Source organism: Rhagoletis pomonella, unplaced genomic scaffold (genome assembly GCF_013731165.1).
Source record: "Rhagoletis pomonella isolate Grant_MI unplaced genomic scaffold, Rhpom_1.0 Rhpom_scaffold_00006, whole genome shotgun sequence".
In the NCBI taxonomy this organism is placed as follows: Eukaryota; Metazoa; Arthropoda; class Insecta; order Diptera; family Tephritidae; genus Rhagoletis; species Rhagoletis pomonella.
Genome location: NW_023458560.1, coordinates 64,852,222 through 64,924,310, shown reverse-complemented (window position 1 = coordinate 64,924,310; position 72,089 = coordinate 64,852,222). Strand labels below are relative to the sequence as shown.

At 34.2% G+C, this 72,089-nt stretch overlaps 1 protein-coding gene across 1 annotated transcript; it reads left to right on the top strand.

Moving 5' to 3' along the window:
- The first annotated feature begins 18,772 nt into the window (after nt 1-18,772).
- Nucleotides 18,773-61,333, top strand: LOC118742039. Its single transcript, XM_036474007.1, has 4 exons — nt 18,773-18,859; nt 24,052-24,134; nt 57,798-57,928; nt 61,188-61,333. Exons 1-4 carry the CDS (start codon nt 18,773-18,775, stop codon nt 61,331-61,333), a joined length of 447 nt encoding a protein of 148 aa, XP_036329900.1.
- The last annotated feature ends 10,756 nt before the right edge of the window (nt 61,334-72,089 follow it).

Below are 72,089 nucleotides of genomic sequence, written 5' to 3'. Positions count from 1 at the left end.
GCTAGCAAGAATACCAGACTATACGGCATTAAGTGAAATGAGTAATGGATCTTGTTTGCCCCGTGGGAGTAACATCCTTAAATTTAGATGTTTGTATTTCGACGGCTGAGTAGAAGATCGATCTATCTTAGTTCTTAGGTTCGAACACGCCATGTCTCATAAAAGGGCACAAGAACGTACTATTTACTTTAGAATTTGGTTGAAAAATACTCTATCTTAGAATTTGGCAGAAGAACGCCCTGTCTCAAAATTTTGTTGAAGAATGTCTTATCTCAAAATAATTGAATCGAAAACGCCCTATCTCAGCTGCCAATATATTGAGTTTAGATTGCGATTGGGCGTTCTTCAACTAAATTCTGAAATAGGGTATTCTTGAAAACTTTGCTGAGATAGGTCTTTTCGAACTCAGCTATTGATATATAAACGGCTTTCATTCAACTAACATAAATCTATAGTGCCTTGTTTTGGTTAGCTTATCTGGACATAGAAAGTTATGTAACAAATTTAACTCTTAGACAAAAAAAAGTAGGTGCGTGATTAAGGGGCATGCTTAAATCCTGCCACGCAGAAGATTTTAACATTATCGCTAATAAGACTTATAAAACATCATTAGAACGTTGGTCTGAGTTTATCAAAACGAGGACCAAAAAACTACAATTAATAACTTCTACGGAGCACTGGCCCAGCAATAAAAGGACTCGCCTAGGTCTGAACATACCACACCCCTCAACCAGAAGAGAGCGAATAAAGTGTCTGGTACTTATTCCCGGCAGCCGCTATGGTGTAGTGGCTAGCAGTGTGCACTACTACTCCGCCGGGCCATTAATATACAGGCCAAAAGTGAAATAATATCAATTGACATTAAGTCACTTTGGAATTGCTTCACCCTCTAAAAGTGAAATATATGATGTTATAAAAAAAAAAAATTGTATCGGCTGTAATCACCAGCAATTTAAATGGAAAATTATTTTTTATTTTCAGTAAATTTCCATATGAAATTCAAAAAATTAAAATCATTTTTCACTTGATTTGCTTTCGTGAAATTGCCTGTTAAATTGACCAAATTAAAGTGTGTTAATTTTATCGAAAATATTACGAACCGTCTAAACCTAAAGAAAAACAAAGACTTTTAATAGCAACAAAAATAAGCATTTAATAATTCATTTACATATAGTATTCAAATTACAAGCAAATATTTCAACCTACAAATATTTAATTTATAAATATCAAATTCAACTACATTTAAAATAAGTGCATATGTCATAAAAAACATAGCCCACCGAGCGAACACGGACCGCCGTGGTGTTTTGCACTTTAAAAGCTGTATGCTATGTGCATGGTTCGCAGTGGTATGTTAGAAGTGTATTTTTTCAATATTTTTTCGATAGAGAAATAACGTCCATGATTTTTACTGTGCTTTTGACGTAGAATACGTCTTACCTTAAGGTATGGGGGCTATGTTCAAATGTTGTAGTTGTAATTTTTAGAGCTTCACAAAAACGCTTATTGCACGAGAACTAATAAAGCGATTTCAAAGAAAAGTGTGGCGTTTCAAAGATAAAATTCCAAACCTGTCGACAGATTCATCTTTGTAAATAACCAATTCGGTTTCTGTCGTAAAAACAACGGTAAACATTGCCTTATTTTGGGGTCAATTTTGAGCCTTTAAAGTGCTCTAGCAACTTATTGTTGGCATATATAACTTTCATTTTCGGGATATAGGTTCTTTGGAGCAGTAGAAATATTATCGGGTACAAATTTTATATAAATTTAACAAATATTGAGCATTTTAAGGCAAAAAATTGTTGAAAAAATTTGAAAATTTTTTTCATTACCAAAATGCTCGAAAACCGCTCGAATGATTTTGTTTTTGTTTTCTTTAATCAAAAATTCAAGAGTTTTCCTTTCGTTTGGTATATGGGAAGTATTGGTTGATATCTTCTATATATGTTTATTTTATTCAAACATATGGGCATAAATGATTTTCCATACAAAATCACCTCGTCATCATTTTGCAAACACGTGCATATGTTGGAAGTGTGGGAAGGAGACAAAAAGTATGTATGCGTATGTAATGCGGCTTTTGATAAACAGAGGCGCGCTATTTATAACCTAATCGCAGCGTGTGTACATACATATGTAAATACATACATACGTACATATGTTGATTGCAGTTAATGTGGATCTGTTTCTATTTTTAGTAATCTATGTATGTCTACACATACATATGTACATACATATTATATATGTACATACATATATGAACACATGTATGCATAATACGCGAAGACTTTTCGAAGTGAAACAACATTTAGAAAACGTCCAATCCAAGAATAAAAGTAAAGGTGAGGACGTACATAGATAAAGAAAAGGATAAAGGCCAAGGTAAAAATAAACACAAAAACAAAGTTGAGTAAAGATAAAGGCAAACATAAACACTTTACTTATATGTATAAGTGCAAAGGTGAAGGAGAATATGAATATGAAGAATATGATAAACATAAAAATAAAAACAAAGATAAATATAAAGAAAAAGATGCGGATGAGGATACCGATAAAAGTATAGATGAAGATAGAGGAAGAAAGATTAAAATAAAGGTAGTTGTAGAGAAAAGGATATAGATAAAGGCACAGAGACTCAATCTCGGAACTATTTCGAGATTTTAGGGATTCTCGGGACTTATCGATATAATCGATATTTTGTTGGTTTTTCTTAGTGTGTGATTTCGTTTTTGACTTGGATATGCTCTTAACCATACCACGTATTCTACGTTTAAATATAGCGGCTGTATCTCCGATACAGCCTGCAGACCAAGACGAAGGCGCTGGACTGTTCCTTTTTTTTTTAACATTTCTGACATTAATTCACTATCTCAAGTACGGGGCGAGGAAAAAATTTGAAAAAAATCACACGTATACAAATCAAAATTCTTGAAAAAATTTTCACATTGAAATTTTTTGATAAACAAATTAGTTTTTGAAAATAGGCCATCTCAAAAAAAAAATTGAAAATAATCACAGTGGTAGCTCTGAGTATTGCGCAATATTCAAGTATAGTATTATAGGAAGCACTCTACAATAATTTGAGTTATGAATTTTTTTTACACCGAAGTTGAGTAACTCAAATTATTGTAGAGTGCTCCCCGTAATACTATACTTCAATATTGCGTAAAACTCAGAGCTACCATTGTGATTTTTTTTTTAATTTTTAGGATGGCATATTTTCAAAAACTAATTTTTTTATAAAAAAATTAGAATGTGAAAAAAATTTTCAAGAAAGAAAATTCATAGAAAATTTTGGTGTGTGAATGTGTGATTTTTGTCAAATTTTTTCCTCGCCCCGTTCTCGAGATATTTGGAAAACTTTTATGAGGGGTAAATTTTAAACACTGCAGCAGGGTTAAATGCATAGGCACTTTCGCTTGACTACTTTAATGGTCTCATGTATGTATACATATACTAAATATATTTTGTATATATGTACTGAATTTTTTTTGTTTATGTAGCATTAATTAGAGTCCACGTTGAACACCGCTTCAATGGCGTCAATGCCACCACCTGCTGCTTTTGCTTTGCCTGCGAAGTCCATTCGGAAGTTATTGCTAAGCGCAATTTACTTATACCATTTTAATACGAGTATCTATGTAGGTAAGCAAGCGAACTATTTGTAAACAAGTCAGCTAGCAATACCGTACGCAAAGTAACAAGCAACAAGTTCTTTGCGTGTTGCTTTGAGTTACGTCTAGTTTTTCAGTGAAATTTAATTGGGTTTATTAAGGCAGAGCAGCACGAGTGGAAATTCACATGCGTGCGAGGAACCTATTCGTTTAGATGGCAATGCAGTGGTAATCATAAGTGAGTGCTTGGTGTTTTTTGTTTAATATTTGTAATGTTTTTCAAAAAAATTTTTATTTTTTATTTTTTAATATGGTTCATGCTTTAATCAAAACCATACAAATCAAATTTTCAAACTTTATACACAGCTTAGAAAAATTCAACGCATTTTCGTTTAAATTTTGACTTTTTTAATCTGAATTTTTAGAAAAAATTGAAGTACATAGATAGATCGGTTTTTTAATTCTAATAAAATAAGTGCACGTTTTAAGCGGCTAAGGATTATCATTACGCATTTCATATATATGTAAATCCTTCTGCTCAAATGAAAATTTTGCAAAGCCACCTGTTCAGTTGAGTACAGATTAAATAAATAATGGAAAATTAAAACACAATCTCCTGTATTTTAAGCTTTTAATCAGCTTTTTGCTTTAGCCTAAATTTCAAATTGTTTTTCAAATGATGCAATCATATTTTGCTTGTTTTTCATTCGCATTTTAACTTTTTAGGCTACAATAATAAACGAATTACGAGTAAATCCACGTCACACCACACTTGCCCAGCATTCGACTTTTGCAAATAGATTTCATGGTGTGGTTTGCGTTAAAAAATTTAATTGCCAATCAGTAACTGGCACAAAAAACCGCAATCAAAATATCTGCATTCCTGCTCCACTTCGTTCCCATTTTCATCGTGGCTATTGTAAACATGAATTTCACGAGCTGTGTGCGCTTTATTATTTTTAGTAACTGAGGTTTTTCATAAATCCGCAAATATGGCGCGTGCACATGTCGATAAATGAAGTAATTTGTAATATAAATTTACGAAAAAAAAAATAAAAATTTTTTCTTGCAGAAAAATAATTTGACTTATTTGTACAAACTATTACAAAATTATAAATTTTTATTGAAATTTTTTTAATCCTTTGCAATATTTTGCCTAATTTTACACGTTTAATAACAGCGCCACACCATAGCCAAGTAAACTGATTTATGTAAATCAAAATTTAATTGCATTTCTTTCATTTAGATGCAGGTGGAAAATATAGTAAATGTTAATCGAATTCGCTGAAACTTGATATGCACTCAAATTTTTCTTAGGAATAAAGAATTATGAAATAGGATAAAGATGGGCTCATTGACAGGCCTTCTGGGCGGAACATTAAATTTCATCCGATTTCGATGAAATTTAGTTGGTGCTCTCTCTTTTAGTAGAAAACCCTAAAAATAAAATATCGGAAAGATAGGATCCCAATAACGTCCACAACTCGCCAATAATATGGGTCCAATCATTAAATGTGATCGATTAATTTTAGTTCTTGGTTTTCCACTCTCAGCCACTCAAAGGTAGGTTTTTTCCATTGGTAGGAAAATTGTTTTTGCGAAATGAAGAAAGAAGGAGCTAAAAACCCAAAAATTTACAAAATTGTAAATAAAATTCTTTAAAGCATAAATAATAATCCTTAGCATTTCCATTTCCTAGTTAAAAAGTTGTATGTTTTCCATCTGTGACCATGACTGTCGTTAATCGATATACTTTTTTTTATTAAACTTAACGGTTGCTCTTCTCCGGCCCATCAGCACGAGTGGCGCAGTCCGCATGACCTACCGAGTCACGAAAGGCAGGAGTAAGCTATTCAGCTACAGAAACAAATTCATAATTTATAGAGAGAAAATAGTACGGCTTCCTTAATGCTGAGTAACGAATCTGATATATCAAAGTTGCAGGAATGCGAGTTAAAAGTGTGGCATGAGCAATGAAGTGACTAGTGTAATTCAAAATTAGTTTAAAAAAATTTAAAAATTAGGGGAAACAAGTGTGTTGAAATATTTGAACACAGCTCTTAAAGGTATGGCGGGTTAATTACATACTGAGAAGTGTGCATTTTAAATTTATTTTATATCCAAACAAATAATTCAAGGACAAGAGGAAAAATATTATCTGCCAATTTCCACCAGCTGAAATGACAAAAAATCAATAAAGAAAATTTGCCTGTAAAAATTTCCACGAAAATTTATATTTGGTCTTGTGTGTTACGATTACACACGTTAAAAAACTTTAAGATGCATAAACAACCGATTCCGAAGTCATTTCAAACTCAACACATTTTTTTTTGTAGGATATTCACTAAATAGCCACCCAAAAATACACGCAACGTAGTTTTTATTTACATAAATAACTTAATTCACTAATTAAAAGAGAATTCATTAATTTTTGGCCGCAAGGGAATGCAGTTGGTGAGTCAATTACTGCAAAACAAGTACACACATAAGTATGTATGTATGTATGCTCCCCACAGACAACTTGGTTAAATTCCCAGTACGGAACAAAACTAGTTTAAATATCGATGTACAACCGGTTTTTTACCCACCACAACTAACGGGTGATTTTTTAAGAGCTTGATACCTTTTTTTTTAAAAAAAACGCATAAAATTTGCAAAATCTCATCGGTTCTTTATTTGAAACGTTAGATTGGTCCATGACATTTACTTTTTGAAGATAATTTCATTTAAATGTTGACCGCGGCTGCGTCTTAGGTGGTCCATTCGGAAAGTCCAATTTTGGGCAACTTTTTCGAGCATTTCGGCCGGAATAGCCCGAATTTCTTCGGAAATGTTGTCTTCCAAAGCTGGAATAGTTGCTGGCTTATTTCTGTAGACTTTAGACTTGACGTAGCCCCACAAAAAATAGTCTAAAGGCGTCAAATCGCATGATCTTGGTGGCCAACTTACCGGTCCATTTCTTGAGATGAATTGTTCTCCGAAGTTTTCCCTCAAAATGGCCATAGAATCGCGAGCTGTGTGGCATGTAGCGCCATCTTGTTGAAACCACATGTCAACCAAGTTCAGTTCTTCCATTTTTGGCAACAAAAAGTTTGTTAGCATCGAACGATAGCGATCGCCATTCACCGTAACGTTGCGTCCAACAGCATCTTTGAAAAAATACGGTCCAATGATTCCACCAGCGTACAAACCACACCAAACAGTGCATTTTTCGGGATGCATGGGCAGTTCTTGAACGGCTTCTGGTTGCTCTTCACTCCAAATGCGGCAATTTTGCTTATTTACGAAGCCATTCAACCAGAAATGAGCCTCATCGCTGAACAAAATTTGTCGATAAAAACACATTTCGAACCGAACACTGATTTTGGTAATAAAATTCAATGATTTGCAAGCGTTGCTCGTTAGTAAGTCTATTCATGATGAAATGTCAAAGCATACTGAGCATCTTTCTCTTTGACACCATGTCTGAAATCCCACGTGATCTGTCAAATACTAATGCATGAAAATCCTAACCTCAAAAAAATCACCCGTTAGCTTAAGACCTGACTTTCTTCCTTGGAGCGACTTTAACATGGCGATGTCGTAGACATCAGTCAACTATACGATTCTGCATTTGGTTTCAACTACTTTAAAATGCATTTGTCTTAAAGCACTTCAAAGTCAGTATGTTTCTTTTTCAAATGTCTTTTCAAACAATTTAAAATTACTTAGTTTTAAATGAAGAATTAATTAATTAATACTGAATTATTTACAAAGATATGTATGTATGTATCAAAAGTGTAAGCATTTGGTCTAGCTCAATGAGGCTGCTAAATGATTATACATCAATTTGAAGTTAGTTGCTACATAAGTAGAAATAAATTAATATTTCTGAGGTAATTGGTTGAGCTATGCCGTACTGGGTTGTGGCTTTGCATTTGTGAGTCGATATAAGGGTGAGAATATATAAGGGTTTGCATATGTAAGCATGAAAGGTAAGTGAATGCGAAACAACGAAATGCAAAGGCGATTATTAATTCAACAATAAAGTGACCTTTTAAGCATTTTGTGGTGATATGCGTATAAAATACCTAAATACGCGTAGGTAGTTAGGGGGGCACCTAAAAGGGCCAGAGCTTACATCTGCTAGGGCAGCCTGACTATCTGTGAAAATATAAATTGTCGGACTGTAATTCCCCGTATACACTCAACATCATATTCTTGTATGTGCACAAGTTCGGGTTGGCAAACACTGCTATAGTCCTACACAGCTGTAGCAATTGAGATTTGTCAGTGTGAAACTGGATGGAGTCAGTAGGTCCCGGAACATTCTGGCTCCAATGCTGCCTGCTAGAGATTTAAACTTTATATGCTTTGTGAAAAGTTAGGGTTATCAGGCAGTAGTTCGTTCCTTTCGGCAGGTGTGGCCTATCAAGAATTGTGGTGTGGTCGGAGTGATTCGCTCCGGATAATTAAAACAGTTGCATTTGATTTAAATAGACCACCAAACCACCACCGCTTGATGTGGATAAATTTTAGCGCCCTCTGGCGGCGATATTGTTTTCGTCTCGTCTTTCTTACCTATAATAAATACATTTTTAAGTCACAATTGCGGCAAAAAAAAAATAACAAGAACGTTTTTTTCTAATAGCGGTCGCACCTCGGCAGGCAATTGCAAAACTCCGAGTTTATTTCTTCCATGAAAAATAGCTTGTATTAAAAATACAACCACCGTTCGGAGTCGCCGTAAAACTGCAGGTCCCTCCCCTTCGTGTGACAACATCAAGACGCACGCCGCAAATCGTATGAAAAGTTCTGCCAAACACTAACATATGTCCAAGCGCCAATCTATTATTATAATATGCATATGGGGTACCTATGTACATTTGAACGCAAATGTTACCACATGATTTTATTTAAGTGAGTAAATGAGATTTTCTTGATTAGTAAATATGCGCTTATTTGTATTAGCTTTTTCCAATATCAATGCCCACATGAAAACATATAATATTGTTTATTCCCACAGCATTCATTGCAGTTTGTCACATGGGTCCAATTCAAGAGCCACAGATGGCTACTCAGTTTTATGGTAGCGGTATTAAGCACAACATTTCTAATGTAGGTACGTACGCTTTCATCGCTCGCGCTGTGATTTGTTAGAAAAATGTATGAAATAAATAAGAGAAACAATGTAAGCTTGAACCATACATATGTCAATGTCTAGACTGTTCTTTATTGACCGACTGCGAAAAAAATGAGGAGGTTATCAATTCGTCGAAATAGTTTTTTTATAGCCGAGCGCAATTGTGCACAGGGTGTTTTAACTTTATTCGCATAACGGTTGTTTGGAACAGCCTAAAGGCATCGAGATAGATATAGACGAATGTAAACATAAATGATCAGAATGAAAAGAGAAATCGATTAAGCGGTGACTGTCTGTCCGTCCGTCCGTCCGTCCGTCTGTGCACACGATAACTCAAGTAAAAATTGAGATATCTTAACGAAATTTAAAATATACGATGCCCTTTATCCAAGGTAGGTTGCCATTGAAAATGGGGGAAATCGGCTTGGAACCACACCCCCTTCTCATATAACGGTATTTTCGAAAAATGCCAAAACTATGATATTTCAGTAAATATTGGATCCAAATTGTTCAAAATTAGTGTGTGAGGTAGAATTTTGGTGCAAAATAAGTTCTTATGACATTTTTGGAAAAAGGGAGTGACTTATGATGATGTACTGTGTCTTAGTAGCCGCTTTCCCAATCCTTACTTACGAGCCTTTCTTCGGATCCAGCTAAGAAATTTGTTGAAAATCACTGAAATCGTGCAATAGCCACGCCCACCTCCCATATAACGGTAATTTACAGATACATGAACTCTGCGATAAATCGGTAATTACTGAAACTTATTGACTCAAAATCGATTATTGCAATGATCACTGAGCAGAAAATTAAAGTATTATTGATTTTTGGATTTTGGGCCTGGCTGCGCCCACTTATGACCAAAAATTTGTGTCTCGGTAACGGATTTATCAATTACTACCAAACTCGGTGCATTTAATAACCCTACGATTCCTAACATTTGAAAGATCAGAGACGATGTCGACATACATAGAAGTTTAAGGTCGAGGCCACGCAATGAGCGGCAAAGCGGCAAGCTGCTGAGTGGTGCCATACAAAAATGCTGCTCAGCCGCTCAGAGCATGACCCCTTCAATAGTATTTCATATGTTTTAATTAAGCCGCTCAGCCGCTCGCTGCTTTGCCGCTAATTGCGTGGCCTCGGCCTAAGGGTATTCTGGAAAGCAGTCAAACAACTAAATAGCAAAAGGTGTGCCTTATCGGCACTTCTATGTGTAGAAGGTGCAGTTCGATTGAGGCAGATGGCATGAGTGACCATTCTGGATAGTTCTCTTATTCGATTTAGCGCTTTGTGCTGTGGATATCCTTTTTAAAAGAATTGGAATTGATATTAAAAAAGATGCTTTGGCTTATCCGACCGCGGTGCTTTACTTTTCCCACAGTTTTGAAATTCAATTATAGGAATATGATCAAAACTCAGAATTTGCCATTTGTGACAAAACCGATGCATGCAACCCTTACCACTGAACAGTGGCACATGTCTCACATTTATCGTGAATAATGGCATAAGTCAATAACCTGTCGATAGCTGAGTGATGCTTTTCAGTAAGACAATGAGTAATTTATTTATAGGAAATAGCGACAATTTCGTTTTGTGCCGTTGTTTAGAAATACCAGTGGCGTTATATTCGTTACTTCGGAGTTGCTACTTATTTCGTATTTTTTCAGCCCAGCACCTACTAAATCTTCAAAAAACAAAAAAACATAATTTGAAAGCTTACAAATTTTCCCTACAGAATTACTGCAAATAATCGGGAATAATTACGTTCCAAGACATATTATTGCTAAATCACGAAACAGCTGTACTGAAATATATGAAACTTTGAGTTGTGCCATTATTGTAGAGGACCATCGATATGTAGATATTTATTCAATTAAGCTCAATGCCTAGCTGAAATAGCATCCTCTTATTTCTGTTAAGGGGTTGTATATTTGCGTACTGTTTCTGTTCCAGATTTTCTTTCTTACTCGCCTCGCCTCACTCAAATCTATGCAGAAATAGTGATATTTGTTTTCAATCTTTTGAGTATTGAATCCTTGTTATATTTTATTGTGCACGTACAAATTCAATTACGGAGCATCAGTAAGTGAAATTATTTTTCAATATACGTATATTCAATTTTATTATCCTGGGGTTTTTTTTGTTTATGTAAACATAACTACTCGTGCATATGTATGCTCAGCTATTCCAATTAGTTTTAGCAAAAATCGATTTGCACAAAGCGAACAGCAATAATTGTTTTAGATTGGCGCTTAACCATATTTAGATAGTGTTTGGCAGAGCTTCTTCTCCGATTCGTGACGTGCCCCTTGATGAATTTTTATGAGAAGCTATTTTTCGTGGCAAAAATACAGTCGGAGAAAATTTTTTTTTATTTTTATATTTTTATGTTGGTCGGAAACTGGGCTCGAACTCAGGTCCTGCGGAACGGTAGCGCACACTGTTAACCACTACACCACAATGGACATAGCTCAAAAATGGAAATATGTACATAGATACATATTCACTATCGCACTTATGAGTACCACACAGCCAACTACTCAGCCCAACAATTCCATTTTGTATTATTCCTCGTTTATTTTATGATTTTATTGGTAGTGCTTATACATACTTATGTAGATTAGAGTGGTCCTTAAAAAATCAAATGAATGATTTTTTCAGTCTCACCCCCTCCATCAGTAATGCCACATGTATCACATATACATTTTAGTCCCTATTGGAGACGGTTAAGGCATGTCGCACAGGGTGAAGAGTACAGATTCCTCTATAGAGACTCAAAAAATTAAAATAATTTTTTTTTTTTAAATCTAATACTCAAAATCAAAACTACCGTAGTCATATCAAATGTAGATTTCGGTCCCGATTGGAGTCGGTTAAGACGTCTTCCTAGGGTAGTCTGAAATTTTACCCCGGTGCGACACGCCTTAGCCGACTCCAATCGGGGCCAAAATTTATATGTAATAATTTCGACTATAGTAGCATCGACGTAGGGGTTGAGGTTTAGGAAATCTTATGCAAAAATATGCTTGACACATTTAAGGAATACCCTAAAGTGAATATATACATAAATATGTGTTTATAAGTATGTGTGCACGCAGATACATTTCTTTTTTTGTGTACGAGTACATACAAACATTTAATCATATGGTTAAACTTGTGTCTCTTTCGCTGTAAGTACCCGTATCTTTTCCTATTCAGAAGCACATAAACATTTACACAATCGCAATGTATAATATTTTGTCCCAAAATGTGGATATTTATGCTGGCTGACCTTTGTTAATACCACTCATTTCGTACTGAGCTAACTATTCTCGCAGAAGAGAAGAGTCGACGGACGTATTCATATGTATGTATATGGAATAAATTGAATAAATAAAAGCAGACCCACTTAATTTCGTATTTTTTTCGGCCAAAATGCTGCTGCTTCAAGCATTGGAATAGAAAAGTCGTTATTAAATGCATTAATGATTCATGTCCTGTAAGTATAAAAACTTGCGTTCTTTATCATACAAATCTTTAGTACTAGATAGCTAACTAAATATTATGGTAAAACAGAACAAATGACACTGCGACCTGGCATGTGTTTTGCATTCGTATAGAGAGTCCCTTATCCTGAATATCTAAAATAGATACCTGAGGCTTCCTTTATAGGACTACAGCTGTTTTAAATGAACTAATCTTTGTCGGGCACAAAGGTCATAAAGAATTTTATGGAGACAAATAATCCGCGTTCTGACCAGGGACCGTAACAGTTACCAACTTTAATATAAAAATCGATCTTTAGTAATAATTTTTTGACTTTTATTTAATTACGCCTTAAATAACAGTTTTTTAGATTTTTATTTTATAAACGCAATTTAAAAATTATATTTTATTTTTATCTAAATAATCTAAATCTAAATAATCTGCAAATAACAGTTATTTTTGATTCTAAAATTATATATCTTAGATAAGAGTTATTGAAGGCTTCTTTATAAAAGTCATCAATATAAATCAGTCACTGTCTTTTATTTTCAAAATCATAAATATAAAAGTCATTTGTATAAGTCTTAACTGTGAAACATGATAATGACTTTTATGCGTATGACTTAAAAAATAAAAGTCGGTGAAAGTACAGAACAGTATTATCTTGTTGGTGAAATTGGTGGAAGCAGATACTAAGGCTTCCCTTCCTTCAGAAATCTCTTTTGGTTGTCTCTATGCCCCAAATCCTTTGTAAATAGTTAGGTGGATGGCGTATATTCAGCAGCATTACCACTCTACTCTACTTGCCATATGGAGAGTGTGTCATGCCTAATGAGTAGCCTTACCACCTTACCAAAGAAAATTAAAATGAAACAGTGAGCTTAAGAAAGCCTTCGTAATACTCATACGTAAATATGTGCAGACACTCTTACCTATCCTAACCTAGCTCTACACCAGTAGCAGCTTTGCAGCTTGTGTCCGGTCTCTATTAGAGATAATTAATATATAATATCTAAGCTAGTAGTAAATATAGTTCATGTCAAGATAAATAAACTGGCATAGGAATTCGTACTGTTAAGGAGGCTTTGAAAAAGCACTTGAAGGCATATTAATTACATTAACTTTCTAATTGAAATTTATTTGGTACTAAATATAGGTGTATGTAAATATGTACATCGAAAGCTTAGGTGATACCTAAGCCTCTTACTGAACTTCTTCTGCCTTTCAAGTTTCGTTTTCTGTACAAAGTTTGCGGCATGCTTTAACCCTCAAATGACCTTAGATAAAAAAAAAAAAAAAAAAAAAAAATAAAAATAAATGTTGCACAAATTTCTTATCAAATCAGTCTCTTTATCCTTCACACCACATGAAAAAAAGTAACGTAAGGGATTTACGGAGCTCAAAAGCATCATATATTGATATGGGAACACAATAAAATCTCACTCGGATCCATCGGACCCGACTGGTGTACTAAGGGTTAACAAGAGCTGAACGTAGCACAAAATTTATTTCACAATATAGATACAAATGCAAAACGCCTCTCCTTGGTCATACGAGCGTTAACGATACTTGCTAGGTATAAATAATACCCTACTTATTTACGCATGCATGCATATAGATGCGATTAAATACGTATACATAGTAACTGTAGCCAAAATAAGGTAATTTATTACACTTATTTACCAGAAACACCAGTGAAAGCTCTGCGTGAACGTCACCCTCAGCAGCTTTGTCGGTGCTTTTGTTACTAACAGCAAAAATCAAACTGAGGAGCTGGTAATCCCCCACATACGCTCACTGGCTAAAATATTTCTCCAGCCACCTATGCCTTTAGTTTGCTAACAAAATTTTAGATGACTTATTGTTGTTTGTTGCACTTATTCAGAGCTGTGTTAGTGTGTGTGCTTGAAATATAAATAAACAGCATTCATACATAAATTTGTACATACAAAAGTGTGCATTAAGCTTTCAACAAATTGGCCATACGCTAGCTTACGATAGCTTTCTAGGACATTTCGAGACTTAAGCTCTTCTTCCTAACCAGAGCTGAGAATGCCAAGTCTATGTGGAATTGTGAAATGTTTAAACGCGTACTTAAAGGTATTAGCTAAGATTTATGCATATACTCCTAGCGATGTTACTGTAAGCTGCTGCTGTGCCGGCAATTGTACGAATATGTATGTATACTTTTAAGAGTAGATAGCGTGTAAAGTCCTTGTTACGCCTTACAGCCATAGCAGTACATCTGCGGATGAGTTTGAAACTAAACGCATGAATGCATGTATGAAAGCATTGGTGTATTTGTATGTTTGTTAGTACGTGTGAATATTCATATCCGTGGGTGTTAAGACAGCGTTGCAAGGTACTCTAGCAAGGCTTAGTGCACAGAAGCTAGTAGGCATACATTTATAGGTATTTTCGCAGCGAATGTAAATATGTAGGCATTGTAGAAATTGTAGCAATTGTGTGTAAATTTTCTCACATATGCACACATAGGTACGTACGCGTTTGCCTTCATATAAATCACTTGCGCTTTCTTCACTCCTCCTTTTATTCGCTTCTCTATATCACTTTTTCTTGGCGTTTATTCTGCCACTTTCAGCAAGCAAAAGTGAAATAAATTTCACCAAGTCTCTTGTGTTAAAACCTACTTGACACGTTTCCGTTGGTGATTTTTTAAATTTGCGTTTTTTTAGCACAACATATTTAAATATTTCGATTGGTTAAATGGGTAAAAAGTATAAGAAACTTAGAATCAAATAAAGAATATTTTAACTTAAAGAAGTACGTGTAAATCACTACCTCTATTCATATAGCCATTTATTCATATGCATAAATATAAATATTTACTTACATGAAAATAAGAAATGAGTTAAAAAACGAAAATTTTGGCGGAAGCTTTGCATAAAAGTTTTATAATGTTAATTTGAACTTATAAGGATATCTTTACATCCCTAACTACACATAATTACCCTACGACTTGTCTGTAATTAAAATCAGTTTTATAGCAAAACACATTTTGAGTTCGAATATTATAACTTTCATGCAGTCCTATATTAATTGCAAACGTCCAGTACTCTTTTTGGCACTTCAACTACTTCTAGCTTTGATGCAAGACCCAAACACCTCGCACCCAAGCGATAATTGTCATAGAATTTTGCGTTAAATAGTTTCCCTTGAGTCTCCCAAAGCCGTCTTATCTATGCTCGGATTTGCTTCCCTAATACATAACTACCGACAACATCAAGAAAAAAAGATTTCTCTAAAACGCCCTCGGCAGGCAATTGCAAACTTTCGATTGCGTTTCTGTCATAACAAAAGCTTCTCATCAAATACTATTTGCCTTTCGAAAGAGGGGTAAAACTGTAGGTCCTCTTCTTTGGCGGACGACATCATGGCGCCCAACACAAATTGGAGGAGAAACTCGGCTAAGCAGTGCCAAATATTTATTTGTATTTATCAACACAAGGAAAAATCTTAACAAAGCAAGTCTAGGTGGTATAAAGGACTCGACTGATTCCAGTTGGAGAGTTATTTTCTACATCTTCAACTGCATAGGATCAGAAACCATAAGCTCGAAAAAAAACGTCTTTGAATTTCCCAGCTTTATACCTAATTCGCAACTCCTGGGATCTTTCATAAGTGAATCTGAACAGATACGCAATATATAGAGTCATAATCTATCACGAGACAGCTTCAATCTCAACTGAGCTCAATTTCGTAATTATAGCAACAAGATATGACTATATGCCAAAGCATACCAACAAAGTTTTATTTTCCTCTAAAAGGCCAACACTGCGTATGAGCAACCATAATTTAGTTCTTTATTTTTAATTGCTCCATTCATATTTCCAACTGCACCTACAGTCGTAGTTAATTTATAAACATACAAATGAATTAATACAACTCAACATAATTAACCGACGCTCATATACATGGAATCCTAATAACTACATACGCACATATGTAAATAGAGTATGTACATAGGTATATTTAATAACCAGATTACGTTGGCAGCTTTCCTGTTATAAGTATATACAAAAGTAATCACTTTCTTTTCTTCAATTTATATTCATATGCGGTGGCTAATATGTGCTGGAAATTTTAATGAGCTAATTTTCATATAAATGCCAAGCTCATATGATTTTACAGCAGCCAGCAAGTGCAGGCATGCGGTAGCACGTGTGTGCAAATTTGCTTTTATGCGCACCTCGGTCATATGTGTGTATGCAGTTGTAAATGGTAATGAAACGAGGTAGTTTAATTTAATGCACATTATACTATTTGTTAGTTAAATATGTGTTTTGATTGGGGTCATTATGGCAAGTATGTAGAATGAAAACAGCACGGCTATATTATGAATGCATTTAAAAAACCTTGCAGCTATGAATATTAAGTACATACTGAATTGCGGGCTGCTTACCAAATTACTTAGAGGAATTATAGAGTGAGAAACAGAATGAAGTAACCAACTCAACCCACCAACTTTTTTCAGCTGCTCGATGGCAGGCGTCCTTGACGCTTTGTCACCATTTTCTAAACGGGTCATCCAAAAACTCAATTTTTCTCGATTATTTTGTCGAAAATAATAGTAAAGTTGAAAAATAAATTAAAATGGAGCGTCTGGGCACGGTCTATGGCACATTGACATTTGCACGATATATCGTACAAAGTCAGGGAAAGGAGTAATTAAGTGCTATTTTTGGTACAAAAACGGTTTTTCTTCTTCGGTGAAAAAAATCTAGTTTTCAGCTAAAATTTTGTTTCTATTCTTAACTAATTGCAATAAAATGTAAAATAATAAAAATTGCGATACCTTTTAAAATTTATTCGCCACTGAATTGAAAATGTGCATGGATTAGTTGAAGGACGTTAATTTAGCAAATGCAAATCTTTTTTATGTATTTTTGTATTTTCTGTGCTTTTTAGTAGTTTTAATACATTTTTTGTTATTTATTTTTAAATATTTTTTTTTGTTAAAAAATAGACTTTTTTATTTTTTATGCTGATTCTCTTTTATGAAACAAAGCTTAAGCTCAGTTAAATTGCAACCTTAAAGAAAAAAATTAATTTTGAAGTTGTTTCGGAAACATTACTTTAAACTAAAATAATAATTTTTGTTTAACTATTTATTTTTTGGCTGTTTTTATGCTGTTCTCTTATTACATTATTTCGAACTAAAACATATATCAACCCTCATTAGTTCTTAGGGCCAAAATTTACCTTTTTAATTTTGAATCTTATTTTCTTACTTGCCTTGGGTCCGATCAATCCAATTTTTTTTTTACTATATTTTTTCTGCTAAACAGTCAAAGTTTGTTTACCGTGGCATTTTACATTGTAATTGAAATATTTGTTTTTGACTATTGTTACCAGTTGGACCCAAGTATCTCAAACTTAAATTTTCATTGGGATTTGGGAGGAATGATTCCCCGTCGATGAAATGTCGCTCACCTCGTTGAACGAACACAGAGCACTGGAAAAACAGATGAAAATTCCTTAAAAATTATCAATAAATCAAATCAAATCAAATTTTAGTCTAACAAAGTGCAAGTCAGCATAAGAAAAAAGATTACAAATCAAAGAAATTGAAACTTGCACTTTATTATGCCAAAATTTTATGAGCTATAAAACTGCATCTTGCTTTCTTTGAATTTCAGACAAAGCGATGTTTGACGGTACGTTGTACTTGAGATGCCAGTTTACAGAAAACATCGATGCGTCGATGTCTATTTATAGAGCGAGTGGAAAATTTTCGATACATCGATGTTTTTGCGACATCCCTAGCTTGGCAAAAGCAAAAGCAAGTCAGCACTCAAATGAGCAAAACACTTTGACAACTATTCATACATGAGCATAAATACATATACGAGTATAACCGCAGTGACAAGCAAAATGCAGTGAATTCATATAAGAACGGACATGTGAGGGTGTGTTAGTGCCTCAGGACATTGCGGTTGACAAGAAACCATTAATTGTTGACTGCCAGTAATACAACCGCATTCCGCTATGTAATTGTCAATGCATTTGTAAGCGTTGTGTGTGTGTATGTGTTTGCGTATGTATCATCAAGTGCACTCGGCAGTTGTGGACATATCACCGCAAATAATTCAAACAAAAGCACACACATTTTGCTTCAATCGAAATATACGTACATAGCTTATATATTACGCACTTATCAATGCATGTATTTCGGTATTTACTAACAAACCAACTTGAATTTATTTACAGTATATTTATGTGTGTCATATGCTGCTTGTTCGCGAATTCTATGCAGCGTTGGAAGGAAGTGCAATGGCATATATTTTGGCAGTGAGATTTAAAAAAAAAATTATTTTTGCGCAAATAAACTTTGGAATTCTTTATTGTGATAATCATATTTGATATTTGATGAGTTTAGTTAGAATAATAGAAAGCAGAGTAAGTAAATATAAAAAGTGCAAGTGAATTGAGTCGATTACGCAAATATATACCCATATATAAAGTATGTACATAAATCAAACATCTGTTGGCTGCTGGTGTTGCTGCTGCTCGAAAAGCACTCTAGCAACAAAACGCGCTAAGCAACATGTTGACAACACATCATTTGGCACATTTGCATCATCATCGTGGCAGCACAGCGGTGGAGTTGGATAAAATCACAAATCTAAGTACGGTAAGTGGATTTACATATTTATTTACCAACATCATTTTAGAATAAATGAAGAATTAGCTGTACATACACATGTATATAGAATATTTGATTATAGTATGTGTTATGAAGGTACAATTGAAACTTGTGAATATTGGATTTCGATATAATAATGCACGATAATCAGACTGAATCGCTGAATAACTAAAATACGAGTATCGAAGGAAGGCAGGAGTTAATCAATCACTTGAGCACTTGATGTTGAATTTTGTATAAACATTTTTTAATACGTATGGCACACAAATAAAAGGTTAAATGTCCCACCGGGAATATTTATCCAAGGTTTGCCCGCCAACCTAAAGAGCTTGCATGCTTTAGCGACCATGGCGTATGCGCACATTAGTGTCTAACATCAATTTTTGGTCGAGTAAAAATGGAGTATTCAAATCGCTGTAAACTTTTTTTTTTTTATAAATTTATTTTTACCACTCAGATTTATTGGACATTTCTTTCAGCTTTTGCAGCTTTTTCGATAAATATTCAAGACTAACTTTATTCTCGACTTTATTATGACTATGAACATGCCTCATTATTTTCTAACCTAACCACTCGCTAAGAGGAAGTACGGTTTTCGGCATAGCAACATTGCATAACTCTAAAGATCTGGGGGGATTCGGTAACCAGTTAGCGACTAGTTTCGGATCGCTATCGCACTTTTTTTTTGACGTAAAAATATTCATATCATACCGCAACAAAAGCGATACTGATTACGGAATCACTCACCTGAGAGACTTTTAGAGTCCATTTTATAGTGTTTTAATATTTTCTATGATTTTTAAAATGCTTAAATAGCTCAAGGTATTTAAATATCAATATATGGCCATTGCTTAGTGTTTTTTGGATACTAATGCGCCTTTAACTATTTAAAGAATTGGAGCTAGAGAAAGTCTTCAAATGGAATTCTTAGTTGTGTAGAATTCAAAATGGATAGTTTTAAAGCCGTTTAAGGCCTGATGCTAATATACACGCGTGGTAGTTAAACCTTGAAGGGATTGTATTCCAGCTTATCTCCATTTTTGGTGGTTTTAAAGTGTGTTGTATTTACACTTGAAAGACACAATCCATTTACATAAGTTTTTGCAATATTTGTCTTCAGTGATCCATACACTGAGCCAAAAACATAATGGTTTTTTCAACCAAGTTATGGATTGATTTCACGCCTCTCTGAAGTGCAAGACCAAATCAAACGACGAAGAAAATTGATTCAAGTTGAAAATTTGAAGACATTTATAGAGATGCTTGCTGTTGTTTAATCCCGTCAGAGGCCACATGTTCAAATGATAATAAAAAAAATTTGGTTTTGTATATCCGAATTATGAAAGAGCATTTGTGAAGTGCAGGACATAAACTTATTCAAACGAAAAATCACCAACCAATAGTTTGGTTAAGGTAAACAAAATTGTGGTTAATATTACCAAATCATTGTTGAAAATATCAACCAACGCATTATTAATTTTAACCAAAAATCACGTTGATTACTTTTCAAGTTTAAATTTGGTAATTTTAACCACAATTTTGTTTACATTAACCAAACTATTGGTTGGTGATTTTTCATTTGAATAAGTTTATGTCCTGCACTCGCTCAGTGCAATGGCAAAACTCTGAGCATATTTCTGCCAAGAAAAACAGTTTCTCATAAAATCCATTAGCCGTTCGGAGACGGTGAAAAACTGTCGGTCTCTCCATTTGTGTAACAACAGCAAGGAACACATAACAAATTGGAGGATAAGTTCAGCCAAACAATTGGCAAAAGTGTAAGCGCCAAAATATTATTATTAGATGTATCAAATCAAGAGTAAATAAAATAAATTTATAGAACTTGAAGTACATAATAGATTTATTTTTGGGCACTAAGTTAATCCCTCTAGAAAAAATCCAGGTATAAATGATTTTTTGTCAAAATTATTCGAGTTTTTTTTTATTTATTTTGTACGCGCATAACACTGCCTATCAAAATTTTCCTTCACTAATTAAATTGTAAGAATAATTTTTATAGCTTGAAGGAAGGGAAATTAATTTAATAAAAAAGTGTATTATGCAAGATGTAAATATGTATGTACTCATATACATATACATATGCATATGTATGCCTATTTGCGCACATCGCTATCACTTTACATTTTTAATGGCTCAGCGCGATAAAAAATTGTACTCACAAGAACACACATACATACTTACGATAACAAGCGGCAATAATAAACATACAAATAGCCACGCACAAATGCCGTACAAAATATAACAAAGTTATGACATATGCCACAACCGCTGTCACAGCCTCCACCGCTTCCTGTGACTGCCGCTTCCTTTGGAAAAAACAATTCAAGTCAAGTAAAGTCGTGAAATGCGCAGTTCAGAATTCAGCTGCCAGCACATCTACATATTTGCGTATGTATTTTACACACATGTTCGCACATACATACGTATATGAATAACCATTTATATTTAGGTATGCTAAACGCTACTCTCTTTGTACCGATTTCGCCACATATTTGTCGCAATAAAAAACCATCAAATCAAATATCACTGAGAGGCAGCAGGCGGCAGGCAGGCAGGCAGCCAGTCAATTCATGGAGTTTGCTTATAGTCCTCATCCACATTTTACATCGTCGAGTAAATGGTAATCGATAATACCATACAGTTGTCAGGCGTAAAGCTGCATTTATCTTCTGCTGATTGACGAGCCTTCAAAAGCCTGTCAGCCTGAAGTGTGGCTGTAAAGAATGAAGAGTAAGAAACTTTTAAGAAAATGGAACGAGGAAATGAAGTGCGCTGTAAGGAAGCGAAAAAACAATCAAAATCTAAATATTTATGAATAGAAACTAGAAAAAAAAGTTATGCTTTTTTGAGGATTCTAAGTAGCAGAAAAAGAAAACCAAATAGAAGTTGGAATGAAATGTGCCGAAATCTCTCGCCGAATGCTTTGCAGTACTATTAAATTGAAATTCACTGATATGTAAGGCAGTATGAATGACTGTTAAAAATAGAACATAAAGCAACACGTGTTTACGTTCTACGTTGTGGACAGTGATGTAGTTAGTTTGAAACTGTATCAAGACTACGGAAGATGCTTCTGGATGCAAAATATTCTAAATCGCACTGAATCTTTTAAATACGTTTTTGAATTTTTCATATCCTGGAAGCTTTAGAGTACTTTAAAAAAATAGACTGACGTCGGATAGAAAAACCAAAAGCGCTTTTTTACTATATTTGGTCCCTAATTTCGGGAGTATATTGACACGTGTGTTAATTTGTTGCGCCTCAATTATGCATTATAACTAACTTATCGTTACCTAAAGTTGAAAAGGTGCCAATTACATTTTTTGAAATTATTCAGGAGAGACGAAAAATCGATGTAGTTTGGCATTATCTATCATTCTGTGTTAAAAAATAAAATTTTGAAAAAAGAGGACTTGGCACCTTTTCATCTTTAGGTAGTGTTATACTAGTTATACTTGTGTAGACATTTTTACAAATTTATTTTAAAAACAAATTTGTTAAACAAAAAATGAAGGTGAAAAAATTAACTTCTATTCATGAAGCAGCATTTACGGAAATTTATTGAAAGACCTACTATGCGTATTTGCATTATCTAGGTGTGAGTCTAAAGCCTTTCCCTAGGCCTTTACCTGATAATCCGCCTGATATACAATGGGCAATGGGAATAGCGAAAGTATGTGTCCAACTCCAGTGCAGGTGAGAAAAATTACCACCCTACTCTCCTTTCAAATATCCGTATCCTTTGTAGACTTCAGGGTACTATTGTTTCTATATACCGAGAATCCATGGAATGTAATTTAATAGGCATTGCCTTACATCTTAAGTGTACTATCCTCGGAGATAATCCTTGGTAAGAACCTATTGCCTATTTTCAAGTGAAAAGCACCGGTTTAACTTAATAGAATAAAAATAAAACACGTATTTTTCATTGCTCTAGTTGTTCCCCATATACCCTTTTATTTAAAGTTTTGAGGAGCTCACTTTTGCTCAAAATTTTGAGAGTCCCTTTTTCGTCCTATGTACTTATCTGTGTATATGAAATAAATCACTTTTAATTTTTTTATAAGAAATGTCAGCGTTTAGAAAAACATTTTCGTTGAAGCCACTATTATTTAGTAGATGTAACTTTCATTTGAATTATAAGATAGCTTAGCATATTCTCTGTTATCTTTATTTGCCGAAAAATATTTCTCCTCCTCTCATAGTTCATTCACTATGGCATCAATGTCACTAGCCTTTATTCTCCTCTAAGCCATTTGTCTCAACGTTCAAACTTTGTTGTATACGAATTTACTTTACTACTGCAACAACATTACAGTACTGCAACAACATTGCAGTAAACATGAAAGAAGTATGTATTTGTATATAATTCGACAACATTTCACGTTTAAATATAGAACAATAATCTGCGGATTCCCCGATATAAAAGATTTATAAAGAGCAATAAGGGGGAAGGAGACCAATTGACTGGTGTCAAGGGAAATAGAAAAATTGTCAACATCATTATTGAGCAAAATATTACACTCGACATTATAAAAATACTGGGCTGTTCATATCGGGTCACATTTTGACCCGAAGACTTTATTTATCTGGTTATAGTTCTATGTAAATATATATACCTCTATCTATATTTCTTCCTCTCTACCTTATCTATATAACTCTATTTCTCTATAGTCATCTTTATCTTCTTCTAAATCTCCGTCTTAACCTTTATATCTATATTTATTCATATATTCCTTTCTATCTTTTTCCATGTTAATATATCTATATCTGTTAACCTTTTCTTTCATTTTAAATTCTCATCATTATTTTCATATTAATATTCTTATTATATCCACTTCATCCGATATTCAATTGGTTTTCTTCTTCAACTACATCCTCACCCCCAATCTCATGTACTTATCTCTTTTTAAATTAGCTTCCATCCTTTCGAGTATGTCCCCTAGTACTCAAAAATTTATTTATTCCCTAACCTCAAACTTTGCGCTAATTGATCTCTTTTCATCTCCTCAGTCAACTAATTAGTCTTGAATTCAATTTGCCCCAACTTAAAGCCGGAAATGTTTCCTTTTTTAAATATTTAAAGAGTCTAATACATGCTCTCCCATAACCCACTGTATTCAATTTTGTGAATCTTTAAAAATTGTCTTCGTTTGTAGCACATAGCATCAAAGTCTTTACGTTACTGCCTGCAAACGAGCTATATGGCGCACAGTAAGCATTCTAGCGAACAGCGGACGGAGTAAGCGCGTGCGACCGACGCATCCAAAAGTCATTCAAAGCTCATAAAAAGGACGATGCTACGCAAAATGGCAAATATTGCTGCCAAGCAAAAGAGGATGCGCAGCCTACGGGCGTGTAGGCAGATTAGGAAGGACTAGGGCAAAAGCGGATGTCAGTGGAAGTGTGCGTGAATAGAAACATTGGCATTGGCATTGACGGCTGCCAGAATTGATGAAGCGCGTAATTCTATTGGAAGAGAAAAGCAGCAGCATAAAAGCGAAAGAGAGGCAAATTGACGAAAAGTGTGTTGAAGTTGTTAGAGTAGAAGAGGTTGGAATTTGCGCTTGGTTGAGCAAAATGAGTACTGCCTATGCATGGCTATTATTAGTTAGTGCTGACGCTAATATCTCTTCGAGAAGCATGCTCTTGAGCCGCCTAAAAGGCTCGCCGTTTATCCTTTTTGAGTAAACGTTCCGTGGCAATGAAGCATACAGCCCGTGAGCTAAACTTAAAACCGATTTTCTGTTTGAAAGCACTTAAGAAGCAGGAATTTCTTTGTAAAATCAAAAAAAAAAAAATTAAATCTCAATTAAAATTACGCAAATCCCTGATTAAAACGTTAATTGTCGAATATTCAAACGGAAATCGTGGCCGCGCACAATTTAGTAAGCTTCAGTAATCAGCCAGCGAGTTCCAAGGCTGTCAATACCAGTGGACAGGAGAAAAAATCAATTAGCTCGATAACGTAAAACTTTAAAATTTCTGCGACGTGGCTATGGCGCAAACAGTTATGCGGGGGTTGTTGCTGTTGTTACTTTCGTTTTGTTTTCATAACAGTTTATTCCACTTGTGCACTTTCTGAGCAGCTGCTAATCGCTTCAGCGCTCTCGAATGCCAACAGAGACATTTTATTTCTAAATGATTGCTCATTAATTTGCTGAAACGTCGGTCGGCGGTGGTGGGACTTTTATGACGTCGAATAAATAGCGGCGTTATTAAGAATGTCAAAGTGCCCTGAAGTTCAAGGTTAGGTTTTCTGTTGTGCAGTGAATGGTATTTGTTGTGTTGGCAACTGCTTTCAATTAATTAAAAATTGTTCTTCTTTCGTATTTGAATCGAGAAACAGATTTGCATTAATTTATTCAATGGCTCATTTTTTAATTTAAAAGCACCTGGTATTCGGCATATCTCTGGGCTAATCTGGGCATCTGTTTTGACTTTAAATGGCTCTAGTTTCTTCAATAATGAAGATATAGCCATTAAACTCAATATGGTGGTGATGCATATAGGTGTTTAAAACTATATTTATAATAATTTTTTAGTACTGTTTCCTCAAGTAGCCTGCTATTAAGCATATTTTTCAGAGCAAAAATAGTGTTTATATGGCGGAAAACCTTTAATTTAGCCTCGAATCTATAACCTACGAGAGGCAATCTGTATGGATACTTTTTTCTTAAATAAAACATTCGGAAAATTACATCTGGGTACTTACTAAATAACCCTCGTATGTGTGATTAGCCATAGGCTGTAGGGTTAAAACCGATAAATGCTTATTTTTGTTTTAAACTATAAGTTCTAGAATTTTTACTTAGGTAAAACGAGGGAAAGGTAGCTGTAGGAGGTGGATAAAACACCGGTCATTGAGGATAAATTAGCAATCTTACTTTAGAAAGCTTCGAAGGTGTTCACCAAGATTCTGATAACAATTTCTAGAGAGTGCTTAATCTTGATTTAGTCCCGAGAATCACGAAAATCTCATCACTACTATACCAAGTGGCTGCTCATGCAGTAAAAATGGGTACCAATAGCCTGGACAGGTGCAGGAAGTGTCGTGAGCGGGAGACCAGAGAAGCCTTGGAGCATCTTCGTTAACGACACGAGTACAATGCTTGTGAGCCTACCAATTCGAGAAGTTAGAGGACATCTCAAAAGTAGGGCTGAAATTTCTACTTAAATTCGCAAAAAACGTTGACATACTTTGTGACGCTAAGGACCTACCGGTCTATGTGCGGCTCAACGCCGTCTAGATTAATCTAATCCGATCTAACCTATGTATTTAAATGCCATCTGATCCTGTTGCAGTGAAAATGTCTGGGAGGGGACAATCTGTTTTCAACAAACATTTTTCCCGACAATTAAAGCGATAAATCCAAAAATTTGGTGGAAAAAAATTATTTCCAGGTTTTATCTCAGTGGAAGGTTGGTCTTATTGTTCTTTAAACTTAAACCCATCGAATTAGAGAGTTTAAATGGTATGCTAGGTAAACTAGGGAACATAAATAAAATTACCGTGGATAATTTCAAAAAGCGTTTAACAAAAATTTGGGACGAAATATCTAACGAACTCAATCGTAAATTTTTTTATGAATGAATAATTAACACTATACGGCATAGTCGACCTTTTTTCTGGGTACTGAACCAAACCAAAAGTTTGCGTCATAATTTAAGAAGTCATTTTCCGAGATATGGGTCTTCGAAGTTCGAGATTGGACCTTTGGTAAAAGAAAATACTTTTAATTATTGTACATAAACAACTCAAAAAGTAAAAATATGGGCACGTTCCACCTTTTTCTCTTATTTAAATGGTATATAAATTTTTTGTGCAAACTTATATTAAAGGTCCCTTATAACACTTAAAAATCAGTTTAAATTTTTTTTTGAAATAAAGGTTTTTTAATTTTTCGAAGATCTGACCTTTGACCCTCTTAGTGCCTGTGATATAAGTTTGCACAAAAAAAGTTATATACCGTTGAAATAACAGCAAAAGGCGGACCACGCCCATATTTTTAGATTTTTTTGTTGTTTACATACAATATTTAGAATATTCCTTTTACCAAAGTTCCAATATCGAACTTCGAAGACCCTAACTCGATTTCGGAGGCTAAATTCGAAAAACGGAGAAATAACTTTTTTAATTATGACTCAATCTCTTAAAAGGAGTAGGTTTGGTCCAATACCCAGCCAAATGCTGTACAGTGTAGTTAATCGAAATAGACCTTACAACATTGTTATCTGAAAAACTAAGCGCGGCAGTTATTATTTTTCACGCTGTACATACGTACAGTCTTTTGATACTTAAACGAAACTCAAAAAATAAAATGCGGCTCCTCATAAAAAAACTACCCAGTCCTCATGCATAGTGTGTCAAAGAGCTTTATAATGTGAGCAATAATAAAGTTGCATTTATAAACAAGCATTTCGTTAGTGCTACCATTCCGATACTACTACATATGAACATAAACATATTTTACGAGCAATGCACTCAAAGTTGCACTCTTATAGCTGCACTCTCAAGCAACTGGCACTGCTACAATAAAACGGCGAATAAGAAATAACGACGGCATAAAGCACTTGGTTTCCTTTGACGCCAGCGGCATGCTTGGAAAAGGGCTAAAAAGGCGGTGGTGCCATTGATGTCGACTTTAATGCATTGAATATAAAAACAATAAGAATGTGAGTGTGTATGCATATGTGGGCATTAAAAATCCAACAAACTACAAATTATAATAAAATAGAAATAAGTATCTACTTGCTGCTTTTAAAAGAATGCATACTTACCCATAAATGTGTAGCACAAAGAAGGTACAGGAACAACAGTTTTCACACGCTGAACAATGGAACATTTTGCTAAGGCGAGATGTGTGAAAATACCGGAAGCGCTGTTTATAAAATAAATCAAATAACATGAAAACCAGAGGGAGCGAAAATATTTTAGAGAAACTTGGTACTAAAATCAACCATTAAGTCTCCAGACATTTTCACTCTGCACCATTTTTCGGCAGCATCGCGCTTGCGGCAACAGCAATGCAGCTGCAACGCCCACAATGGCTGCCACCACGAACGGCAGTGAAAATAAATTGCTGCAGTGCTCGAAAAATATTCAATAATAAAGGGTTTTTTTAATGTACGTAGTCTGTGCAAGTATTTTATTTTATTTTATTTTATTCAGCTTTTGTTTTACTTCGATATCGGTGGCTTTAGTTAACGAACAAGCAAAGAAGGACATCGAGCATAGTGCGCCGAGAGATATGAAACTATGTACATAAATACATGTTTAGCTAGAGTTTACTAGAACGTCTCGCCTCTGACGCTGTTATGTTACAAAAAAAGTTGTTCTTTCAAGTTTAAGTCATTTAGTTTTCTAAGAACAAACAGTTAAGTAAGCCTCTTGACTTTTCTCCAATATCTAGCCTTTTAATATTTTCTAAGTTTAATTAACACATTTTGATGTTAAATATTTCCACTCTCTTCTATTGTTCGTTTACGATTTAGGGAAAAATCCTTTAAGAATTAATTGCAGCAAAATTGTGTGTGAAACATAAAAAAATAAGAAATAATAATAACCTATGTAAAGTAAAAGATACCAAACAGAGTTTTTGCTTCAATGGATACATAATGTCTTAAATTGGCGGATAAAGAGAAACGATGCCAAATATATACAAAATCCTTTGTTCCTGAAACTTTCTCGACGATCAAATGAGGAGTTTGTTTCAAGGATATTCCGGATATTTCTGTAGACGTGGTAAGCTGCCTATAAGCGAAAAAAGTCCGCAGATTGACACTGAAAGGTGGAATAACCTCGCAACTTGTATGGCCTACAACCTTAATTGAAATACTTCTCAAAATGCCGAAGAGACAATAAAACAATACGATTTACGATTTAAAACGAACGAGGTTTAGGAAATCTGAATTTAAAAAATATTTTTGAGAGTTCCCACCCGCAAAATTCCAACTTAACTAATGAAATATTACAAAGTGGCATTCAAACGAAAGAGATTCAAAAAAGCCTTTTATTTTTTTTTTTTAATAAATTTAGAATAAAAAAAGTAATTAAAGTAATTCTCATATACAAATTGATTTCTACATGATCCAACCAAACCAAATTAGTATGGGACCACGTGTGAGGTAACATCTTTCCTTTAAAATAAGAATTATGGAAATCGGTTAACGTGGCCCAAAGCAGACATCTGCAGCGGGTGCATGATTTTCGTGTATACTCGATCATCTAACAAAACCCGTTTTGCATCGTTCTCTGTATACGAGCAGAAGTATTGTTCGTTATCGGCTGAGCTCAAGACGAACATGTTGGCCACAACACCCGATTGCTTTTCATACATACTTGATTGGGTTCGGGTGCTTTGCAGCTCAATATACCCGGGTGTTCGAGTTTCAACCCGAGTGTGCACAAAATTTTCTTGATTGGCTTATGACGTTTTTGTTTCTACAAAAAATGTTGCCTTCTCATCGCGGTGTTCTTAGTTTTGGTGCGTAGAGGGTAAAGAGAAGGTTGAATTTTTCGGTAGTTTGTTTAAGTGTACATTTAACCATTTCTTATATTTTTGCTCATACAAAATGCGGCATCACGACGCCTACATCCATTTAGGTATAAATGTGTGTAGATCGGCAATGCCCAAGCCCTATACACTCGGTGCACATTTATTTTTTGTAAAAGTACTTATGTACCTACATAGTTTTAGGCTGTGTTCTAATATATACACACACAGCTTTCCACGCGAAACTATACGAAATAGATGCAAACACATTTTTGTCTACTTCGCTTCTAATTTTTTCATTGCGTATGCACAAGCACAAAGCAACAACATTTTCGTATGCTTTGTGGGAACATATTGGCGCCAGTTACCTTCAGCGTAAATTTCTTTGTTGTCCTGCATTTTATCGCAATGTTCGGGTGTCCGTTTCATTGTTACACAAATTTTCGGGTTAGCTGCGGGTGTCCGAGTGTGGTGTTCGCTTGTGCTCAATTTATAGCGAGGGTGATCGAACAGACTCGTTCGTAACCAAAGCAGCTGTCGGGTATGCATCTCGATCGAACACATAGTAGCCGAGTGTGGCGTTCGCTTGTGCTTGATTTTTAGTGAGTGTGATCAAAAAGGCTCGATCATACTCAAAGCTGTTCTCTGGTCCAAAGTTATGCGCGGTAACATACATTAAAAAAATATATGCGGACGAACATTCACCTTCTCATTTTTGTGAAATCGGCTAAAAAATGAATGAAACAAAAATATTACAATTTTCCATCTGTTAAATTCAATTTAATTTGTAAGTTAAATAAAATATTTCAAAATTAGTTTCGAATAAAATGAAGTTAAGAAAAGCTGTATTTATAAAATATTTTTGAAGAGCGTTGCCACTTGTTGAATTCAACTTAATGGATAAGTTAAGTCAATTACTAAAAATACTAAAAATGGGTATTTAACGAAAGAGATTAGTTATAAAATAAAATATTTGGAAGAGTGTTGCCACCTGTTTAAAAATGTAATTATTGTTAGTAATAAGAAAGATTTAAATCAAATAATTTAATATGTGTGTCAAACAAGTGATACATATTTTAGAAACTTATGCATCGCAAATATTCAATTTTATTTCCAATTTAAATGCACAGCTGTAAAACTAAACACGAATTAATAAATAGCGGCCCAACGGTGTGCTTGTTCTAAAGGCTGGAACAGAAAATGAAGACGTTCTTGAGAAGTATGTATAATTATAAAATTTAGTGAGAGTGAATAGCGTATTATGCAGAGTATTAAATTTTGAAATTGCACGGCAAAATCTAAAAACGCGTTATAAAAAAAAGTTGTTGAGATGAAAAATTCGTTGAGTGTGACTTTATAAGTTATACATTCACTCCTATACTAGGAAACGCCTCGTTTATGTATGCCAGGTAAAATGTTTAAAAGATTTTAAATTAGTATTTAAAAGCTTTCATTTTTGTAAAGTTATGAACCCATTAAACATGTTGGCGTTCGGTATAATAAATTTTATTTCACTCTGAATTGTAAAAATTTTTAAAAATTTTTTAAAAGGCACTTAATGTAATGTGACTTCTGCCAAACTTTAGTAGTTTAAAAGTAAGTGAAAGGCATACAAAAGCACTATTTACTGATACTCGCAAATGAATTGCACATTTCCGACCGCATTTAGTTTGCTTAGAAAGTCATTTGCGCAGTAGTAACACATTCATACATTTACTCGTATACCGTACACATCAATGGGGACATGGTTTCAGCACCACGGCTGTTTTTGATAATTTACAGAACTTTTTGTGTGCGTATAAATCTCCATTAAGGCGTGCGTTGCCGTGAAGTCATGGAATATATACAACATGCACAATGTAAGTAGGTACATTAGACCATACCATCTTACGAGCAAACAAAAAACAAAAAAAACTTCGTCGTATGCACTTGATTCCAGCGTGAATTCATACAAAGTGGTCTTACAGGAGCAGCTGATTTCAAGGCGAATCATGCCGATCGTCAAAGTGATGTGTTTTTAGTATTTTTTTTTTTTGTTTTAATTTAAAAAATGCTTCTTAGAAAAATTTTAATGACTTTTGGCGACTGACATTAGGTTGGTACGACAAGAGTTAGAAACTGAGATTTGGTAGGTAATTTATAGGACGGCGTACTTAGGGTCAATGAACTATGGCCAAGAGCCAAGAAGATTGACCTATCGTACTTTAAAATCCGACTGTAAATCTTAGAATGTCAGCTTAGAATTTAAACATCAATTTAATGCCGTTGTACTCATTTTGCCGGGACAAGTATTCTACATTTTCATAACTACCTCGAGAATAGTTCAGAATTCTTCCAGCAAAAATTGTTCTGAGGTAGTCCTGAATTAGTTCTGAAACTTGTCCTGTAAGGATCGCAAACCTGTATTGAAATTGATCCCCTACTAATTCCAAAATGACCCCCAAACTAGTACCGAAATATTGCCGCAATAGCCCAAAACGAGTCCCAAAAAGGTTCTCAAATAGTCGTAAACTAGGCTCGAAATGATCACGAACAAGTGCCGAAGAAATGTCCATTTGTACACTCAAGAAGCAACTACAGCTTTGCTGCTGGGCTACACAAAAAGAAGTTCAAAATTTTTTAAAATACTTTTGATTCAGGGTTATGCGGCGAACATTTTTTCTTTCCGGTAAGGTCTAATGTACGTACATACTAAAGCAAGAAAAGATAAAGTAAAAGAGAGAATTTGAAATGAAATGATACGCGCTCATCAAATGAGCACAGCCATCCGGAGGTGATGGATGCAGCTTGCGAGATAAAATGAACTCGTTGTTGTGAGGATGCACGCACGTGGCTAAATGGACACATACTCAGACGACAGACACTTAAATATTTACTTTCATTGCGTTAACATGTCTGCCTTACTTTTTACTTAAGACATTCTCTCAAACCGGCAGCAAGCATTAACGTACGCTTCATTACGCAGCTTCAAGCTAAAATAAAAAAAGGAAGAAAAATTTAATGAGTGAAATGTGAAAATATTTAGAGATTGGACTAGCCAGTGACAATAAATATTATAAACCAGGCAGTAAATGTGTTATAAATAGCGCATTGCGGTTACACAGCTGCAGGCCCTGAAAAAGTAATAGGTCCAAGGTGAAAACAAGAAATATAGCAATAAGTGGAGGCAAGGAAAAAAATAAAAAAGGAAAAAAACGCAAGAACCCATTCAATCGATGGCAAAAGCAATATACACAAATGGAAACACATTAACTATGAAGAAACCATTTAGGCAGCTCACTAAGGGGGTGGTATAATAAAACAAATGCCAGTGGGGCAACTACCTGCACACACCACAGCCCACTTAGATTGAGCATTTCAACCCGTCATAATTTTTTGATATGCCGCACACGTTTTTCAGTTCATTTTTTTAAACTTGTTTCATTTTTTTTTTGTAAAAAGCTTTAAGTCAATCAAAGGTACAGTAATTTTTTTGTTATACGGAAGTAAAATTGAATACTTAGCGCAAAAATCCTTTCGAATTTTTTTCCTAGGTATATGAAAAGTTGGTAAAAAAATTCATTTGATTAAAAAAAATTTATAAACGAAGAGTCGAAACCTTACAAACTTATCACTTTATTTTGTTGTCCCATAAGTTCTCTAATTGTTGTCAGAAAATCATAAGATTCGAATAAATGGTTGCTGAAATATTTCAAAAATTTTAAAAGCTTGCATAAAAATTTGTTTGCAAATAACTCGTCAAAAAAATTAAATTAGCGCAAAATCTTTGGTGTCAATATTGCACACCATGTTAGCGTCAACTAAATTCAACTTTGGGTGGCCCGCTTAAGAAAACTTGACTCAGTGAAAGAACGATACGAGTACTGAGTATAGAATATCGATACTTTTCATGAGTACAGAGTATTATCAAAACCCGATACGTTTTGATAGGTAGCTATTGAGCATTCCAAAAAGTATCAACGTGGCCGAAGGCCACCTACGCAGGAAGGTGTTCTCTGCAAAAAGTGTTCAGCCTCCCTTCTTTGGCAGCACAGAAAGGAGGAACCTACTTAGTGAGGGTTATAATATATCAACCTCCAGCCAGTTACAACTGCACATTTTAACCAGCTAGTGGGTTGATGATTAATGCCGCCCTTTCTATGTACACTGAGGGAAAAAAATATTAAAATCAAATAGAAACGTAATTGATCTTATTATAAACGTCAACGAAAGTACTGTATATTGGTAAATATTCAATTCAATTACGCGCATTTTAAAATGACCGCGTTCGTACTGAAAAAGCATCCGTGAAGTGAATAATCAAGAGAAAAACTAAAAAAAAAATTAAGTTGCATGTTGCCTGCAGTGGAGTTCGAACCCGACCATCTCCGGATATCAACAACTTGTGGCAAGCATCTTTGCGCACTCAGCTACACCCAGGCATATAAATCTGCTTTCAAATGTTGAATATCCATCAACACCACAGCACGCGATTTGTACGGATAAACATGTGCTATGTATGTATGTGTGTATTGTCACCGCGCTCTCAGAGCGGCGCTCTGCATGCTTGGGGTGCATATGTACTCGTACATGTACATACTCAGATGTGAACAGTCAAATACGTGCGTAATAAATTTTGTATGAAAATATTATTTTTAAATACGAACATTTTGAAACGATAATCAAATATAAAGTATTCATTTTTACTATGCATTATTTCCCTCAGTGTAAGTGGGTTGTCCAACAAGCTGATCCAAATTCTCTACGCTAGACAGTTGCTGACCACATTAAAAGCGGAAAATTGGTTATCAGTACATCTCTAAGCCACTCACTATTTTTGCAGAGCGAACTCACAAAATTGAACCTTTTGCACGCTCATCAAGCAATTTTAACATTGTTAGGAAAAGCGCTCCATGCAAGTAAGCAAAACAGCACCTTTTTCGATTTGAGTACACTTTGTCCAGAGCGATAACCGCAAGGCAATAATACATTGTAGGTTACCGGAAGAAGTAGAGATAATCTAATGTTAACCTACGCATTTCAGTTTGAGAGCGTGAGCGTTTGTGCGTAAGTCTGGAAAAGGCTGAATACCTCAAAGATGCGCCAAGCCAATGACTGGTCATGAGACTGGGAACCTATTGAAATGTTTTCAATGGTAAGTACTTATATGTAGGTGTGCCGCTACATGCGGGTCATTAATAACGGATGCCTGCGTGTAACCCTTGGATAAACATATGTAAGTAGGTGCATGTATTTTTGTATGTATGTATATGCATATACACAACCAGTTCATTATGCGTTAAAAGTTGACCACACAAACAGTTCATTGAATCCCTTTTCCCTCTCTTATCATCGCTCATTGCGTATTTACTGTTATTGAAACCGTACTTATCTGCATATCAAGTACTGACAAAACAAACTCTTTGAACTTTTATTAGGTTTGGCGAAATAAAAAAAAGGGATTAGAAATAAAGAAGTTACAACAACAAAATAGCCACTATATGGCAACATTTCCCTCGGCCAGACAGGCAGCCAATGCTGTAATGTGTCTAACAGCGATAAGCTTCAATATTGCGCAATATTTGTGCCGCAGAATATTTTGAAGCTACAACCATAACAAAAGGAGGCATATACAAAAAAACAGAACCAATTTAAATGTATTAGAGCCACTACACATTTCCGCTATTCGTACATTTATGCAATCCATGCCCCACTTCCGACTGCGTTGGGTGGCCAATAATGCGAGCGGTCAACGTCGCACGCAAGGATATTCTCACAAATACCACAACCAAAAACTTGCACTGGCATTCGCTTAACTAATCTAATGTAATTGTGAATTTGCGCTGGCCATTGAATGCGGCCCGGACATAGGAAATTCAATCCTAGTCAAAAGAGAATATTGAAGGGGAAAAGGGATAAATTTGCGCTGAAGTAGGGCATGGGAGTGGAAGTTCCCTGCCACTCATTGCAGTTGGAACTTTTATACAATATTTTCAATTTGGATAAAGCTTTGTTTGGCTTTGTTTCTCCTTTTATTTAGTTTTTTCCAATAACATTGGCAAAGTTGTTCGGTACAATGGGAGAAATGCTATTATCCTTCCGTAAGCCTGGTGAACAGAACAACATCGAGAGCCTGGTGGTTCAGAAAACTTCATAAAGTGACGCTGCGTTTCATTAAGAACAGTATTGCGCTGCGCACATAAAATTAGGTGGCAGTGGCTAGTGCATTATTTCAACTTCGGCTTCTAATATTCCGATATCTCTGACGCTTTTATTACAATACGAAATCTCACATATTCGTAGTCTGAGATTACCAAGTGTTAGAGGAAAAAAAATGTATGGCAGCATTTTGTTCAAACTCCACCACGTTGTTGCTATAGTATATACTGACCGAGCGTCACAGATCAGTTGTGACCGACGAAGTGTTAAGCTTGTAAGTAATTTTTCAATGGAAACAGATTTTGTGGCTTCTAGAATCGCAAAAATCGATCAAGTCATCCTCCAATTCATACCCAATTTACTCTTCTTATTCGTATTATAAAGCAGTCTTTTCGATTGGACATTTTCTTTAAAAACTCCTCAATATTCATTTTTTCCGCTATCAATAATTTAGAGACCTAAGTTAGGGTCTTATATTTTAATTGATCGATGACAGTAATTTACTTACGACTTAAGCGTCTTCCATGGAAGCCTTCGCGAAACTCTGATAACTCAACGCCGAAAAGAATAGTTGACCCGGGTGAAGAGCGCGAAGTAATGTATACCCTTTACATTATTTAACTATTTGCCATATTTTTGTTGGTGAATCAAAATTTTTTAATATCTGTGACAACATTTTTTGTTGCTCATACGCCAAGGTGCACAAATATCTATTCTTCTTTCGTTTTTTTTTTACTAACTTAAAACTTTTTGCGCACAAATAGTTATTTATAAGCTGGTTTCCAAAAATAGATAACTGAGGTCTGGGTCCCCTTTTTCACTTTGCAAAAACTGACCTATGTCAAATTAATACCGAACACTTTAACTAGTCATTTTGTTGCCAAAATTTCATTTATATTAGTTTGAAATTCCAAAATTTGTGGGCGTGCATGCTACACTTTAAAACATATTATGTTAAAGAGACAAAAATAGAGCTCAGCCACTACACACAAACACTGCCGGAACAAAGTGTTGGCACAACAAACTTTCCACAATATATGCAAAAAATTTTGTTCTAATATTTTTCTGTAAATTTTATTTAAAAATATGGTTAATTCAACAAAAAAAAAAAAATGATTTTTTTAAATTTTTTCGAATATGCAGTTTTGCAGCCCATTAAATTCTAGTAAAAAAGGCAAGTTCGGAGTTAGTCAAAAATCGCATTGATTTTTGAGAATTTTTTTTTTGAAGGTGTTTTGCATCTTTTTCACACAAAGTATTTTTGAAAAAAATGTTTGTATGGAAGAGACTGCGTGAAAAAAAAATTGACAAAAATCAACGGTAATTCCTAGCTGCTTAAAACTTGTACTTATGATTGGGCTACAAATCTGCATACTCAAAAAAATTCTAAAAAATCTGATTAAATAGTTGAAAATTTGCTGAATTTTCACGAGTTTTGCACAAAGTTTAGGAATTCAATTTTGTTTTATACAAAATTGGCGGAAAAATATTAGAATAAAAATTTTTGCATTTATTGTGAAAAATTTGCTGTGCCAATACTTAATTCCGGCAGTGTAAATCCATAGGTATGTTTGTAGATATAATATGTATGTGTAAAAAGGTGCTTTCTATGATAGCAACAACCTTCAAAATCCAAGAGAAAGCATTCCGTTTCAGATACCCACCTGCATGTGAATTTAAAATTACTGTAATAATTTATGCATGACAACGCTGCTGTCTAACGGAAAGCGTAATATCACTAGTTTCCTACCAAAAGTGATAACAGCTGACAACCAGCCAAGTTGGCACGAATTTCACCGTACGTGGCGAGTGGCAAATAACTTTCGCGTATAACATTTCTGCGACTTATGCTATTGAGTATAATCTTTTTGGCACTGACACACGAATGCCATTATGTCAAATCAGTGTCATACACACATAAAGCTACATACTTACATACAAAATATGTGTAGAAGTTTTCATGCATGCACCTTTGAATAAAATGGCAACACTAAAATACATAAAAAAAATACCCAGCATAAAATCTGGAATGCCTTATTGTGGTAAACTGTTTACCTAAGAAGCGAATGTGGAATCGAAAGAAATCGGTAAGCGCTACTTCTTTCGCTTCTAGGATGCATTAGTTTAATAAAGGGCATATCATTGGCGGTGCTGACTTAAAGAGGACTTAGCATTCCGCGTAATTGGTTAAAGAAACGAAAAACAGTTTAAACAACGAGCTTTGCATGACAGCCAAGTCTGGAGAATTTCGATTTTTCGCCATGTGACATTTTCAAAGAGAGATGCCATTCTCATTGCTCTCACTGTCTGTTCCAGTACTCACCAGATTTAAAGAAATTACTGAGAAGTCGATCTTGTACATACGTTGGGGCCTATTTATAGTCGAAATAAATTCGATTATAAAGTTAGTTGCCGCCATTTCATTGAAAATTCTGTCGAAAAGCAGCAACTAACTTTAGTGACGACTTCATTTAGGCTATGTATACGCTATCTTCAGTTATGTCTTCCTAACTAAAGCCTGGAGTACTGGAGCCGACTAACTGATTACCCTGAACAGCTGATTCTGGGAGATTATGCGCTCTAGTTATGCCGAGTATAATTACACCACTGCTTCACATGCGCTGCTTATCTATGCCCTATATACTTGCAATGTAAATATAACCAGTGAGTGAACTGACGTATGTTCTTATGTACCGACTGAGATAGAATATCTCTTATACTATATTGTAAATTGTAAAAATTTGAAAAATTGGTATTTCCACTCTTATTTAAAATTTTTCAAACTCAATCCGCAGACTGAAGATATTTTTGTAGAGAACCAGAATGTATATTCTAGAGTAAGGGATTAAAATAGCATCTTTCAAGACCTATACAATTTTCGTATCAAACATTTTGTGTTTTCAACCCGCCCTAATGTACATGGCGTATGAGCAACATTATTTTGTCGTCTGCGTAAATCATGAGGCATCTCTCTAAGGATTTGTATGAAAGTTTAGGAGGTTGAAGGTCTAGGTGACATGAATATAAAAAAAAATAAAGACTGAAGTCAAAATTTTTCATTTATTTTTTATTTTTTGAGTTTGAAACTTTTTAAGTTTTTTGTTTTTACATAAAAACAATTTCTATAATGTTAACTTTAAGTAAACAAATAGGCGAAATAGGGTCTGAGACATATGGAATCTAGATCGTCTAACTCTCGAGCATTATGAAATTCTTGAAATTTTCTTACACAACATATCTCAGTTGTTATTACTGTAACTAACTACCCTAATGGCAGTAGATAAATTAAAGCTCACAGACATTTGTCTACGCATTTTCTTCAATTCAAGGTGCATATGTATGCTGTACGAATTTTTATATTTAAGAAAATGAGTAATAGCTCCAACAAAAAAATTGCCAAAAATCAAAGATTTCACCCAGCTACTTCAAGCCTGCACTTTATTGTACTAATTCAATAGGCTACAAATCTGCGTACTCATAATCTTCCTAACAAACCTAAATAAAGGATCGATATATTTATGAGTGTTTCTTGATTTTCTTTTTAAATAGTGCGAAAACTTAGATTTCTACCAATTTTTATTAACGAATAAATTTAGCTTTAAAAAAAAAAAAGAAAAACAGAATTTAATTTAAAAAAAATGTTAAAACGTGAACTGATCAAACTCAGTGTAATAATAGTGAGCTTGATATTTTATTTAACAATTTACTTTTTCACTACAGGATTTGTCTTTTCACATTTGTATGCAAAGAAATATGCTAAAACGTATTTGCATGCATTCGCTGCTACAGTCGGGATATTATTTTTATTTTTTTGTGGCATTCGTCTAGTGTGCATGCTATGAATTTTTAATTTTCTTTTCGAAAAAGGCAACGTAACGTCGCATAATCTGATTAAACACACAAAAAGCGTGGTGAGAGAAGTTGTAACTGAAAAAGGCAGGCATACAGGCAGTAAAAATCGCATAAAATAAAAGCTGAAACAAATAAGAGAAACAAAACGCATGTGGGCTAACTTTTCAAGCTTTTTTATAAATTTTTTCTAGGATTAGCGGCGTTTTTCTTCTTACTTTCAGTTAGCCAACTTTTTTTTTTCAATTTCACTTATAAACCAGCCAACGCCAACTGGCACAAAATAGTATTTTCCCAAGGCTAAGCCAGAGCTTTTCCATACAAAAAAAAAAAATCACAACTTTGTAGATACTTATTGCAGTATTTCGGAAATGAGGTTCTTAGGTTGGAATCCCTTCAAATGCCACCAAACAATATACACTGGCATGTGAGTGAGTGTGTTGCACATGTAATTGTTTGCATTGAGTGATAAAATGCGACATCAATGGTATTTTTTTTTGCATTTCTTAAGGCATTGAAACTTTTATTTTAAATTTTCTACTTCAAGCTTTGTACGTTGTGTTTTTTTCGCACTTGCCCCCTCATATGTATACCGTTGCACCAGCATCGGAGAACAGCATTGCATTTTGCGCAATTCTGTTGCATGCAACAATGCCACATTGTTGTCAATCAGTCGTCTTCATTTTATTTCACTACCTGCATGAAAAACAACAGGGTTCTGTTTGCAATCTTGCTGAGCAAATGACTGCTAAGCGTAGTGTGTTTGTGTCTGATACAATCAGAACTTAAATATTCTGAACTTCATACGTTTTCTCGACTGCCTGCTAAAAATGTACGGCCGGTCTGCTTTATCGACTTTTTATCAATTGCCTGTTATTATAAGCATGTGAGCGATAAATTTGACAAGCAGTCAAAGCACCGGTTATCTTTGATATGCAGTCTAGAAAACGTCCCTTAGTTATATACCTTTATATGACCTCATCCTTCTCTCTCAAAGAGCGGATTTTTTTCGCGTTGGGCTAATGTATGTACGTTGTTTGTCAAAAGCTCAGGTTGGTAAAAACTATTTTATTGACTCTATGAACTTTTTAAAATCTCTTAGTTCTACCTGTTTTTTGAATGTTCGTTATACGCCTCTTCTTAAAACCAGGAAATGAAATAAGACGTGCTGCAACTACGGCAATGGGGCCCAGGTGATAACCAGTGTTGCCACTAGAGAATATGCCTACCAAATAGGTATCGAAACTGCAAACAATTTTTCCATCATTAAAACGGAATTTCTCGAAATCACGGATTTTTTAGCTATGCAAATTATCCAGAAACAAACAGAAAACGTCAAGAGTTTTCGTTCATTTTCGGAACTGAAATACGTTCGAAAATGATGACGTTATTTGAAAGCAATAACTGTATTTTAGTTTTTCAAGCGGCAGTGGCTGAGCGTTCTAGAATAGCGTTCTAGTACTTGTATGCCTTCAGAAGATGCTGCGTTCGATGCGGTCAGGTACTCCCTTAATTTTTGAACTATGCAAAAGCATCTGTCAAATGCAGAAGGAAAGCGTGCTGAACGAAAAATTCAATCAGAAAAATTTTAGAAAAACATACAAAGCGCATCCGTTTCAAAATAATTTTCGGTACTTTTCGGAACATACGTTTCTGTCGCATACTTTAGTGTTTGAAATATCCGAAAATGGAATCTGTTAACGGACATTTCGCATTTCATCCACTTTTTTTCGTTTACAGATCATTTTCTGGATTTTTTGCTGGCTGGGAAGCGAACAAATTTCAGTGCTCAGTTGGGTTGCATTCTCAAAACATTTTTGCCTACCAAAAGCTTCATCAAACCAACCAAACTACCACAGGAAAATGAAGCTACGGCAACGCTGGTAATAACCTCTAGTTTCATGATGTGTAAACCAATTAGGCATTGGACCATAAAAACCCCTACAAGAATGAACTGTATAAGCGTAAGAAAAAAAATCGTGGAAGCCTGAAAGTACGATACACTGGTTGCATACTGTTTAATGGTGGCCATTTATACAGGTTTGGTAGATGGCAACTTCCGAGGGTGGAGGCACATATAGACAAAGATAAGGTCCTGGTCATTGATATAACTGAGAATTAGAGGAGTCACAAATTGGTAACTTCGAATCTGTTACCTTTGATATAAGCCTCAATATCTTAGTGTCCGGGTATCCATTTAATAATAGACTTTTCATTGTCTGAGTGTGAGCTTTCCGGACTGTCTGACTGTCAGAGAAGACGAATGCTTAAAATATGAGTTTGGCCTAAGTTTTCAGGTGAAGGAGGTGAGTTCCTCCGACTCTTGCTTCAAATTTGAAATCATCTGTATACACTAGTCGGTACTACTAGTATCGCCTTCTAGATATGAGCTGACCCTCCAGCTAGTTGTGAGTTGATAGATGTATCTAATCAGCGAACTGTGTATCCGGAGGTTTGCTATCACTGTCGTGATTGCACTCGGAAATAAAAAAAAAAATGTTTGAATGCATTCTTTTATTTACGTTGAACAACCTGTACCGGGTTACTCAAAAAGTTTATATATACCGTAACACAGTGTAGCTGAAAGTAAAGAAAATCGAGTTTATTTTTAATTGTTTGAGAATTGGTATATAGAGGCTAGTATGACCCAGAAAAAAACCCTTCTTAGCCTCTGATTTTCATTTCAATATCACTCAATTTTTTAACCGACTTCCAAAAAAGGAGGAGGTTATCAGTTCGTCGGAATATTTTTATTTTTTTATTTTTTTATGTATGTTACCGCATAACTTTGCACCACGCCAACTACCTTCGAACGGAAAGGTAGTGTCTCAGGGGTGGTCCCATACTAATTTGGTTTAGATCCGATCATTTAATCAGGAAATATATAGATATATATATATTTTTTTTAAGTCGGTTTTTGTTTGCTAAAAATTACTTGTTTAACAAAATTTTCCATAAACATTTTAGTTTACAGCTACTATGCTGAAACTACTAAAATTAATATTTTGTGTCCTTTAGACACGTTTTGGTAAGTTTAGGGTTAAATTTCAACAGCCTAGCAAAAACTCGTTTATTTGTAATTACAGCTCCTACAAGCAACTAGACAAGCGTAACATTTTAATTTTTGATGTGCTCGAAAAGTGGCAAATGACGCCGGTTGTCGCCAGTCGCCGCCTGCTCCCAAAGGGTTTGGCTCTGATGAAGATACTTCTGTACACGCTTAGTTTTGTGGTTCTACTTGTTTGTGTGCACTCTGTATTTAGCTTTGTAGCAATATAACGTTTTTGCCATTTACGCACTGACATTTCAAATATTCATTTATTACTTTCGCTTTTCAGCTTTGCCAATATTTTTCATTAAACTTAACGTAGGATATCTCTTTTTCCTATTTATAGGATGGGTGGATTGGTGATAGAAAGGTTGGTGGGAGCATGGTGACTAGCTTGGATGACTAAGGAGCTGCGTGGCTGAGTGATTGAGTGGCTGGTTTTTAGTACTATTGAGGTTTAGCTAAACACTTTCCTTGCGGTAATGAGTAAATAGAAAATTAGTTCGGTTTACTTTTGTGTGCTTATTTTCTCATTACTAGGCGGGCTGATGAAGAACCTCTTTGTGCGAAAGTTTTGTTATTTGCTTAATTCCAAGTTTTTTTTTTTTAATAGAATTTCGAGCGCGCAAATTTTCTTATTTATTTATGTGGTAATTTGCAAGCTTTATATAGATGCGTAAGTGGCGTTAGCAAAGAAGTGATGGTTAAAAATCATCTCCTCAAAGGCGTTTTTGCAAGTGGATTTTAGGGCTGAAAAATATAGTCCTAATGTTCAGAGTTTGTGTAAATAATGTACACACAAGTAGCTTCTTTTTGTGATCTGAACATTATTTTATTACGAAATTCACAAGTTGTTGCTTGTGGCTAAGAAAATGCTACAGTTAAAATTGTTTAGCACTTAAATATTCTCTGTAGAAGTCGAACTGTATTTGATGTAGCGCACTTTGTAAAGGCCTCTCCCCTCCGGAGTTGAATTTTTCGAAGCCTGAAGTGGGGTATGAATTAATGTTGATTTCGGTTAGTTAGTCCGGAGGCAGCTGAGTCAAAGATCAACTGGGTACTGTCTCTGAATCCACAAAAACTTCGAACCAGAGACCGCTAGCAGTTGAGTGCGCCGAATGTGCTGCAACTGATTCCGGAACTCATTGAAAACAGGCGGAGTTTTAAAACTCCAATGGCCCCGCTAAATATATCGACCACTGGCTGCTGACAAGCCTCAGCTGATCTCCGCCTTGCAGGCTTGGCCAGCGTTTCAGAGTTTCTCCTGCTAAGTATTCGAAAAATTTGTATATCAGTTTGGGATGTTGCCGGAACCAAGCATCGACTCTGAGTCCTATCGAATATTATTTGCTGCCTTATTTTCCTAAAGATTTTTGGCGCACCTTTTTGACTGCCAGTGCCTCATGATCTTAGCACTCATATATTAAAGGCTCTCTTTTCTTCCTTATGAAAGGTTGTCTCAGTTTAGTCCTGCGATGAAGTTTCAAAAAAGAGTTAATCCGTGCTCTAGAGAAGTGTCGGAAGTTAGGTTTAAACTCGAAAATATAAGAAAAAAAATTAAATAAAAGAAGTTGTTTCCACTTCACATTTTTCCGGTCAACAGCGAAAACAGAACTTTGGTATAGTACAGAGTCTAATTGGATATTTATTGAGCCAAAGAAGTAGCTCCTGCGTAGCACTTGTAGTTCGGAGAAGCCACCTATCTGGTACTTTCGCGATGGTCCCCTACTCGTATGAGACTCAGGCATTTTTTCCGCAATATCAGATTCCACATATCACTGAGAGGCGCTTGAAATAATACATACATCTGCATGTTGTCAGGTCGCAGAAAATACTATCAAAGCTGGTACATACATGATTGCTTAAACATCCTAAATGGAGCCAAGAAAATAGTACCACTGGGCTGAGACCATAGGCATGAGGCAGATGATGGCAATAAACAGACAGAAATATTCCATGGCCGGAGAACTTTTGTCCAAACCAAAATGCATATAAGGAGGTCTTAAGGAACTGGATAGACATAAAATTCAATGTGTGCAGAATAGAACTTTAAGGCCAGAGCGGTAAAATTATTCACCAAAGCAGTGTTCAAAAAATATAAATTTTTTATTTTGGCAAGAAGCACTTCCGAGATCTTTTGGGCTATTTTCCTATCTCCGAACTAAGACGGACCTTTCGAATACGAAACTCTGTCGCTTCTGTGAGACAGATGAAAAAGCGTCAGAACATATTGGCTGTGAATTTGTTGCTCTTGCCAGACGCAGATTCGCTCACCTACCTAGGTGGCGTAGCATTTAATACATTTATAAATAGGAATAAAAAAACCTATGGGAGCCTATCGATATCAAAAGCCTTAAGATATAGGATGAACAGCGCACAATAGAAACCGAAATGCATAAGGTAGGTAAGGGTCTCTTTCAGTAGATGGATGTCGCATTACACTCAGAAAATGAATACCATATTTTAACTTAAACTGCACTACATATTCTCTTTTTCTGCAAACCACAATTATTTGAGCGCCTCCTAAGTAGCGTTCCAACCATAAAATTACTCCTACCTTTCCTGATTTGAAATTAAGTTCTTGTCTTTCCTACGCAAATAATTGCATACCGAGCTCAAATATTAAAATCGGTTGGTCTGCATAGAAATTACAAACTTTTTGTCCTTCCCTCCAAAGGCCACTCCACTTTTTGTTGGTTGGCTGCTTTGATGTTTTCATTTACCCTTTTTGCTAGTAACTATGTATGTACCTTCGTTGGTACACGAGAATCTCTGGGGCATATTGTGGTAGCAGTATGTAAATAGCTTTCTTGCCTCCGTTTGCGTGTGCGGCAGTCAAGTGTGTCAAGTTTTGTTGATTCGCTTGGCTTTTGTTGTTATAAATTGTTATTACTTTCGGTAATCAACTACTTGGCAAATGTTAATTTTGCAGATGACTTTGTTCCTACTCCCTTTGCGGTTTTATAAGCCAAATTAATTAATATTTGATATTTATGTTAGAGTAGGAATTTGTGAGTTCAATTTTCGTTTCTTTAACTATTATTTATGTAAGTGGATAAATTGTAAATTCTATTTTGAAATGGAACGGGTTATATAAGCTCGAATTAAAAAGTGTGAAATTTTGATGAGTTTTTTTTAAATTTTTTTGCAAAATTTTAAGTTTGGATTTGTATGGTGTTTGTTTTAGAAAGAACTTTATATTTATCAAAAAAAAAAAAAAAAAATTTAAAAAAAAAAAAAAAAAACCACAACAAAATTGTCGTAACTTAGAAATATATACCTTACGTTATGACCTTTATTAAGGTGATCTGAATAATTTTCTCTTTACCTACATTAAAAAAATTTTCTAAATAAAAAGGCCATTCGGTTGACCTTTTACATTTTGTTGTTTGCGAATACCTACATTACAACTTAAACAACTGTCAACAGGAAAGCAATACAAATATTTACTGTCAAGCAAGCTTTGATATCTTTTATTCCTTCATTGCTTCAACAGCTTACCAGCCTTTTTAAATAATCAAAATTTTTTCATCTTAGTACTTTTAAATATTTACGAAATGAATACTTTCCCTTTAGAACTTTTTGAAATTTTAGTTTTGTTATGCAGTACGGAACTCACACTCAACGCTTGGTATTTACCTTTCAACTTTCCTGTCCCTCTATGCAAAAGCCTTAACGTGGTTTGTATTTCTGCTGAAAAGCTGTAAAAGCTGTCTATACGCGAAGGCTAAACGAATTTGATTTTTGGGTCTAAAAGCAATTACAAATCTTTAAACCCTAAGCTTGAAAATGTAGAAAAAGGGTAAACATTAGACTGGGTCGCGAAATAAGTTTGCAAGTACCCAAAAGGAAATTTCTTTCCAACTTTTTTATTTATGACTCCGGGCCAAGGTGTCAAGTAATTGTTACTCAACCTTGGGCCTAAGGAGCTTCAAGGTATACATATCGTTTAAGAGATATTGCTGATTAATATACGTATTTATAAGATTCTGCCAACTAAGAGTGCATAACAGGGTTGCGCGATTTTGAATCAGAGAAATTTAAAATACAAAAATGAAATTGATTTACGGTATTTAAATATCAAATTAATTATTGAACATTCTTGTATTCAGTTCAACACGGATATAGTCAATTTGTTGAGTTAAAATTTTCAGATATCAAAATTAAAAATATTCCAGGTAAATATCTCGTAAGCTAAAAATTAATTTTTTTATAATGTATTTTCAAAACATTGACCGATGTGCACTTCAAGCGCTTGGGTCACATATTGCCAAAGTTAGAAAGCCGCGAAATTTAAGAATTTTAAAGTACTTCATTTTGATGAAACAAAAAGGATACAACCCTGTGATCCCTCCCCAACTATGTAAAAATGACTTCGGGTCTCAAAAGGACATTAGAAGGAAATAAAGAGCTACTTAAGGCTGGAATAAAGACATATTTTTTTTTTTCAAAAATCAGATGTGAAATAAAACATCAGATGTATAATAAAAAGCCATTTTGGCGGTTTTTAGAAGCATAAAATAAATTCTGTGTAGTGTCGAAATCCTCTGAATATAAGCTTCAAATGCAAAGGTGGAATTTCACAACATTTTTTCGATCTAGTCTAATGTTTCCATCTATAATATATTATGATTTCCTGGAAATCATTTTTGTTTTTAATTTTATGCAGATTTTTTTAAATTTAAACGGTGAGGTGATTTTTTTTTTCAAAAATTCTTTAAGGAAGTATTTTTATTCATAAAAAACTCCATTTTTGAAGGTATTTTTAAATCGGTCAAGCTCACGTAAATCTTAACACTTTTTCGAAATATTTTTGTGCAAGTCTTAAAATTTAATAGGTTTCATAATTCCAATGGAAACACAGTACTGCTTTATTATTTTTTTTTTGTATGGGGAGTGAGGCAGTCTAATTTATACATATATGTACTGCACTAAATTTGAATATATTTCAAATTCACTTGCTTAACATTTCCCATACCCAATTTCATGTATCTACTTATTCCTACTTGGCTTAGCTTCGCAGGCATTCGCGAATTATTAAATCATGATTTAACCAACACCTCGATGTTGCTGTGGTGTCCTGAAATATTGTTAACGGTGTGACTCGTGCAATATATGCCATTGATTGAATTTAATAATTAATATACAAAAATCCAATGGGGTGCTGTGCTGCTGCAGTGACATGCATTTTGAGCTGAATGTGCTTGAGTTCTATATATATACATACTTTTCAACTCGCGCATGCTCTCAAATTCAGGGACATTTGCTGCAAAATATTAAATGGCAATTAAAGGATTTACGCGGCAGACGTGTAAGTAATTGCTTTTAATAAGATGTCATTTAAAGAGATTAATGTATAAGAACGTACAAATGTAGATTTATCAATTCATTATAGGTATGTATAAGATTTCAAAATCAAGCTGAGGAATATTTGAAAAATTTTAAATCTATTTTGTATAGGTTATTTTAAACCGATTTAAAAAGGAAGGAGGTTATTAATTCGTCGGAATATATTTTTTTTACTAGGTACTCTTCTCTGCACTTTGTCGATAACTACGATTTTGGTAAAAAATTAATAACCACAAATCGTTTACACTTTTAGTAACCGCCGTTACGTGGTGTTTGTTGCGTTCGACATCGCATTACATCCTGCGACAAAAACAAACAAATTTCAAAACACACGAAAGAATTGACATACTCACGAAACTATGGACCAAATATAGTAAAACTGCGTTTTCAGTTTCTCATTCCGACGTCAGAATTTTTTTCCAAAGGACTTTGAAATTTTAAAGATATTATTAATCAAAAAATTATTTTAAAAAATCAGAGCGATGTAGAAGAACAGTATGTGCATCAAAAGAAAGAAAAAACTCCGTAAAATTAAAAAAAATTAATAAAGTTTTTTGCTTACTAGGACGGATAGGTATTGAAAATGCGATTTTAAAAATTTTATATTTTCCAGTTAATAAAGTTTTCAGGACGAATTTCGATAGGGGGTCATGCGTATATTAGTCCTCAAACAGTAATAAAAAAAAATTGCAAATTTTCACGGGTATTTAAAGACAAAATTTGTAATGGACATTTTCCACATCCATTCGTCCTTATGCACCAAAATATTTATACTGTTGTAATTCTATAGAATACCCTTATTGTTACCCTACAAACTAAGTACGCAGTTTTACTATAATTTACCCATATTTTCGCGAATATATAAATTTTTTTGTGTGTAAAATGTACTGACGTATATGTGTGTAGAATTAGAAGACTCTAGAGGTAGAGGTCGCCTCGCCAGAAGAAGTCAAATATTGCGCCTAAAAATATGCACTACATACGCTACAGCGGAAGTGGACGACACGCAATTTTCCTAATGAAATTAATTCCTGCTATATGCATGCATGTCTATACTAAACGTGAGCACAAAACATTTTGCTTGCATAGTCTTCTGTTCTCTTTTCACTGAAAGTTGAATTATTTTAATATCTATTGCAAAATTTTATACAGAAAATACTAAAAAGTAGAAAATAAATAAAAGAAAAATTACTTTTTAGTATACAACGCCTCTATAAATGGACAAAAAATTAGAAAATAATATTTCTCAGTCCCATAGGACTTGTTTGGATAACTTTTGATTTTGAAATTTTAGGAAAGGTCATTATAAACCATTTATGAGATTGAAAATGAATTCATACGAAGGATAATATACATATGTGTGAATGTGGAATTATGAATAACGACCGCGTAAAATCGATCTCAAATTTGTACTTTCGCTGTAGAAATTTTAGGTCTATGTTATGTAGTTTGACTATTGCCAATTAAATCAAATACTTTGGATTACATGCGCCCCACACATTTCACTTTCAACCACATAAATTGTTTATAATGACTTTTCCTAAAATTTAAAATCAAAAGTTATCAAAACAAATTCAATGGACTGAGAAATATTATTTTCTAATTTTTAGTCTATTTATAAAAGCGTGGTTTATTAAAATTATTTTAATTATTTTGTCTTAGTTTATTTAAGGTCTTCTTATGATTTCTTGTATATTGGATTCTCTGCAAGCATTGTGAAACTCTCTTCACAAAAATAAAAATTGTTCAACCATCTGTTTTGCTCATCCCCACGTCAACGCAAGTTCATTAATTTCATCGCAAATGAGTTCATTACAAAAGATTGAGTAAGCGAAAATTATGTGAAACAAGAGACATACATACGCATGTTTGCAATGTATTATACTGCATACTGTTGTGAACTTATAACACACTTATAACATTTTCACGTTTGTATAGAATTACCAATATACTCAGGACCCAAAGACTTGTAGTCGCAGCATGCTGGAGAAAACACGCTCATGTCGCTTTTGCTTGTTCAATTACTGTAAGCGAGTGATGCTGCTACTTCGAGTGGTTTTGATATGAAATCTCTGCTATATTGACAAGACATGCCAAATTGCTGCTTACTACTCGTACACACGCCATGCATACTTACTGCAAGCGTCTTTTTCCACACCACTTGCCCACATCCTAGTTCTTCGCTTTTTATCTTCGGTACTCTATCTGACACGACATGCTCAACTTTCGATGTGATTTATCATCAAACAACAACAACAATATAAGCCGTTTATTTTTTGAAAGTGGCATAAGTCACTTCGTATCCGTATGACCGGCTACTTGTAACTGAATGCATTTGTAAATCGCTATATCGTCATAAGGTAATGACAAAATCTTTTACCTTTTTGTTGATGAAGTTGAACGAATAACCGGTACGAAGTGACTTATCTAACTTTCAAAATAAATGGCTAATATGTTGCACATAAATATTTTGTGCGAGCTGTTTTCATGCTTGGTATTGTTTATCAACAGGAAGTGAATGATGCTCGAATTGACGAAGCGGGATTTTATTATTTTCACTGATAGGTACTGATTTCCACGCGATTTCTTGTCAACAATGAGCGTGCTAGTTTTTTGTATAGATACATATACTCGGCAAATATTCTATGTTTATTTTATGTTGAAGGAAATAATATCCACTACGGTTGATTTCCAAATCTGTTATACATATCTACATATATATCATGTGATATGTATATCCCTGTAGAAAAATGCACTAAGTAATACCTAATTGGTGTATTAGGTGTGTTTAGTTAATAGAGAAAATGACTAAGGCGTACTGGTGAATTTAACACAGCTTTGTCCTAGAAAGTATACTCTCTGTATTGTATTATTTGGAGTAGTCCTCATCAAGGGCGTAAAATTAAAAATTCACAACAGGCCAAAGTGGCTACCAAATAAAATTAACAAAAGGGACAGCAATGTTTTTTTTTAACATTACCCAGTATTGAGAGCAACATTTTATTGGTCGTCTATTGACGGAGGTTTTTTTTGGTCTATTTGCGGATTTTGGAAGCCAACCAATAAGTCAGCCAGTAAATAAGTCCATAAAGTAAATTTTCAATTCAAATTTTTTGTGTTGAGATGATAACAGTACACAAAAAATACATTTATATGAGTAATTGAAATTGAAAACTTTGCTCCAAACACAGAAACCTGCCGCATTAAAGCATATACATATACTAACATCGGGCTCAGAGACCGAATAGACCAAGACAGTCGGGTCTACGTAACCGGAGCGACTCAGATTTATATCTGACCAAGCAACACTCCCCAAAAACTCTTTGGGGAATTTGTATGCTGCTGCAACAACAACAACAACCGAATAACTGAAAACACAATAAAACGCAAGATAGCAATATCAATCTACATCGGCATCAAAAAAAAAAAACACTGATCAACCGAAAATATACAAAGAAAAAAAGTTCAAAAAGCTCTACTCTGTTGCACAGAAAGCTTTAAGAATGTGTTCGGCCTGTGAGACAGCACGTTATTAACGCAAGGTTAAGTAAAATCTCTGAAGTTTTACTCCTTCAAATTCAGTAATTTATTTCACTAGTTGAACTTTCCCTACAGGGATGCTTACATATTTGTATGCTGTACCATTACCCACACTACCATAAAAACAGTTTGTAAACGTTTGGTTTTTATGTATAAATATTGAATTTGGCACTATCACTGATGCCACTCCATTACGGAAGGGTTGTGATGGATTTATTTTCAATCAATTTACCGTTGCGTTGATTTTTTTTCTTTGCATTTACGAGCAATCAATCATTCGCTGGCTCTTTTGAAATTTTGATCAATTTGAAATTTTTATGAAATCGAAATACAGAGAGGAAATATCTAAAAGGTTTTTTGTTTGTTGAGTAAATCGTTGCATAGCATTTTTAAGCTTTGATTTAAATCAGGCGTTGAGTTGCAATAAATAAATAAATACAAATGTTCATCAATTTTGTACGATTTTTTCCATTATTAATTGGCACAATACCACATCATTAGTTTTATGAAAAAAAATAAAAATGATTTAAATAGGTGGTAAGGGACTTATGAAATGATTTTGGTTGTTGTACTAATGCAGTTGGATGTTCTTTGTAGTATAAGAGAAACTTTTTAGGCATTTACAAAACAAGCAATTTATTTTATTTATTGAAAAAAATTTTGTTTTTTTTGCAAAGATTTTAATGTTCCAAAAATTGTGTGGTAAGAAAAAAATACGCTGGCAGCAATCAGCAGACGGATTATAATAAATGGAATATGACTTTTAAAGCCGATTTATAGAATGTCGCAGTGGATATGTAGCACTTTTCATATTACCTCAAGTGTATTTTTTACACCAACTTTTCAAATATAAATATCTTAAATTGTGTAATAAGAGCGGCGGATTAAATGTTAAAATCAAAACATTCACAACTAATTCTAGTCTCGAAAAAATTATTTTGTGAGGTTTCTGGTACTTTTCATTGGCATGCTCGACGCAGCGAAAAAATTTATGAATTTGAACGTATAAATGATTTGTTACGTGAATTTCTAATGAATATTTTAACAGAATTAATTCGGCCAGTCCAAATGGCGTCGCCAGCTGTACATCTGAAGTATTGCAGAGCAGAATTTCAATCAAAACCCTACAATCAATTTTTATTTACCATAACCATAGTTCAGAAAATTAAAATTCAATTAAATCCGAGAGAAGCCTTTTCTTGGAAGAAATACGTTCTGAGGTTCGTCATTGCCTACCCAGGGGCGACCGCTGTTAGAAAATAAACTTTCTAATTTAGAAAATTATGAAAGTTCTTGAAGGTTTCATCTAAACTGCAAATATTTTACTAAGAATTTCTCGAAAAGTTTTGGTTGATTTTTGGAAATTTTTTCATGTAACTTCGCCTAATTTTTTGTATGAAAAAATGCATAATACCCTCAACAAAAAAAATATTTAAAATCAACGCGATCAAGGCGAAATTGGAAAAATTTTAATAAACTTATTTAAGGTTAGGACAAGTCGTGAGTCTAGTCGAGTAGACAAAAACAACACACCCAAAATTTTTGAACTGAGTGGTTTTCTGTTCGATTTTGGCATTTCAAAATAAAAATGGTTCGGTTCGTGGTTCGGTTCGAAGTGCGAAAAAAAGCGATGGTTCGGCTCAAAAACCCGTTCGGTTCAAAACCGGTTTGCAGCCCCGAAAAAAAAATTAAAGTGAAACTACCTGTAAAATAATTGTATGATGGTATATCTATAGATATTGTATATGTTTGTATCTGCCAAACTAATTTTTTACGCGTATGCCTTTTAAACTAAACAAAATACTTTATTAATACAGGTATATAATTGTATTTGAAGAAATAATTTAAGTGAGGTAACTCCTCTGCACAATAATTTACTCAAAGCATTTGATTCAGTGTGTAAGACCATAATTTTCGGCAAGCTACATTTTGACACACGCCTGGAAAGTTAGGTTTTGAGGCAGTTGCGTCAAAACAAGGACATCTTTACACAGCCTGACATATTCGCCTATATAAGGATGTAGACAAAACTGAAAACGATATGAAACTTAAAGGGGGAGAGAAGAAGGCAAAGCATGTCCAGTTCAATTTGATACAGCAACGAATAAGCAATCAAGCAACAAATATATTTATGTATATGTACACACCCTTACACACACATATATTCATAAGTATTGTTCTCGTAAATTTATACACCTGCTTCCTGTTGTTGTTCTACATGTAGAAAAGTCACGTTTGCGGTGAGAAAACTTTGTTATTTTATTTCGGCAATTTGCATATCATTTTAGAAGTCGGAAATTCAATTGGTAAAATTCCATGAAGTAAGTACATATAAGGAAATTATAAAGCAAAAACAACAAATAAAGTTAAAGCCATAACAACATATACGCATGCCGTGGCGACAGTTTTAGAATTATAAATGACATGAGTTTATTTTTGAGCCAAAATTGTCAGCATAAGTGGTTCGTTAACTAACCATATCATTTTCGGCATTACTACTACTGCGGTCTACATGGCGTATGAGTAGCGTGTCGTACACAAATTGCATGTGATTAATATAAATAATGACATGTTAATGTACGCAAAATATACACACTGCCTTTGAAAACATTATTGAAGGGGAAAAGACAGACAAAAACAACAACAACAATTTTTGTTGAAAGCATTCGCCATTGCTGATTGCTTTTCGTTTCTGCTGCAGGCTTTTCGCTTTGCCTATAAATTTACGGTGCCTATAAATCTAAACAAATGACTTTATTGTTTCAATATTTTTAAATTCAAGCATTTTCGATCTTTACTTATTTGCAATAATAGTGGTCTTTGCCTAGAACTTTTTGTGACTTTTTGATCTTTAACTTTAAGTTTATCATTCGCTTTGCCTTTTTGGTCTTCTTTTTTGCCTTCAGTACTGGTCTTCATTGAAAATGTCAATGCCAATGTCAGCACCAAAAAAAAAAAAAAAAAAACACCCAAAGCAAACTCATTGTCGACATGTCTTGTGCGTGGTCTCATTGCTGGTGCCCTTTTAATATTCTGGCGAATAACTTATTGCACATCTTTTGCCAAAAAAAAAGTTGGACAAAAAAAAAATGTTTACAAAGTGCTGCAGAGTTTTTTGTCAAATGTGCTGCTGCAGCACTCGCAAGGGCATTATAGCCATTGACAACAGCTGCTAAAATCTTTTTGCCCGCGAGTATTTTTTTTTTTTTTTGGATTGCCTTTTAAGTTGGCATGTATTTTCTTGTACTGGTACATTTTTCCTTCTTTGATATGTATATATGAAAGAACTTCTTTGGCCACAATGCAGTATTTCTTATAAGCCAATTATACATGCGGTCGCACTTAAAATTGACGTCTAGGTGTCTAGATGACCGGCGGAAAGAAAGACAAGAAATGATTTGTGAAGGTCAATGGGAAATTTTGTGTGTTCTTTTTATTGAAACCCTAAATTTATTAGAGAATAAACATTGCATGATAGTTCGAATACTCTACATTTTGCCATTTAAAATTTTACAATTAGATTTTTTTTGTGGTTTAAATTAAAATTGTTTTGCCCGCAAAATTTGGCAAAATTTTGCCCATTTAATGAAGTCCAATAATGTTTGTATTTGTAACTAAAAACTAAATTTTTCCGTCAAAGAAAAGACTGTGGCCTTAATATTTCAATTCTTTCATTTCCTCTCAGAAACTGTATTCAAAAAAAGGCCTATATTCTCCAAGATTACTGCTGCACATTAAAGGCTGAGATATACATATGCAATTGATATGGCAAAAAATAACAATAATTTTTCTAAAGTGAATAAATTAGGTAAGTACAGATTCATAAATTTAATCTTTACTAAAGCAAAATGTTAGAGCCTTACTAAACAACAGGGAACAAACATAACAGTTATTCATGAAAACTGTCATGGAAAAATTCACTATGAAGGAAATGTTCTATAACTAAGTGATATATACCAATCGCTTTTTTTTTCACCGAGGCTCAAATTTGAAAATAAATTTTTATGTAAATTAAGAAAATAACAATTATTTTTGATTTATAACAAATCCAAAATAACAATTATTTTTGATTTTTATATTATATGTCTTAGATAACAGTTATTGAAGACTTTTATTTATTTAAATCATCGATAAAACTCAGTCAGTGAATTTTACTTTTAAAAGTCATCAATATTTTATTTTTTAAATCACTCCTATAAAAGACATTAATATTTTTCGCAGTTAAGAAGGTGTTGGGAAACAAAAGTTTACTGCGACTTATAGGTATGATTTAAAAAATAAAGGTCAGTTACTGATTTTTATCTATGACTTTTATAAATAAAAAAAATAAATAAAAAATAACTGTTATTACAGATTATTTAGATAAAACTTCAAAACTTTCAACTACAAAATCCATAAATAAAATCCCTGACCTTTAGAAATGTTTCCAATTTCAGCTGATGTAAAGGAACTTCGCCAACAATTCCCCGAACAGCTTGGCCAAGGCAAGCAACGCAGCCGTAAAAAGTGGAAATGGAAAAGCAAAACAAACTTAAAAAAAAAATGTCATAGCAAAGAGTGTTAAAAATTGTGTGTGAGACTTTTTGCTTGCGCGAACGGCAGGATCTGTGTTGATAATACTGGGAATAGTAGGCACAAGGAAGTTTGCACTGCGCCGTTGAGTAGAGATTAATTTTCAATTTGTATGCCACTGTGGTGCTGTGGAGGTCGATGGTGCAATCAGTAGCTACAACAGCAGCGATAAGAATGAGTTGAAGAAGAAAGTGCAGAAGTATTTTGTTAGCCTGAGCATTGCAAACGCTAACTGAGTAGGAAATTCAGCGGCTGCAAATAAAAAATTAATGCACTATTTACGTGTGTAATAAGCTACTCCTTACATACACATTGTATATAAAATTATGCTGCATGAGCTGAGTTTTGTTTACGTGCTGCTGCAAATTCTTTGCGAATTCAATACCTCGTAAATCCGCAGTTGAGATTATGAATATTTTATTGGAAAGTAAATTAACTTTTTTGGGTTTTCCTCAGACAGCTTGCGGAAGCAAATCGGGTTTTTGTAGTTGAGTGACGAAATGCCACTTTGTTCAATGCCTTTCGAAGTTTATTTCTTTACTTTCATTTCTTTAACTTTTAATTTAAGTACTTGAGCAAAAAAGGCCACAAATTTTTCACTTCTTTTTATTGTCTTTCAGTTGCTTTACTCTTAGCATCGGAAGGTAGTCAAGCTGCATAAAATATGTTTACAGTATGTGTTTATTTCTCTTCTGTCATTCGTTTTAATTGGGTTTACTGTCTGTTTTATTTTCTTTATGATTTTCATTTGTTTTTACAGCTTTCTTATTGTTTTCCTTGCTGAGGCTTATCAAGAGACCAATTATGCTACTCCGTTTCTGCTCGATACATGCTTGCATCTCTAGTTTGTCTCATAACCAATATACATACATACATATGTATAGTTGGCTTGTTAATATGTTATATTTATTTTATCATTTTTCTATCTTTATCTCTACCCCATCCTATCCCCTTTTTTTCTAATACCCATAAAAATATCGATAACAAAATCGATACAAATATCGATAAAAATACCGATAGCAAAATCGATAAAAATATCGATAACAAAATTGATTAAAATATCAATACCAGCTAGTTAATATAATCTCATATTTTCTATTTTATTTTTTTTATCTTTGTCCCTACCTCTAACGTTTTCGTTCTAACACCGTTAAAAATTTCGATAACAAAATCGATAAAAATATAGATATTAAAATCGATACAAAACTGAAAAAACTTCGATAACAAAATTGAAAAGTTTCGATAACAAAATCGATGAAAATATCGAAAATAAAATCGATAAAAATATCGATAACAAAATCGCTTTAAATTTTGATAGCAGAATCGATTAAACAAATTTCGATAGCAAAATCGATTATTATATCTGTAGTAGTATTGATAAATATGTTCATAAATATATCAAAAAAAAATATCGTTTTTTTATATCGATCAAAATATCAATAAGAATATCAATTAGTACAAAATATATATATAAATACATCGATAACAAAAAGAAAGCATTTGTACGCTTAATATCCAAAACTGTTTAGAATTGGTTTTCATGAAGCTACTGAAAACCTCGGACACGGTTGTAGTAAATAGAACTATTTTATTTATTACAAATTTTAAGCGAAAATACTACAAATGCAGACTACCGTGCAGATGAAGGTTCAAGCCATTAACCATACGTTAACTATGCTAATTTTAGCTAACTCAAGCTTACCTTAACTCACCCAAATCAACCTGTCCTAGATTTTTATACCTAATCTAACTTAATCGTAACTAACTACTTAACATGAAAAATCCTTTACCACTGCGACGCATATTATTCAAAATATTTATTAGTATTATACTTTGTTCTCTACATATCTTTTGGCCCATAATTTTTTATTCTACATTTTCTCCTTTCATATTTGCTCTTCTTTTTTCACAGTTCTGCCAGCGAAGACGTACTCACCGATAATCCACACCAGGTGTTGCTCTTCTATTTGGCGCAATGTTTCCTACACGAACTAATAAAAAATTACATACAGGTGGTTCTGATGGACATGTCCGGTTTTAACGGTAAGTGGTTACGTGTTCACTCACGCTGACACATTCGTTTGTCCATTTCAACTTATTTCCTGTTCGCACATTATATATCTCTTGATGTACAATTTTGCTCTCAAACGGCATTCAAACTTTGATCCATACTCACTTTTCACCTTATTTTGTTGTTTTTACGATTGTCAACGAAAATATCGAAAGGTTTATGGCGGTTACTTTTATTATACCTGGCAGCAATTGTAGTAAACCGCTTGAGCAAGTAAACACACTTTATTATATGCAAGCTTATATGATTGAAACGTTTTTATAAAGTTGTGTAGTATAAATAAGGGGAAGCAAAAAAAAATTAAATAAACAAAAAATGATTAGGTACTTTAAGTGCACACGAATAGGGCTCTGAGTTGTTGCTAGTCTCATTTCAAAGTCTGATTTAAAGTGATGTTGCATGGCAAGCACTGCGCATTTGAAAAAAAAAACAAGTAATTAAGTTTCATTTGGCGTTTTGTTTTAATCCTGGAAAAACTTTTTACTTATTGCCGAATGGTCTAAAGTCCCTGGGAGAGATGTAGGGTCTCTTAACCTGGCTACCTTTCAAGCAACTTGCGGAGCTTAGAATCAGAAGGCCGTGCAACACATCTAGAGTATCTTTCGTATTTTTCGGGTGCGCAGGTAAAGTGCGCTCTGTCTCCGCCGCTGACTTAAAGATATTCAACACTATTCAAAGTTATGTACTTATGCACCTTAATTTGCCTGCGAGTACGCCAACTTACCATTTAGTTCAATTACTTGTCTCGTTTTAAGTATTATAGCAAACTTCTTCAAGTTCGTTGCGCATTGCATTCACTTTCACAAATAGTTTTGCTACCAAAATACACTCAGAAACTCTGAGCAATGCACCAACAACAATACATGTTTGCATAAGTATGTATTTTGACTCAGTCGCATTGCACAAGTTTGCTTTTCATGCAATTTAAATGCCTTGCACGCGCTCTGATTGCATTGGGGTTAAACTTTCTCTGCTATTTAGATGCACAAAATGCGTTGGCACATAAAATTTCAATTACGGTAAGATTTCCGTGAATATCGTTTACTACCAACTATTTACAAAATTAAACTATAGGAAATACAGTTTAAAGTTGTAAGGACAAGATGCACACCATAATTAGCAGGCGAAGCTCGGCCATACACTTAGAAAAAATGTGAGTTCAAATTTTTTTTTATTGTTGAGACTTTTGAAATATTTTGACACTTTTCTAAAATTTTAGGTACTTTTTGAAAATTGAAATCTCGGGACCTCCTGGTACTTTTTTAATTGAATAGAAAATTTTCAGAATTTTCAGATTTGCGGTGATTTTTGAGGTTTTTTGTGGATTTTTCAAATTTCAATCTTATTTTTTGGATCTTCCGAGATTTCTTAAACTCATTCATTTAATTTATTTAAAATTCTTATACAAGTGACAGCTCTACTAAAGCAGGCGCTTTTGCTCAAATTTGTTTATTTCAGGTTAGTAATAAAATAAAATGTATTATAAAGCTTTTTAAGACCTGGGTTATTTTACAACCATATCACTTTTAAGCGTAAAGTGTTGCTATATTAAGTTTACACTTTTTTACTTTGGGTCGTGCGTGTCTTGTTACTAACAGTGTATATCTTGCCATGTTGGTTGCCTCTAATATATGGCCGCCCTAGGGCCGAGCTTATTGGGCTTTTGGGAAAATCCGCCACTGACTTGCTATTCTAATGAAAAAATATTTGATTCTATCATTTGCGGTATTCTTTTCATGTATGCTACTTGCACTATTTTGGACCTGTGAGTAAGTGAAAGGAAGTTTACTAACTTGAGAAACACATTTTAAATGTATTTATGCAGCGCTTTAATTAAAAGCCAATATAAATTTCAGTCTAAACCGTCTACAGTTCTTTGTGGTAACTTTAATAAATTCATGGGGTTTATAGAAGTCATTCCATATTCTGTGTAACTCAACGGTACTACATAGAAAATTTTGTACTCCTAGTTTGCCAGACTTTAAATTAATTTGTATGTTGTTCAATCGGATTTTGTGGTAAGTATGTGGAAATATGTTTCAATAGTGAGAATATCTTCAATGCTTTTAACGACCACCCTAACTTATACCCACACATGTTTTAAATATGCTTGCAAATCTGTTGCATTATTATTTTCAATTAAATTTCATTACACAAATAATGTGTTCGGTATTTAAATTGCGATAAATCTTGTTAAATGGTCATTAACGCAATTTAAACTCATTTTTTTCACATTTTTCAAACAAGCAAGTAACGTACGTGTCTGCTTCCATATACTTACATATTTATATAACGTCGTTTAAAGTACAAAACCTCGTAACTGATATTTGTGCCAAACAAGATGCTTGCTCTCCGGAAGCTGCTGGCATCAAGCCCTCATCAATTCATAATAAAACACCGATACTTAGACATAAGAAGAAGCGATAATTGGGGTTAAGCGAGGGAAAAGTTTCGAAATAAGAAACATTTTTCTCTCTCCTACAAAGATTTGGCAACCTCACATACGAGGTTTTGCATTTTCTTCATACGCGGTTTTTTACTTCAAACGACGATATGTATGTATATATGTAGCTACGTACATTTACGCTCAACATAATTGATTGCTTTAGTAGCTGGCCACAAGGTGATACTATTTACAAATGAGATAAAATTGCAATTATGTTTAATATTCATATTCTGCGATTGGTAAACCAGGAGACATTCATATACATATGTATGTATGTATGTATGTATGTGTATAAATAATGCTTGCAGAGTAAAATAATCATGTTGTTCTCCTTGCCGTTGGAATTAGGTTTAAGAACTGATCTTAGGTTTAAGGGCTGCAAAAGGTGATGCCTTTTTCCCACAAACCTAATTTATCATAATCCTTTTCCCTCTAGGGTGTTACGTGCAACCGTGTCCATTGAATGGCCTGGGATATACGGCTATATTCGAACGGCCATCTTAGCCCTTGTGTGCCCAACCGGGTATCCGGGTACCCATCGACATATATTTACTGTATCAAATAATTTTTTTCTTCGATATTTTTTTTTTAATCTTTCGGGATCCCCGATTTTACATGGAGAAATGCATTTAAAATATTTTGTACTTCTTTTTGGCCCAGAAAATGTTGAATTCGAAAAAAATGGAGAAGAAAAGTACAACACGGGCACACCCGGGTAATATTTAATTGCTTTCACTCAAAGCATCTTTAGTTTCTTAACTACATGTGCACCCACTTCTTTGCAGAAAATTGTGCTGGTCCCTCAAATCTCGGCAATGTCATCAGTCAAATATTGCTATGCAAACAAATAAGGCCCGATTTCAGTCAAATTGAATTAAGCAGCATTACAAAGGATTCACAGGACATAGCGGTGCTATTGTCCGAGATATAAGAGTATATGCCACAACATGACCCATATGTAACTGGGTGAGTAATGAAAAAGATCAATAGGCACATGGAGAATACGAAGAATGGGGAAGAATAACAAGCTGACACAAAAGAGCAATTAGAATTGTTGGTATAACAAGCGATTTGGGAATTTTGCAAAGTGCAGCTATGATTGTACGTCTGTTAATAAGTGCGCATGCATGTGTGTGAGTAAAGTGTTATGCGTTATAGTACGATTGGTCATTGTGCAGGAATCCCACACTTTAGTGGAATCGCTCACACTTGATGGAACAGCAATAATGGCAACGGTTGTGGTGATGTACGTCCGCGTGTGAGATGTTGTTAGAGTATATTCATACATAACATACATATATTTCTACGAATTTAGGTGAATGCAACTGAGCGTTAATGCAATGATATCTGCTAAAGCGCACCTGAGCTATTACCACTTTAGCTATCTACTCAGCATTGAAGACATGGTATATTTATGCACATACATACATACATACATATGAGTTTAAAAAGTATTCGTCTGCATTTTGTATTCATGCACATGTGCCTGTAAACATGACCACGTCTCATACCAACTGCTGGCATTGATGGATGCGGTTAATTGGATAAATTATTTTAACAAGTTGGGTACCATAGCATTCATCAAAGTAATCAGCAACAGTTCAGTTAAGGTCGAAAGTGGCTTTAGTTTAGGTATTTGTGTAGATATATTTATCTATGTATACATATGTTTTTACATGAAAGGAATTTATTCTGCAAAAGCTACAAATTATAATTGCATTTTATTTAAGTAATTAAATCGTCAAACTGCTTAGACTGTGTGTAACAGAAAAAAAAAATCCGAAAACGGAAAGGAAAGTGGGTGAAATCCGGATTTATGTCCGTTTAAAGTTTCCTTTTTCGTATACTTGCGGATCCGTTTTCCCACTAAAGTATGTCGCAAAAATGTACAGAGCAATTCTGGCTAAGATAGTAAAAAGTCTTTCGCAGGACAAATGAGAGACAGATGGCAAGATAGTTTGAAAGACTTTTGTAATTCTAGCACAAAAGTCTTAGAAAAATACTCTCACAATCACCACTCGTGGTGAAAATTTATTTTGTGAGAAAGCACTTGTATATCATTTAGCTCGCGTCGCGCCAACAGTCGCAATAGCCGAGAGCCCTGGCGTGCAATTCGAGGGATCCGAGTTCGAGTCCTGGAGCAGCGCATTTTTTTATTTTTTTGAATTAAACTTTTTTTAAGATTCGATTTTCTTTTCATTGTTAGATTGTATTGTTTTAAAAATAAATTTAATTTAATTTTTGACCGTTATTTTATGTGTTTTTTTTTCTTATTTGATAATATCTTTTTCTCTCTTAATTTAATTTTTTTGTAATTTTAAGATGTTATACTTTTAAAAAGAAAAATATATTTTTTTAATTTCATTTTATTTTTAGATACCTATATATATATATATATATATATATATATATATTCAAAAACGAGCCAAACAAAATAGGTATCTAAAAATAAAATGATATATAAATATATATATATTTCTTTTTTATTTAAATTTTTAGATTTTAGTGTTTATAAAGGAAAAATGTTTTTCAACTTCATATAATTTTTAGAAACTTATTTGTTAATTTCATTTGATTAGATTTGATTTTTAGATTTTGTTGTTTTACTGTTTTAAAAGGAAAAATATATTTTTTTTTATTTCATTTCATTTTTGAGATTTTATTTTATGATTTAATTAGGAACGAATTACCGCCATCTCTTGTCAAGTTTGTTTTGTTTTTTATTTTATTATTTTGGCTTGTTTTTTAATTTAGTTTTTTATCTAATTTAAGATTTTGTTTTAAAATTAAAAATATTAATTTTATTTTTAATTTTTCAAGTACTTTTTTCTTTTTCGATTTAATGTTTTTCTTTTTCTTATTAAATTTTTGGATGTTATGGTTATAAAAAGAAAAAAAAATTAGTTTCGTTCAATTTTTAAAAATATTTTGATTTATATGACATATTTTGATTTTCTCATTGAATTCCTCGTTGAATGCGCTTTTATTCTGCACTTCAAAGAAGCTTTTTCATTATTCGGAAAAAACAAGAATAACCAATCGTTTTTTGCGGCTGAGGGCTTACGGACTCGGGACCTGCGGAAGTTTCAATAAATATTTTAATACAGATACAAAAAATTAACGAAAATTTAAAATGTTTTCGGTACGTTTCCTGATACGAAAAATTTCCGAATACTGCACAATTGGCAAAATGTAGGTACGTTTTTCTGTTGGCTGGGATGTTATGTGCGTGCATATATATGTATATGTACGTACTTGCATATAAGCACATAGGAGTTGTTGTAAATTTGCGTTTGTATATGTTACGTTAAATTTCCGCATGGGTGAGCTTCGATTAACATTTCATTCATTGGTGATGTGTCCGAAAAAAATTGTGTTAAGAAAATAGTTTTAAAATTAATTTTTAAACTTTATGGTTGCGCGTTATATAATTATTGTTATTTTTGCAATATTTATATTTATTATGTATTCCTAATTTATGTTGTTATTCAGTAAGTCAAACTCATTTCAAGTCACTAAATTTTAGACCATCAATTAGTGACTCTCTTTGTGACTTGAGATGGTTCGGGTATTCAGATTTAATAGATTTAAATTGTTGAGCGCCGCTTAAAAATTGAAGTTAAAATGATCAAATTTAATATAAATAAAATAAAAGAATAAAAAAATTAAATTAAATGAAATCTGTAAAAGAACATAAAAAATTTAAAAAAAATATCAAAACATCGGATAGTCAAAATTTTTTCATAAAAAACTTATTGTCGCAGATCTGTCCAAAATGGAAACAGTTCAGAAAAGAAAAAGATATCCAGTAATCTAGTTTTAAAATTGTTTTTCATAAAAAACTTATTGTCCCAGAACTGTAAAAAATGGAACCAGTTCAGGACTAGTCCGAAAGTTCTGCAGAGGTGGCAATTTTCACTTCGTAGGACATCGCCATGTAAAAAGAGACTATTGAAAGCATTGCATTGGGATAGATCGAGAACCAGTACCGCCTCTTAAAGAGCTAGTTCTGCGCTAGTTCTGAACAAGCGCGATTTACTGCAGGATGCATGTGTATGTGTAAGCACGTAAGCTAAGCTAAGACACCAAATAAGTAGCAAGAAAGCAAATAAGAAAGTATGAGAACATTATTGACAAATACATAGTTATATGTAAACACACAAGTAATACAAATGTCAGTAAATCAAACGATAATGTCGGAAATACAATTTTATTGTTGTTTGAGCTCGTTTCATATGCATTAGCGTACCAGTGACCTTCCAAATTTGTTATTATATGTAGATTAGTGATGCCAGATCGAAAAAAAATCGATTTCTAAATCGATTCGAATCGAAATAGAAATAATCGATGCAGGAAGGAATCGTCAAAAAAAAATCGATCTCCCAAGCGCAATTTTGGCAGATAAGGAATTTTACTTAATTTGTATAAAGAAACAAAACACAGCGATCTGGTCAAACTTTTATTGTACATAAGTAATTTTCATAATGGTTTCGATATCTAGAGTTATTTGAGAAAAAGTTTGGAATAAGGTTTTTCTATACGAAGACAATGAACAATTTTACGACTACAATTATCAAAACCAATGTACTTTTATATATAAAATGCATTAGTTTGATATGAAATCTATGCATTTATCTATGAGTGTGCAATTGTTTTGCTTTCATCTATAATTAGCTCCATAATTCTGATTTTTTTTTTTTAAATTTATAGAAATTTGACGTGCTAAGTTAAATTTCATCCAATATTGAAAATCAAATGAAAGTGTTTACAGAAATTTTTCTAACGCTTAAGAAATTACAATGAAAATGTCACTAATAATCACATGCATATTTGTATGCACCCAATTTGCTTAAGTTCTTTCATTCATACCTACATACAAACGCAAACAAATCTAAACTCTAAAAGTGAAGTCCGCAATAATAGGTTTCTGTGGTTATTTAGACAAAAAATTATCCCGAGCTATCGCGGTAATTTACTTAAAAACTTAAGATCCGAACGATCGGAAAGTTGTCGCTAACTTGTTACAGAATAGCGCCACTTCTATTTTATAACTTGAGCGGTAAAGACCGGATACCTAGGAAAGATTGCCTGGTAGCCGAGAATCCGAATATTTTACCACCCAGAAAAACTGGTGATGACAGCGAATTTGGGCAAGACCAGGACATTAGCTGGCACTAGTTTTTTAAATAAATTATATACTGATTTATTTTTTATTGAAGCAATATTTTGTTTACCTCTTTGCAGTAGGGTTTTCATAGGGCCCCCGACAGTATTTGAAAACTCACAGCGAGGTTCAGTATAGCGAAATTAACCAAATGTTTTGAACACCCTTTCAAAACCTGCATAATCTAATATGTACAGTTATGTAGACACTTGGTATTTCTTGTGGTTTTTGTACACTGAAAAAAATACAAATAATAATTGGTTATTCCCTTTATTCTGCGATAAAAATCAAAAGATTACAAAATCGTACATATAAGTATACATGCGTAGATCCCGTTTTAAACCTATGCATTTAATATATACATATATATAAAAGATCATTAGTTTTGTTTTTCAGATTGCCAAGTTTTTCTCTTTGTTAGAAAGTACATTTTTTCGGCATGCGCCCTTTTGAGTTTAACTTTCGACTATTTAGCAACTGGTAGCTTACATACAGGCTTGTGCTTGTCGATTTCAATGCCAGGACGAGTAAGGAAGAGATCTTTGGTTAAATTGTCGGAAAATTCTGCCTCCACTTTGAAATATTCGATAAGGGACTGAGGCCGATCGAATCTGGCGGAGAATACAATATTATTTTTATGCATAAAAAGGTCCATAAAGCTACATGGGTAATGCCAGGCCGAAAAAAAGAGAATTTAAATCGAAACTGTTGTGATTGACAGAAGACGTACGTATGTATACAGCTTGAAATTGTGCACGCCATGAAAAATGCCAGAAAATTTTATTACCAAGTTAAGCGACGCCAGATGGTTGAATGAGCAGGGCGTTAAAGCAACCCCACCCAGTATCTACATTTTGTTAGGTATATAAGCAATTGAATGTGAAAACAATGGACGAGGGAGCGAACTTGTTTTATTAGTCCCTTTTATTGTTATTACCCTCACTTAATTATGCGCATAAAACAACAGCCAGCGAGAATCGTACAAGTGCATTCCAGGTAAATATTTAGTAATGGGCAGGGGCAAAAACATGAAAAACAAAAGGGAAGAAGTAAAAGTGCGTACGGGAAAGAGGAAGAAAAACAAAACACGAGCCACCATTATGTTGTACACCAGGGTAATTCATTCAAATTAGCGTTGAAATAAATCGTGACGGCCAAAAAAAGTCAGCAAGCGTGTCAAAATGCCGAAAATTATGCAAAAATTAAGCTAGAAAATGTGGGCGAACACTTATACAGCGGTGAAGCGCCTAATGGACGATAATTCAATATATATTAAAAAAAATGTTCGTAGCGGGCTGTTGTTGACAGACGTTTGAGGCAAGCGAAAAGAAAAATTTTAAATATTTATGTATGTGTTTTGTGTGGTTACCTCACAGGCGTGTAGAGCTAACAATAGATGGGATCGGTGAAATGTTGAGATTGAAAGGTCGTGGCGCACATAAAAATTACTCATAACGAGAGTAAATGCAGCAAGACGCTTCGCCACGCGTAGTTAGCGCGCCCACGGCGGTTGCGTTGTGTCGAGGCGTTGAAATGTACCTACGCCACGGAACGCCGCGCATACAAGTGCAAAGGTGTCTCGCTGTAATCGCCCCATCCTCGTAGGAGTTGGGGCTTAAGCATGCGTAACATTGTGTTTGGAGTTGTGTCAATTAATGCCAGCCAACGTCATCATTGAGTGGTTGCTTTTTATTTGGCGGAATTTCATCAGCGTCACTTATTTATTAACTTTCACATTTTTTGCTGAAGTAACGTTGCTGACAAGTGTCGCAGCGGACCTGTAATGAGGCGTGTGAATGCGCTATTACGCAAGGCAGGTAGGGATGCAAACAAATAATCGCTGTATTGGGAATTTGTTTACAGTTCATTGCTTGCTAAGAGGTTAGCCAAGAACACAACGGCAATTGGGTTTAAATGAATAAATATTTTCCTAAAATTAGTGGTTAATGCTTTAGAATTAACCCAGACTTATATTATTTACAAAGTAAGTTAAGGTATTTACGGTTGAGGATGAAAGAAATAAATAAAACTAAAAATATAATGAGCAGCGCACCGTAAAGAGGGCATGGCTGACAACATGCCTAACTGAACTATTCTCTTATGGGTGCTTTCAGCTGAAATATTGATGCATGGAGGCAAACAATAGAAATTTTCAGGTCGAGATATCCACATAAATACGGGAGGGAAGTGTGACTATTACCACCGGAGGGTGATGGAGAGGACTTGATTCTCCTCTGCGTGTTACAGCGGTCAAACCTCTGCAAGGGTATTTACAGGATCTATTAGTTGCACCTGCGAGAAATACAGCGAAGGGCTTGGCTAACTATTTCGTATCTCAAAGAAGTACAGCTTAGGTTGGGTTAAGTTAACGCCGCAAGCCGATTACGAAATTTCGGATGCGGCTAATTTCGCTCCCTGAGAGTTCAGTGTTTGTTCAGAAGTGCGAGCCAAAATGTTCCATCTCAGCCTCGGGAAGGTTGGACAGTCTAAAAGAAAGTGTGGATATGATTCCACTTCATCTTTCTTTTGACAGCTGATACAAAAGGATCAGTTGAAAGTCCTAGTCTCACCGCATGAATATCAATCGCACCATGGCCTATCAGAATCCCCATCACTAGCCTTTGAGAGGTAACGTGTTTTAAAGTGTGCTATAAAAACATATTCTGCAGCAGAGAAACGTCTTATTTTCCTTTTTATGTCACAAAAGGACCCGGTTTCCCTTAGCCTAATAGCAGTTCGTACTGCGACAATTCTGTCTGCAATATCCGCACTCGCCGTGTGCAATATATGTATATTAAGCGCCAGTATTGGTGTGGTTCCTAATGATCCGCTAATTCCTGTTTTACAAGTGTAGTGAGTTCCACCAAACAAAGGCTCATTGAAACAATATAGGCTTCAATCTGGTCTCTTAAAGATAATGAATTAATTTTAATTTTACCGATAGCTCCCCGACAACTTTTCTACCCTTTCCTCAATATTAGGCTTCCACGACAGCCGCCGTTGATTGCCCACCTAGTTACCTGGTTCAGGTTACCTTGATCTAAATCGAAAAGGGTGTATAGAAATTGTCCCTTAACCAAAAGTTCCACATCAGCTACATAGGCGATCACCCGACAGACCATATTTTCCAGTTCCTCTAGAAGGTCGTTTATACCCCCATTCCAGAGCTCCTGTTGACTCTGCATGCTCCCTCACTCCGCCACGACAGATCTGTCACGAAGTAAGCTGTAGATAAGCCTTATTAGGTTGGTTCAAACCCCCAGATTATGAATATTTACTTGACTATTGCCTCTGGAGTGGCATTGTTGAAGGCCCCTTCGATATCGAAGAAGGCCCCTACTGCATAATCTTCATGCGTGAAAGCTTCCTCTGACCACTTTACCAATGTGTTCAGGGTGGTTTTCACCGACCTTTTCTTGCAATATGCATATTGAGCTCTTGAAAGACAGTCACGAGGAATCGCATTTCTTATGTGCAGGTCCATCAGTCTCTATAGCATTTTTAGGAAAAACGAAGAGACTAATATGCCTAAAATCCCTAGGAGAGCCTTTTCCGGCCATGTGACGATCGTCCAGAAGATCGGAAAAGTACAGCACCTGGGGAAGATTCTGTAACCAACTAGTGACAATTTTCGAATCACTATCATACTTTTTGGCGCAAAACCATTTATATCATGTGTCAAAAAGTGCGATAGCGATCCGAAAATTGGCGCTAACTGGTTACAGAACTTCGCTCCTGAAGTACAAAGTATCGCTAAGCAGCACATTTGACTGTACTTCGAAGTACGAAGTACAAGAACGAAAAAAGAAGTACTATACTTCAGAGATAAGTAGGGTTGGTCACATTAGGTATATGGAAGATTCAGATTTAGACCTTGTACGCGTAAACAGCACAATGGGCGACATGTAGTGTTAGTGTTGTCCGACAAAAAAAAGGAGTATGCCAACCGTAAGCAAAACTACGGCCGGAGAGAAAACCAAGCGAGAAAGGCCAAAACACTCCTCGCAACACATGGCAACAGCCAAGATGAAAGGAAAAAATGTTAACCTTTGATGTGAGGATTCAAATTGGGCTCTCGAAACTGTGGAGAAAGATGGGAAGTTCTTGAATAGATTTTCCACACAATTTCTTGCTTCTTTCAACAGGCTCTTAACTAGCTATTAACGGTGTACAGAGAGGCTGATGGGTATTTTCATTAATACTATTTAGGAGGAGTCTTTCTTCTGAAAGGACTATTGTCTTGCGGTCTCCATAAAAGATCATTCAATAATTAACTACTGAGACCATATATCAAATAACTTGAGAGGCTTGAAGGTGATAATTCTCTGGTTGTGGTTTATAAGGCAATATTTTACCGCGGTATACCGTGATGTCTTCCAGGCTTAGGCTTTGGTTATTATGGGAGCTATCAATCTGCTCAGAAGCGACAAAGTTGCTACCATGCGAATCAGTCTGCAATTCAAATTGTAACTCAAAAACGATGATGCATTTTCAATGATATCTGCAGGAGATGGTTTAACCAAATTGGAAGTCCTTGAAATTTGTTCGATAAAGCATTTAATTATATAATAAATTAAATTCAAACTTCCTTTTAAATCAACTCACAATTCTATCTATTATTCCTTAATCCCATTTCCTTTCTACCTTAATTTTGGTATTCCCATCTCTTTACAAAGTTTTAATCTAAATCTTTTCACTTCACTTCATTTGCCTTACACCGAAAATTGAGCAGCAATTAAACTATTCACTGACCTGAAAATCCTCAAAACGTCCGCTAATTTGTATAATTGGCCGCTCTACTTTCAAGTTCTGCATTTTTTCTGAATGGTATACATATACATATACAATTCGCTCATACAAATTCTACATCCTGATCCCCACAAGTCGTTTCGGCAGACGAAAACTTTTTCAAGTGTAAATAACAATTGAACTGCATGCCATGCATTTTGAATGGGAAAGTGGCAACTTTGTGTGGTGCAAAGCAAAATTCAAGCACAAATGACACGGAGACGGATAGCAAAAAGAAGAAAGCGCCTGTAAATTATAATCGACCTTTTTTATGATTTTTTTTTTTGACAGCATAACGTCAACCGAAAATGAAAAAAGGTAAAACCGAATACTTCTCTTTGCACATAGCAGAAAGTTTACTTATTTTTTCAAGTTGAAAAAGAAAATAATGTTTATTGTCATCTTTGATTTCTTTTTCAATTCGTTAATTTATCTCACTTTTGGATACTTTTATTTTACTACTCACACCTTATATTATCTCTAAAAGTTCTAAATTAAGTTTCGCATATTTAATTGAAAAAAGTATATCTTTATAATCAATTTTAGAATTTCTTTTATACATCCATCATCAATTTCAATTTTTTTTTTTCCTACATATGTACATACATACATGTATTCTTCAAGCACAATGCAAACTCTCAAAAAGTTCCATTTATATTAATTTCGAAGTGTTTATTTTTCACTGCTCATTTAGCTCTTCAGTTGAGTGTGTGTGTATCCTCGTATTTGCACTCACACGAGTGCTTCAGAATTTTCCCACACATTTTCAAAGTTTCGAAAGTTCAAAGTCAAGCATGAAGCTAGCGATTGTGAAATATATGTACAATAACCCAATAAGCAAAATTCATTCATTTGGCCGATTTTGGCGGCCAAAATTATTTTTATGAAAGTTTTAACTCAAAATGTATAGAAAAAACTTGTTAGGACATTTAGCATTGTATTAATTTTTAAATGAGGTAAATAGGAGGGAGGATGTCCATTTGGCATTTGGCAGGACTTGGAGTTGACCCATACATTCCAGTTTGTCTATAAATTAAAAAAAAAAACTTTAAAATCCGATACCTCAACAAAATTCGATAGCTCGACTAATTTCGATGATTTTCGATAAATTTCGATAACTGTTGGTTTCGAGAGCTCGATAAATTTCGATAACTGAAAAATCGAGAAGTCGATATACTTTCGATATCTCTACAAATTTCGATGACTCGGTTAGTTTTGATAGCTCCATATTTTTCGAAAGCTATAGACAAACTTTGATAACTCGTTACACTCTGGTGATACGATAAAATTCGATAAACTATGATAACTCCAATATATAAATCCAATAATATCAGTTAATTAATAAATATCGATAACTCGATAAGTTCTTAGAACTCGGTGCATTACGGTAACTCGACAAATTTCGTTAACTCTATAAATAATGATAATTTAATAAATATCGATAGCTTGATGAATTTCATTTACTTGAGACATTTCGACAATCCCATAAATTTCTATAGCTCCATAACTATCCGTAAATTTCGACAACTAATATTCTGTGTCTATCAATTTCGAGAACTCAATTAACGTCGCTGCGATAACTCAACAATATGCTTGATACATTTTGATAACTATAAACTTCGATGATTCAACAAATTTCGGTAGCTTGGTAACTTTCGATAACTAAATTCTTTTATGACTGAATTTACCTCGATTGCTATCGAAGAATTTCAATACATTTTCTACACCACATCTA

Excerpts from the sequence above, each read along its gene's own strand:
- LOC118742039 (XM_036474007.1), top strand. The coding sequence starts at position 18,773 with ATGTTGACAACACATCATTTGGCACATTTGCATCATCATCGTGGCAGC. Across the intron at positions 18,860-24,051 it reads AAATCACAAATCTAAGTACG|CACATAGCATCAAAGTCTTT; the intron begins GTAAGTGGATTT and ends CTTCGTTTGTAG. Across the intron at positions 57,929-61,187 it reads GGACATGTCCGGTTTTAACG|AAAATTGTGCTGGTCCCTCA; the intron begins GTAAGTGGTTAC and ends ACTTCTTTGCAG.